Consider the following 72089-nt stretch of genomic DNA (forward strand, 5'->3'; position numbering starts at 1 on the left):
CTCCACTAAACCACCCTCCCCCTCCTCCTCCTCCTCTGTCTCGCAATCAAGATGTGTTAGCAGCAGCATGTCGCCAGCAGTCGGTGTCGCGCGGTGTGGCAGCACAGCGGTGGGCAAGCGTCAGCAGGCCGTGCTGAAACTACTCAGCTTAGGCGATAAGAGGCACACGGCCCACGAACTGCTGCAGGGTCTGACACAGCAGACCGACCGCTGGCTTGCGCCGCTGAGCCTCCAACCGGGCATGGTCGTGTGTGACAACGGCCGTAACCTGGTGGCGGCTCTGCAGCTCGGCAGCCTCACGCACGTGCCATGCCTGGCCCACGTCTTTAATTTGGTGGTTCAGCGCTTTCTGAAAAGCTACCCACGCTTGTCAGACCTGCTCGTAAAGGCGCGCCGGCTCTGCGCACATTTCCGCAAGTCCCACACGGACGCTGCCACCCTGCGCACCCTGCAACATCACTTTAAGCTGCCAGTGCACCGACTGCTGTGCGACGTGCCCACACGGTGGAACTCTACGCTCCACATGTTGGCCAGGCTCTATGAACAACGTAGAGCTATAGTCGAATACCAACTCCAACATGGGCGGCGCAGTGGGAGTCAGCCTCCTCAATTCTTTTCAGAAGAGTGGGCCTGGTTGGCAGACATCTGCCATGTCCTTGGTAATTTTGAGGAGTCTACCCAGGTGGTGAGCGGCGATGCTACAATCATTAGCGTCACCATTCCTCTGCTATGCATCTTGAGAAATTCCCTGCAAACCATAAAGGCAGCTGCTTTGCGCTCGGAAACGGGGGCGGGGGAAGACAGTATGCCGCTGGATAGTCAGGGCACCCTCCTGTCTATTTCTCAGCGCGTACAGGAGGAGGAGGAGGAGCATGAGGAGGATGAGGAGGAGGGGGAAGAGACAGCTTGGGCCGCTGCTGACGGTACACCGGCTGATTGCCTGTCATCCTTTCAGCGTGTATGGCCTGAGGAGGAGGAGGAGGAGGAGGAGGATCCTGAAAGTGATCTTCCTAGTGAAGACAGCCATGTGTTGCGTACAGGTACCCTGGCACACATGGCTGACTTCATGTTAGGATGCCTTTCTCGTGACCCTCGCGTTGCACGCATTCTGGCCACTACGGATTACTGGGTGTACACACTGCTCGATCCACGGTATAAGGAGAACCTGCCCACTCTGATTCCCGAAGAGGAAAGGGGTTCGAGAGTGTTGCTATACCACAGGACCCTTGCGGACAAGCTGATGGTAAAATTCCCAGCCGACAGCGCTAGTGGCAGAAGGCGCAGTACCGAGGGCAAGGTAGCAGGGGATGTGCGTAGATCGAGCAGCATGTACATCCCAGGCAGTGCAACAGTCTTTAAGGGCCTGGCCAGCTTTATGGCTCCCCACCAAGACTGTGTCACCGCTCCCCAGTCACGGCTGAGTCGGCGGGAGCACTGTAAAAGGATGGTGAGGGAGTACGTAGCGGATCGCACGACCATCCTTGGTGACGCCTCTGCCCCCTACAACTACTGGGTGTCGAAGCTGGACATGTGGCCTGAACTAGCGCTGTATGCCCTGGAGGTGCTTGCTTGTCCTGCGGCTAGCGTGTTGTCGGAGAGGGTGTTTAGTGCGGCTGGGGGAATCCTCACAGATAAGCGTAGCCGCTTGTCAACCGACAGTGCCGACAGGCTAACACTCATCAAGATGAACAAAGGCTGGATTTCCCCAGACTTCTGTTCTCCACCAGCGGACAGCAGCGATACGTAAGCAATACGTAGGCTGCACCCGCGGATGGAAGCTACGTTCTCTCTCACCATCCAAAACGGGGACATTTCTGCTTCATCAATCTGTGTCTAATATTCCTCCTCCTCCTCCTCCTGCTCCTCCTCCTGAAACCTCACGTAATCACGCTGAACGGGCAATTTTTCTTAGGGCCACAAGGCTCACTCAAATAATTTTTCAGAACAATTTTTATAAGTTTCAATGCGCTTAAAAGCATTGGAACTTTAACTTGAACCAATTTTTCGTTACACTGGGCTGCCTCCAGGCCTAGTTACCACTTAAGCCACATTAACCAAAGCGATTAATGGGTTTCACCTGCCCTCTTGGCTGGCCATGGCCAATTTTTGGGATGTACATTAGTACTGTTGATACAGCAATTTTTGTGGGCCCTCGCCTACAGTGTAATCAAATTAATTTTTAGGCCACCTGCATTACAGCTGACGTTACCTCAGCTGTGTTGGGCAATGCAATGGGATATTTTTATGTACCGCCGGTGGGTTCCAGGGAGCCACCCATGCTGTAGGTGCACACTGAGTTTTTAATACATCTGTACACTTCTAAAGAACCCGTCTGACTGGGGCATGCAGTATGGGCCGAAGCCCACCTGTATTACGCACGACATTACTACCTCAGCTGTGTTGGGCAATGCAATGGGATATTTCTATGTACCGCCGGTGGCTTCCTGGCACCCACCCATGCTGTGGGTCCACAGGGAATTATAAATGCATCTGTTTCCACTTGTAAAGAACCCCAGTCTGACTGGGGCATGCAGTGTGGGCCGAAACCCACCTGCATTAACCCTTTCCAGTCCACTGTGTGACCTGTGAAGACATTAGGGTTTAAGGCTGTACAGCTCCGTTGTTGGTAGACGTCCGTCGGGGTTCTCTTACTGTATATTGCCAGCCTCTCTGCTGTCGGAGCCTATCCTACGTGTCAGCTCATGCAGTACTGGCTTTAGCCAGCATATAGCGCCGTTGTATAACAGCAGAAAAAGAGTAAGCCCCCTAGGAAAACCATATACAAATTGGATTGGAAAGGGTTAAGCACAACATTACTACCTCAGCTGTGTTGGGCAATGCAATGGGATATTTCTATGTACCGCCGGTGGCTTCCTGGCACCCACCCATGCTGTAGGTGCACACGGAGTTTTTACTACATCTGTACACTTATAAAGAACCCCAGTCAGACTGGGGCATGCAGTGTGGGCCGAAGCCCACCTGCATTAAGCACGACATTACTACCTCAGCTGTGTTGGGCAATGCAATGGGATATTTCTGTGTACCGCCGGTGGGTTCCAGGGAGCCACCCATGCTGTGGGTCGACAGGGACTTCACAATAGGGAGTTGTACCTGCCTGTGTCTATGAATTAAAAACCCCGGTCTGACTGGGGCATGCAGACACCTTGACAGAATGAATAGTGTGTGGCACATAGGTTCCCCATTGCTATGCCCACGTGTGCAGCTCCTGATGGCGGTGGCACAGGATTCTATTTCTCATTGCTTCTGTACAGCATTGTGGGCTATCGCTCCGCCACTTTTAAAGAGGGTCGCTGCCTAGCCGTGCCAACCTCTGCAGTGTGTGCCTGCGGTCCCTCGTCATGGCAGACGCAATTCTAAATAGACATGAGCGTGGTGTGGCATGAGGGCAGCTGAAGGCTGCCCAGGGACACTTTGATGTGCGCTGTGGGGGGGGAGGGGGGGCGGTTGGGCAGCATGTAACCCAGGAGAAGTGTCAGTGGAGTGTCATGCAGGCAGTGATTGTGCTTTGTTGGAGGTAGTGTGGTGCTTAGCAAAGGTATGCCATGCTAATGAGGGCTTTTCAGAAGTAAAAGTTGTTGGGAGGGGGGGGGGCCCACTCTTGCCGGTATTGTGGCTTAATAGTGGGACCTGTGAACTTGAGATGCAGCCCAACACGTAGCCCCTCGCCTGCCCTATCCGTCACTGTGTCATTCCCATCACTTTCCTGAATTGCCCAGATTTTCACACATGAAAACCTTAGCGAGCATCGGCGAAATACAAAAATGTTCTGGTCGCCCATTGACTACAATGGGGTTCGTTGTTCGAAACGAACCCTCGAGCATCACGGGAAGTTCGTTCCGAATAACGAACACCCGAACATTTTGGTGTTCGCTCATCTCTAGTGACAAGGTCTTGAATATTTGGCTTCGCTTAGAATGTATCCTCATGTTGTCTCGTCAGTTGATCTACAGCTTTTCATGCAGCAGGTAGTACTGGCTTCGATGCATTTTGGGATGGTCATTAGTGTGTTGATTAGTTCATGGGTGTTGGATGGTGTGGCTTCTAATCTGGTCCTCTTGGAATTATTCCCTATTGTTGTTTTGTTGGTTTTATGTGACCATTATTTTGCAAATAAGTGGGTTTTGTTTCATATGGATAACAAAGGGGTTATGTAAGCTATTAACTGTTTATCTTCAACATTTATGATGGTGGTTAAGCTTTTGTGTCACCTTGTTATTCTATGTTTACATTCAAATATTTTGGATAAAAGTGGGACACATTACAGGTATGTGTAATGTAATTACCGACTCTCTATCACGTTTTCAGCTGGAGAAGTTTGGCATCCTGGGCCTATGAGGAGGGGCAGCATGGCCTGAGCACTTGTGGTGATTGATGTTGGTCGTTATCGGTTTTTACATGGAGGAATTACATCTCAGCCTCGTTTTGCTGTGTTACATTTTGTTATAGATATGTTTTTCTTCCTTTTAATTATCAGGACCTTATAGCCCTTTCCTTTTGTTTATTTTTGTTTCAGGAAAGCCAGGTTTGTCATCCTGTTACTTAATATTTTATTGTGAAGCAGATTTAAAAGGGGCTTGGAGGACTGGGCATGTTCCGAATGGTAGGTGTCCTTTTTCGACTGGCTTGTTCTTGCATTTTTGTGATACTAGCTTATTACCTGCGACTTCGTCCGCGTAGAATTTGTATTTTTTTTTATCCAATCTGAGTTTTGCTGTATATTGAAACATTAAAAGTTGAAACAGTGAAGGGAATGTAACTGCGGTCTGCTGTCAGCACAGTTCTGTTAGTTTTTATTCTTGTCTTTTTTTGCTAGGATATAAAGGTTTTGTGGGCTGTATACACATGAGCCGCCACATACAGTTGCTCATGAGAATAACATGTTTTTCTAAATGTACACCTGCTACCTTAAATGTTTGCCCTTGAGCATTGCTCCAATGTATCTCTAGCTGTGAGTGACGCGTAACGGTTGTTATCTAGGGTTCGGCAGACCTGAGATTGCTCCAATGTCTCTGTAGCTCTAAGAGACGTGTGACGGTCATAATCTAAAGTCTGATGAGCCTTAGGCTGCTCAGTGGTCTCTATTGCTCTAAGAGCAGCTCATCTTTCAGCTTCTTGATGTCTTTTTGCCTCAGCGTGGTCATCAGATTCTTGGTTTCTAGTAATTTACACAGCTCAACTTAAGCTCGTGCAGCATATTAAAAGAAGACAAAAAATGGATAGGAAATACGAATATCAAAAGGAAACCATTTTTTACACAGCTGAGGTAAAATAAAAGCTGCGCTGGGATTGGTTGCTATGGGCAACACAGATTTTCTTTAAAATCTCAATCCATGTTAATGTGTCTTTGGTTCAAGTTCTAATCCCGGGCAACGCCGGGTATCCCTGCTAGCTTAATTATTGCATACGTGCGGCAACGACATCTTTCCCCACGTATCTGCCCGTTTGTGTAGGCATAACTTATGATGTGCACTCTGTGCCCTTCCAACTTGCCACACAGCGCACGCCAATGGCAAAGCAGAGGTGCACCGGCGCATCACCAAATAAATCTATCTTGTTGCGCTCCCTAGAGAGCTCTATAAATTTTGGGGATAAAATGTAGCCTGTGTCCTTCCTCAAGATGCAAGCTAACCCCCTGCCAAATCTCATCACAAGCACTTCAGCAGTTTAGCCATGAAAAGGTAACAAACAGACATACAGGCAGAGTTACTTTCACATGTGTAATATTAGTATGGATATGTGTGGCAGATTGTGACTCTGCTTTCGAAGCTTGTTTTTTTCATCAGCTTTTTGTTTGATGTTTTTGGGGGCTTTCCATACTTTTGCCTCATTCCCTGAGTCATTTGTCAGGCTTACAATTCATGCATGTTACTGTTTTTAATAATTGTGTGTCTATTTTAATTAAGTTTAAGGCCTTGTTCACACGGATGACACGAGAAAATCACAGCAATATCACATTGCTGGTCTGTGCGACATTGCTGCAGTTTCTCGCGGTGAGACCGTGACTTTGTATTGCTACAAAGTCGTGTGACTTTGTAGCATCACATGCAAGGATTTTCGGGGTATGCCTGAAATATAAGCCCTTCCCCGAAAATAAGCCATAGCTGAAAAAGAAAAAAAATACATACATCACCTCAGTGGCGCTGCTAGCCCTGCTGCAGCTTCTCCCCTGGTCCCTGGCACTGATCTACTTCTATTCTGGCCGGGGATTGAAAAATCCCGCCTCTTGGAAGCGCTGGCTTTGATTGGCTGAGGCTTAGCTAATCATAGCTAGTGCTCATTTAACCAATCACAGCCATTCATCGATTTTTCAATCCCTGGCCAGAAGAGAAGAAGAAGATAGTACCGGGGACCCGGGGAGAAGCTGCGGCTGGGCTGACAGCACGTCTTAGGTGATGTATATGTGTTTTTTTCATTTTTTCCCTGCAGCTAGGGCTTAGTTTAGACTTTGTAGGATGATTTCCTACTGTCAAAGTTGTATCGCACAGCACGAAAACTGTGTTTTTGTGTGATGCGCTGCAACAGAGAGGTGGCTCCATAGGGAAACATGGGCTACAAAACCTCACGAGTCACGTGCATATCGCCGAACCTGCAAGGTTTTTGTGTCGAGTTGTTGCATGCTACAAAATATCGTATGTGTGAAGTAACCCATAGGAAAGCATGGGCTTCTCATAGATGCGATTTGTAGCATTGTAGCAACACAACAAAATCGTGCGACTTTGTAGCCATTGTGAACGAGGCCTTATGGCCCAATGTCCACGGGTGGATTTAAATTGTGCAAGATCCACAATTCAAGCTGCCAACAGAGAAACATGGGCTTCTGCACTGTAATTAAAGCATGCGGATTTGTTTTACTGACCTTTTGGTCTGGAATACAAATCGCAGCATGCTTCATTTCAGTGCGGTTTCTGCATGATCAGCTTCCATTGAAGTCAATAGAAGCAGTCCTATCTGAGCCCACCTGCAGCTGACACTGCGGACGGGCCGCGGATTCAGCTGAAAATCAAGAGATTTAAAAAACAAAACCTGTATTGCGAATGTCCGATGGTGAGCAGTGTGGACCATCCGCAGTGCCAATGTCCCGGCAGAAGAGAGGTCCGCGCAGATGCCGCCTCCTGCCTGCACAGGTATGCAGAGTCCTCAGCCGCGGGCAGGGTTGAATTCCGGTGCGGCCTCCTGTACATGGAATTCGACCCGCCTGTGGCCTTAAGTCCTAAAACGGATGTTCGAGGCAAAGGCTGTTAGTTGCATATTGGTGCTGTTCTGCAGAGTATGATATGCTCATTGTGTGCTTATTGTGCTATAAGGCCTAATTTAGGTAGGAAGTAGAGATGAGTGAGTATACTCGCTAAGGCACATTACTCGAGCGAGTAGTGCCTTAGCCGAGTATCTCCCCGCTCATCTCTAAAGATTCGGGGGCCGGCGGCGGCCGGAGAGCGGCGGGGGAGAGCTGGGAGGAACGGAGGGGATATCTCTCTCTCCCTCTCTCCCCATTCCCCTCCGTTCCCCCCGCTCCCTGCCACAACTCACCTGTCACCCGCGCCGGCCCCCGAATCTTTAGAGATGAGCGGGGAGCTACTCGGCTAAGGCACTACTCGCTCAAGTAATGTGCCTTAGTGAGTATACTCGCTCATCTCTAGAAGGAAGCTTTTTCTATTGTATTTGGACGATTCTCCACTAACTTAATTTCAGTTTCATAGCCTAAATAGACGGGCGCATGCGCTAATACGCTTCCCGCTATGGAGCATATTAGCGCATTAATCAGTGGGGGGTTTTTCAGTTTTTTTTTTGACTATTCAAACTCTGCGCTACTTTGGAAAAAAAAGCCTGAATTTTCTCATGCATATTATTAACAACCGAGAATACCGCTACTCAAAACGAAACCATTGAATGGTTTCAAATCAACCTGTTTTGCGGACGTGATTTTCACGGCCACAAAACGGAACAAAATCACGGGCGTCTGAAGAAGTCCTGTTCTTGCTAAACGTAGTACTCATTTCCAGTTTTTCTTTTCTAGTCAGTCCTTTCACATCGGGGAAGCTACTGTGGCTGTGAGAGCAAGTTTGGGAGAGTCTATAATCGAACGTGTAAGTAGATGGTCGTCATCTTGGTACATTCTGCATGCTCGTCCTCAGTGGGAATCTGTACGATTATTGTTCAGATTTGGCCCATCTAAACAGGTAGTCGTTTACTTATAAACAACTGCCTGATTGCTGTAACTGGAACGGGCGAGCCGAAGCGATCACCGGACCGCTTTAGCTCCATTCACTAGCAGTGCTCATTCCTGTATAAAAGCACAGGAAAGATGCGCTGGGGTGACCTGTCTTGTATCTGGGCCCGACAAGTTGTCCCATGTAAAAGGGCCATATGGTTGGACTCTTTAATATGGCTAACAAGTTTTAAGGTCATGAAATAGTTTATATTCAAATGTTTGCTTAAAGCTTAATAAAGTAGTCTAATTATTCTCCAGCCGTTGTGTCTTTATTTCTAGAAGAGTCGATGTTTGCTTATGCATGTATGTTCTGTAATCCCATATTTAAGCAGTTGGTGTTCAGTAAAGCTATCTTCTATTAAAAACAAAATTGCTGTCTCCGCCCCTGTCTGTTATCGCCATGCTATCATGCAACCTGCAGCACTGGCACGGACTACCTGCCCTTTGTACATACGCTCTGCAAACACTCTCTGCACACCTGTATACACACTCTGCACACCTGTATATACACTCTGCACACATTCTAATACATATGCTACACACTCTGCACACCTATATACACACTCTGTACACCTCTATATACACTCTGCACACATTCTAATACACACTCTGCATGCAGCATCCCTAGGGTGACTGCGAACACATGGCATACGCTGAGGAGCTGGGAGGGCAAGATGCTGGCTTGTCACGGCGGCACTTACCATGCTCCTGGAAGGATGCTCACAGCCAAGACCAGGGCATTGCTTGGCCTCTTCCTGACACCCCTAGGATGGGGATGACAAACCAATGGTAGAACAAGTCTGGAGTTTGTCACGGGTGACGCCACCATTCTGGTACACACCAGAATGAACTCCGGCGAGAATAAAATGAGTCTGCAGCCGCAGATAACTCCTCCCCTTGGGGATTGCTTTGAGTCTATTTGATATGGGTCTTCCCCCATACTTTATGCCTGGCCAGGGCACGGTCTTTATGACCTTTAACGTGATATGAGAGAGGTTATATAAGTGAGTGTTTGAGAGCGAGAAAACAAGCCCATGTTTTCTGTAGTGGTAATCAGGGCATACAACTACATGGTGGTACCTTTAGCCCTCATTTAGTAAAGCATGGAGGAACAGTAGAGGTTTTCCCCAACTTGGATGTGCATGTGAGGAGGAAGGAATGAGCCCCACCTAAGCAGAGCGAGAGCAACCATGATTGAGTGCTTGGCCAGGCCCAATGCAGAAGTACTGTCTATGTTATCCCTTCCTATGCGGCCCTGTTATCCCTTCCTATGCAGCCTTCCGCAGCTAGTGGATCACCGCGTAGAGGTACACCCATTTTGTCTGTCACACACGGGTGTTCTGAAGTCTGGATCGCCATGTGGAGGTACTACTGTTCAAGTCTACTAATTTCCTGCACTGTCATTTCTCCAAGTTTGCCACATAAAGTTTATTTCAGGCCCTCACCATTCCCAGTGACCTGAGGTACTTCATATCTGTCTGTGGCTCATTTTATTCTGCACCGGAGTTCATTCCAGTGTGTACCAGAATGGTGGCACCACTTGTGACAAACTCTTTTCCTGTTCCACCATCTATTGGGCATGCCTATCCTAAGGGTGTCCAGAAGAGGCCCAGCGGTACTCTGGCCCTGGCTGTGTGCATATCTCCAGGTGGGAGTGTGGTAAGTGCCACTATGACAAGCCAGCATTTTGCCCTCCCAGATCCTCAGTGTATGTCATGTGTCCGGGATCACCTTAAGGGATGCTGCAAGGTGGACTTTGACTTTGTTGCCCAAGGGCCTATGTACATCTGAAGCTGGTCATGGCCAAGGGTCTGGTTGACTCCTTCCTTGGGCACTAATGTTGCCAACCCAGTGGAGAGTCCTGTACAAGTCCATCCATTTTTTTATTGAGGATAGGAGGGGGATTGTGGAGTGGAGAGAGTTATGTGGGTGGGCGGAGGGAGGAGGAGAAACTTTGGGGAGGGAAATGTTTTCATCCATGTTCATCCGGCATCCTGTAGATGCAGGTGGAAATTACTTTTCTAAAGTATCTAAATAAGGAGGAAACAGAAACTAATGATTCCAAGTGTTGAATGAATGAAAGTTTATTCAAGTATAAGGAATGCTGGAACTGAAGTTCGCAGGGTGATAAGTGGAAGGCACACATGACAGGGTTAACAGGAAGGGAAGAGTTAACCTGGCAAGTGGTAGGGGAAAGGGTTGGGGGGATTTTTTGAGAGACCTTGTCATAGCAGCAATGAGGGGGAGGGTCCTTGGAGTCAGCATAAAAGTATGGTGGGGGGAAGGCAGGGGCTGGATAGCTACCTTCCCCCTCTTGATTGATTAGTAAGTGGGTCTGTCGCCTCTTGGCTTTGACAGGCAGTGCCCTGCAAAGATGGTTGAAGTGGCTAGCCAGGGTATGGCTAACTGGTCTCGGTGTCAGGAGGTCAGCAACTAGAGGCTAGTTGATGAGTGCTGGATCTCTTGAGTCAGTTGGCTTGTGGCGGGAGGCGTGGTTTGAGAAATAGTGTCAACCGAGTTGGTTAGTATGCGACTGGTGGAAGTTACAACTATTTCCCATGTTGGTGAGGCGACAGATTTTTTGTGGCTCCAAGGATCTCTCCCTAGGTTTCCCATTGGGTTAAAATGCTTCATATTTAATGTTATCTTTGTTAATTAACATGACTGCTGTGGCCAAATTAATCCAAAGAAAAAGGAGTCTGTGGTTGATTAGGTAAGATGGGGTTTGAAGGGGGTGACAGCAGTGGAGATGACTCCGTTACATGCGGTCATGGTCTCTCAAAAGTGATTATCTGATGGGTGTGGGGGGAGGAAAGAGTTATGGAGTGGGGAAGGGGTTTGGGGAGAGGGTTATGGGAGTGGAGGGAGTAGAGGGTTATGGGGGAAGGGAAGGGGGATTGGGGAGGTGAAAGCTTCTAGCCATTGTCATGGCATTTATTTGGGCGGCAGCAGGAGAAAAGTCCTCGGAAAGCTCTAAATAAAGAAGAAAACAAGTGTGAGACTTGGGGGTTCAGGTGGTGCTTGATTATCATTTCCTACACGGACTAGATGTACCTATTTTTGTTTCAGCAAGTTGTGGTTTTAGCTACTGAACATAAATCTGCGCATCAGTGATGAGAAAACTGAAACAGTCCAACCCTGTTTTGGGTTAAATGTCACTAAAAGTTCAGTTCAGGATGAACCCGAATCTCGGGCGGTTTGTTTCAGCTGAACCACCACCACTGTTATACACTAGTTTTAGGGGTATTGGTGAAGTTTCGGTTCAGTTTAAACTAATCTGGAATGAACCAAACTTTATGCTGAAATTCAGTGAACCAGCCAAACCGAAATTTTAAAAGTTCGCTTTTGGTCAATATATGTTCATATACCCACACAACATGTAACTCCTGTATATAGTAGTATACACTGTGTACAATTCAGGTATCCAGTAACCATAGAATCACCATTACCTCTAATCTATACACAGACAAATGTAGGGAGAAAATAAAGCTATAAAGCTTTGTTCACATCTGTGCCAGTGCAAATCACACATGAAACGCTGGACAAAAAATGTTGTATGTCCGGTAAAATGCTGCGGGATTTCAGCAGCTAAGCAGACCCCATTATAGTCAATGGGGTCAGCTCAATGCCATAAGGTTCTATTATAAAAGGGAACCGTTTGGCCGAGGATTCTGTTTTCCTGCTCTCATAATAGAGCAAGAAAACAAAATCCCCAATGCAAATGTAATAACCTAAGTTTTATTTCACTGCCTCCATGAACCTCACAGAAAAAGTACTGTATTCACCTGGTGAATCTGGCCCATCTTCCGGTCTTCTTTTTGCTGCTGGAAAAAAAAAATGGACAAGATGAGAAATCAAATGTCACAAAACAAAAACTAAAACATTATATTCTGTGTCCGTCCATGAAATACCATGAACCTATGATGGAATGCTTCAACATGCCCATGGGAGATAATTCTGTACTTACCTCTTGATGCGCTCTGCCTTATCAATGATTGGGCATTCGCTGATCAGGTTGCCATCTTCAATATCATTAGTTGGACTTTGATAGTTGGATTTTTCCTTCTTGTCTTCTTCCCTATTAGATAACACATAATATATATATATTTAGTGTGCTGTAAAATTAGCTATTTTTTTCCAACAGAAAACTGGCCAAAGTCTCTAAGTAAATTCTCGCCCTTGTAATGTGTGGATATCCATGACTGAACTAATGGCGCCATGTCTTGTACTGTGCAGCACAAGAGCACAAACCAACCGCAATACTAATCTGTATACTAACATAAGTCCTATCCAGCCATCCTGTGAATGTGTCCGGTGTACTGACCCGACTCATCCTCTATGTGATATGCAGTGTGTACCGCCATGTTGTATATGACTGTCAGACTGGATAGTACAAGTCATTATCAATGAACTATGTGTAATGTGTCATATACGGTGTGTACAATAAACCCATCGTAGAGGAAGCAGTACTTACAGAATGATGTTGACAGATTCGTCCAGGCAGGGGTCACTAGGACAGGCCGTGATCCAGTGAGGCTGGCAGCTTCCTTCTGCAGGTCCCACCTTACTGGTTGTGTGGAGAAGTGCTGCTCCTATATTATTTTGCATAGGACAGGCGGTGATGTTATCTTTTTCGGCCTTGTCCTCTTCGCTATTAAAATAATACATAAATATTATATATATAGTGTTGTGTGATATATGTCATATTTATACAATAAGCCCATTGGAGATGATTCAGTACTTACACGGTGATGCTGTCGGTTGTGTCCATAATGCTTGGATCCTCGAGGCTGGAAGGTGTCTCAACATCTTCCTCTTCATCATCTTCTCTGTTGAACAGCACATAACATATATATACATTTAGTTCTGGTGGCTAATGGGGCCAGAGGATAATATAACCGTACATAGAAAAAGAAAATCTCCAGGCGGTAGGGTTAACCCTTTCAGGACTGGTGTATTGTAGGTTTTAAGGAAGCAGTGACTTTTGATATTTTTGCATCTGCATGTTCTGATAGCCATAACTTTGTAATTTTGCCATCAGAGGTCCCATATGGGGTTTATTATAGTGGGATAATTTAAATAAGTTAAGTGTCCCATTTTAGGGTAGATGGGGGTTACTAATGAACTGTCACTCCTTTCTGTCCTTTTATTAGGAGGAGAATTAAGGCCCATTTAAACCCAACGACTCTTGATCAAAAATCGCTCAAAGCCACCTTTGGAGCAAGAATCGTTGGGTCTAACTGAACGGACTTCGTACATTTTTCATTAACAAGTTGTTCATTGACATCTTTCAGCAAGCTGAAAGAGAGCAATGAGCCTTACCAGTGCTGCGTGCTGAGTTCTCTGTGGGATACCGCTGATACTATTGTTTCAGCAGGTGTGCCACTCAGAGAACACAGCAGGAGAATGCATGCAGAAGACAGTGTTCCAGCTGTGTTTTGCATACCCCACTCGGTGTGCTCGGCTGTATACCAGCTGAGTGCTCCGAGAACACAGCAGGAGTATGAAGAAGACAGCGGTCCAGCTATGTTCTGCATGCCCTGCTCAGAGCGCTCAGCTATATACTCACTGAGCGCTCCGAGAACACAGCAGGAGTATGAAGAAGAGAGCAGTCCAGCTATGTTCTGCATACCCTGCTCAGAGTGCTCAGCTATATACTTGCTGAGCGCTCCATGAAAACAGCAGGAGTATGCAAAAGATAGCTGTCCCACTTGTATTCTGCATACAGTGTGAGCCTTCCTTTACACTCTTATCCAAAGTGAACGTTAAAAACTGTCACGTAAACTACCGTGTGAGCGAATTTTGAGCGATCATATTGCCATGTAAATGCACACAATGATCACCGCTCAAAAAATGTCTTTTGAGCGAGAATCAATGCGTCTAAAAGGGACTTTTAGAAAGAAAAAACAGCAATTCCAATAACACTGGAACAATAGGGTCATCATGCTAGGAGATACTTACTGGTAATAAACCACACTGATGTTGCTGGTGGTGGTCTCCAGCCACCTGTGGGAGAAGAAAAGGAAAGAATTATAACAAGGAATTTTCAATAGCAACCAATCAGATTGCAGCTGACATTTTCTGGTGACTGTATGAAGGTCTACTTTGTATGATTGGCTTGCCATGGCCAGTCAGTGATATAGAGCTTCTCGCCCCTTGCAAGAGAGCAATGAAGAAGAGTAACATGATAATAGGGGCTCCTGGGTGATAGCTGATATTTGTGTTGTATTTCCTTCTACATTCCCGCTTTTATCATTGTGTTATCTATGGCCTCTTGTCCCTGATGTGTGATTATCTGATGAGTGTGGAGTTATGTCTGTGAAGAATAGCACCAGGTATTGTGGTAACAGTCACTATCATGGGGGTCCTACAGAGAAATACTTACTGTTTTTGCAAGAAGATTCGTAGATTTTTTTGCGGCAACTCCTTCGCACGGTTGTTATAATATGGCGGGAAAACTGAGTATGTCGCTGCTTTCTCCTCCTGGGTCCTATTGGATAGTAAAGAAGATGGTGATAATCTAGTACATCGTCTCCCTACTACAGGGTGTAGAATTCAGGAACATCAGTGCCCGCCATCATTTTCCAGATACCAGCAGCACTTTGGTAAATGATGGATGGTTAGATGTATATCAGAGCCAGTCGCACCCCGCGCCATCACCACAAGATGGACAACCCTCCATAAGAATCATCCCAACCCATCTTGTCTGTGAAACATAGTTCAACATGGTACCAGTCACACACACATTTGGGGAAATGTACGTCGCTGTATATGGCAGTCTAAATCTAAAATGTGCCAAATCTATTAACAGACGATCATTTCTTACTAAATTTGGCATATCTCTGGCAATCTGTGCGCCAGAATGTGGAGTCTATGCTAGCTGTCAGCTGGTGCAGATTTGTCCCATAATGTACGCCAGATAGCATAAATCATAGTAAATCTCTCAGGCAGTTGAAGTTCCCTTTTGCTAGTCACATTTTTTTCTCCAAAAGTGGTGATTGAGGTGAAAAAAAAAAACATCACAATTTTTGCCCAAATTTAGTGTGTTGTAAAATTAGCTATTTTTTTCAGCAGAAAACTGACCAAAGACTTTAAATAAATTCTCCCCCTCGTAATGTGTGGATATCCATGACTGAACTAATTGCACCATTTCTTGTAATGTGCAGCACAAGAGCACAACCCAACAGCAATGCTAATCCATATACTAACATAAGTCCTATCCAGCCATCCCAGGAATATGTCCTGTGTACCGACCCGACTCATCATCTATGTGATATCCAGTGTGTACCGCCATGTTGTATATGACTGTCCATGAACTATGTGTAATGTTGTGTCATATACGGTGTGTACAATAAGCCCATCGTAGAGGAAGTGGTACTTACAGAATGATGTTGACAGATTCGTCCAGGAGGGGGGCACTAGGACTGGCAGGGATGTTCTCTTGTTCTGCCTTGTCCTCTTCGCTATTAAAGAATATATAAATATTATGTATATATAGTGTTGTGTGATATATGATATATTTATACAATAAGCCCATTGGAGATGATTCAGTACTTACACGGTGATGCTGTCGGTTGTGTCCATAATGCTTGGATCCTCGAGGCTGGAAGGTGTCTCATCAGCCTCGTCTTCATCATCTTCTTCTCTGTTGAACAAGACATGACATATATATACATTTAGTTCTGGTGGCTAATGGGGCCAGAGGATAATATAACCGTACATAGAAAAAGAAAATCTCCAGGTGGTAGGGTTAACCCTTTCAGGACTGGTGTATTTTAGGCTTTAAGAAAGCAGTGACTTTCGATATTTTTGCATCTCCATGTTCTGATAGCCATAACTTTGTAATTTTGCCATCAGAGGTCCCATGCGGGGTTTATTATAGTGTGATAAATTAAATAAGTTAAGTGCCCCATTTTGGGGTAGATGGGGGTTACTAATGAACTGTCAACTGTCTTTTTATTAGGAGAAGAATTAAGTTCCATTTAAACCCAATGATTCTCGACCAAAAATCGCTCAAACCCATCAGAATTGTTGGGTCTAACTGAATAGGCTTCGTGCGATTTTCATTAACAAGTTGTTCATCGATCTCTTTCAGCAAGCTGAAAGAGAACCATGTGCCCTATCAGAGCCGCATGCTGAATTCTCAGTGGGATATCGCTGATACTATTGTTTTAGCTGATGTCCCGCTTGGAGAACACAACAGAAGTATGCAGCAGACAGCGGTCCATCTATGTTCTGCATACCCCGCTCAGAGCGCTCAGCTATGTACTAGCTGAGCGCTCCGTGAACACAGCAGGATTATGCAGAAGACAGCACTCCAACTGTCTTCATTATACTCTGCTCAGGGCGCACAGCTATATATCAGCTGAGCACTCCGAGAAGACAACAGGTGTATGCAAAAGATAGTGGCCCCACTTGTCTTCTGCATACAGCGTGAGCTTCATTTACACACTTATGCAAAGTGAACGCTCAAAACTGTCACTCAAACTGCCGTTTGAGCAAATTTTGAGCGATCATCTTGCCTTGTAAATGCACACAACGATTATCACTCAAAAGATGTCTTTTGAGTGAAATCGTTGCGTATAAATGGGCCTTTAGAAAGAAAAAACAGCAATTCCAATAACACTGGAACAATAGGGTCGTCATGCTAGGAGATACTTACTGGTAATAAACCACACTGTTGTTATTGGTGGTCTCCCGCCACCTATGGGAGAAGAAAAGAAAAGAATTATAAACAAGGAATTTTCAATAACAACCAATCAGATTGCAGCTGACATTTTCCGGTGATTGTATGAAGGTCTACTTTGTATGATTGGCTTGCCATAGCCAGTTGGTGATATTGGCTTCTCTTCCCTCGCAAGAGAACAATGAAGAAGAGTAACATGATAATAGGGGCTCCTGGGTGATAGCTGATATTTGTGTTATATTTCCTTCTACATTCTCGTTTTATCATTGTGTTATCTATGGCCCCTTGTCCCTGATGTGTGATTATCTGATGAGTGTGGGGTTATGTCTGTGAAGAATAGCACCAGGTATTGTGGTAACAGTCACTATCATGGGGGTCCTACAGTGAAATACTTACTGTTTTTGCAAGAAGATTTTTAGATTTTTTTGTGGCAACTCCTCGGCACAGTTGTTATAATAAGCCGGTAAAGCGTAGAATGTTAACGCTTCTTCCTCCTGGGTCCTATTGGAGAGTAAAGAAGATGGTGATATAAGCAACACTTTGGTAATTGATGGACGGGTAAATGTCTATCAGAGCTGTTCGCACCCTGCACCATCACCACAAGACGGACACAACCCTCCATCAGAATCATCCCAACCTATCTTGTCTGTGATACATAGTTCTACATGGAACTAGTTCCACACACATTTGGGGAAATGTACGTCGCTGTATATGGCAGTCTAAATCCAAAGTGCGCTAAATCTATTAACCCCTTGAGTGGCGGGTTTCCTACCACCCTGTCGTGCCCACCAGGGCAGGTTTTTTAAAATGGTCTAATCATTGAATTTCAACTAGTTTGGCAGTTGCGTCTCAAGAGCTATAACTTTTTCATTTTGCCATTGACATGGCCATATAAGGGCTTGTTTTTTGCGGGACAAGTTGTGATTTTTTAAACAGGGGGGAGGAAAAAAAGAAATGGGGAAAAAAGAAAAAAAAAGGGCCATGTCATTAGGGGTTAAATAATGTATTAACTTCCTTCTCTAGGTCATTACGACGCACACGGATACCACATGTGTGATTGTATTTTTGATTTTTTACAAAGTAAAGGGAGACAAGTGTTTTGTTTTTTTTAATTTTTTTTTTTTGTCCCTTTAGGGGACTTCCACAGGGACCCATCAGGACCCCCTGATCACATTCCAGGGGTCCGATGGTGACAGCCCTTTACATGCTGCAGTGACAACCCTTTACATGCTGCAGTCACATAGACTGCAGCATGTAAAGGGTTAACACAGCAGAGATCGGAGGTTTTCTCTGATCTCTGCTGTAAGAGCTGGTACCTAGCTGTCCTCTGACAGCTAACAACCAGATCTCCCTGCCACAGAGACCATCGGCTTGCTTCTGACAAGCCGATGGTCTCTATGGCAACTTGTAAACAAAGCAGGACATTGCCGATATGTCGGCAATATCTTCTGCTGGTTTTTCAAAGCCCTTGCACTGCTCTGTGTGGGTCTGTGCAGGCAGAGCACACTGTCACAGCTTGTGGCATTGTGCTCTGCAGCTCCCATAGTGATACATAGCCCGGAAATCTTCCGGGCTATGTTGCTATGAGCAGTGGAGCTCGTCCACGGAAATTTTCCGGGCGTGCCTCTCAAGGGGTTAAGAGGCGATCATTTCTTACTAAGATTGGCATATCTCTGGCCAATCTGTGCGCCAGAATGTGGAGTCTATGCCAGCTGTCAGCTGTCATATTCAGTGTGCTGTAAAATTAACTATTTTTTTTTCCTAGCAGAAAACTGGCCAAAGACTCTACGTAAATTCTCCGCATTATAATGTGTGGATGTCCATGACTAAACTCATGGCTCCATGTCTTGTAATGTGCAGCAGAAGAGTGCAACCCAACCACAATAATAATCCCTATACTAACATAAGTCCTATCCAGTCATCCTGTGAATAAGTCCTATGTGATATCCAGTGTGTACCGCCATGTTGTATATGACTGTCAGTCTGGATAGTACAAGTCATTATCAATGAACTATGTGTAATGTTGTGTCATATACAGTGTGTACAATAAACCCATTGTAGAGGATACGGTACTTACAGAACGATGTTGGCAGATTCGTCCAGGAGGGGGTCACTAGGACAGGCAGTGATGGTGTCTTGTTCTGCCTTGTCCTCTTCGCTATTAAAACAATACATAAATATTATAGATATAGTGGTGTTTGATACATGATATATTTATACACTATTCCATTGGAGATGATTCAATACTTACACGGTGATGCTGTCGGATTTGTCCATAATGATGGAATCCTCGAGGCCGGAAGGTATCTGATCATCCTCCTCCTCATCATCTTCTCTGTTGAACAACACATAACATATACATACATTTAGTTCTGGTGGCTAATGGGGCTAGAGGATAATATAACCGTACATAGAAAAAGAAAATCTCCAGGTGGTAGGGTTAACCCTTTCAGGATTGGTGTATTTTAGGCTTTAAGGAAGCAGTGACTTTCGATATTTTTGCATCTCCATGTTCTGATAGCCATAACTTTGTAATTTTGCCATCAGAGGTCCCATGTGGGGTTTATTATAGTGTGATAAATTAAATAAGTTAAGTGCCCCATTTTGGGGTAAATGGGAGTTACTAATAAACTGTCAACTGTCCTTTTATTAGGAGACGAATTAAGTTCCATTTAAACCAAAGGATTCTCGACCAAAAATCGCTCAAACCCATTTTTCGAGCAAGAATTGTTGGATCTAACTGAATAGGCTTCGTGCGATTTTCATTAACAAGTTGTTCATCGATCTCAATCTGAAAGAGGACCATGTGCCCTATCAGAGCCGCATGCTAAATTCTCAGTGGGATATCGCTGATACTATTGTTTTAGCTGATGTCCCGCTTGGAGAACACAACAGAAGTTTGCAGCAGACAGCTGTCCATCTATGTTCTGCATACCCCGCTCAGAGCGCTCAGCTATGTACTAGCTGAGCGCTCCGTGAACACAGCAGGATTATGCAGAAGACAGCACTCCAACTGTCTTCATTATACTCTGCTCAGGGCGCACAGCTATATATCAGCTGAGCACTCCGAGAAGACAACAGGTGTATGCAAAAGATAGTGGCCCCACTTGTCTTCTGCATACAGCATGAGCCTTCATTTACACACTTATGCAAAGTGAACGCTCAAAACTGTCACTCAAACTGCCGTTTGAGCAAATTTTGAGCAATCATCTTGCCATGTAAATGCATACAATGATTATCGCTCAAAAGTTGTCTTTTGAGCGAGAATCATTGCATCTAAAATGGCCTTTACAAAGAAAAAACACCAATTCCAATAACACTGGAACAATAGGGGCGTCATGCAAGGAGATACTTACTGGTAATAAACCACGCTGTTGTTATTGGTGGTCTCTCGCCACCTGTGGGAGAAGAAAAGGAAAGAATTATAAACAAGGAATTTTCTGTAACAACCAATCAGATTGCAGCTGACATTTTCTGATGACTATATGAAGGTCTATTTTATATGATTGGCTTGCCATGGCCAGTCAGTGATATAGGGCTTCTCTCCCCTTGCAAGAGAGCAATGAAGAAGAGTAACATGATAATAGGGGCTCCTGGGTGATAGCTGATATTTGTGTTATATTTCCTTCTACATTCTCGTTTTATCATTGTGTTATCTATGGCCCCTTGTCCCTGATGTGTGATTATCTGATGAGTGTGGGGTTATGTCTGTGAAGAATAGCACCAGGTATTGTGGTAACAGTCACTATCATGAGGGTCCTACAGTGAAATACTTACTGCTTTTGCAAGAAGATTCTTAGATTTTTTTGCGGCAACTCCTCGGCACAGTTGTTATAATAAGCCGGTAAAGCGTAGAATGTTACCGCTTCTTCCTCCTGGGTCCTATTGGAGAATAAAGAAGATGGTGATATAAGCAACACTTTGATAATTGATGGACAGGTAAATGTCTATCAGAGCTGTTCGCACCCTGCACCATCACCACAAGACGGACAACCCTCCATCAGAATCATCCCAACCCATCTTGTCTGTGATACATAGTTCTACATGGAACTAGTTCCACACACATTTGAGGAAATGTACGTCGCTGTATATGGCAGTCTAAATCCAAAGTGCGCTAAATCTATTAAGAGGCGATCATTTCTTACTAAGTTTGGCATATCTCTGGCCAATCTGTGCGCCAGAATGTGGACTCTATGCCAGCTGTCAGCTGTCAAATTCAGTGTGCTGTAAAATTAACTATTTTTTTTCCAAGCAGAATACTAGCCAAAGACTCTACGTAAATTCTCCGCCTTATAATGTGTGGATGTCCATGACTGAACTAATGGCTCCATGTCTTGTAATGTGCAGCAGAAGAGTGCAACCCAACCACAATAATAATCCCTATGCTAACATAAGTCCTATCCAGTCGTCCTGTGAGTAAGTCCTTTGTACCGACCCGACTCATCATCTATGTGATATCCAGTGTGTACCGCCATGTTGTATATGACTGTCAGTCTGGATAGTACAAGTCATTATCAATGAACTATGTGTAATGTTGTGTCATATACGGTGTGTACAATAAACCCATTGTAGAGGATACGGTACTTACAGAACGATGTTGGTAGATTCGTCCAGGAGGGGGCCACTAGGACAGGCAGTGATGGTGTCTTGTTCTGCCTTGTCCTCTTCGCTATTAAAACAATACATAAATATTATAGATATAGTGGTGTTTGATACATGATATATTTATACAATAGGCCCATTGGAGATGATTCAATACTTACACGGTGATGCTGTCGGATTTGTCCATAATGATGGAATCCTCGAGGCCGGAAGGTATCTGATCATCCTCCTCCTCATCATCTTCTCTGTTGAACAACACATAACATATACATACATTTAGTTCTGGTGGCTAATGGGGCCAGAGGATAATATAACCGTACATAGAAAAAGAAAATCTCCAGGCGGTAGGGTTAACCCTTTCAGGATTGGTGTATTTTAGGCATTAAGGAAGCATATTTTTGCATCTCCATGTTCTGATAGCCGTAGCTTTGTAATTTTGCCATCAGAGGTCCCATATGCGGTTTATTATAGTGAGATAATTTAAATAAGTTAAGTCCCCCATTTTGGGGGAGATGGGGGTTACTAATGAACTGTCACTCCTTGCTGTCCTTTGATTAAGTCCAGAATTAAGGCCCATTTAAACCCAAGAATTCTTGATCAAAAATCAATCAAAGCCGTCTTTTGAGCAAGAATCATTGGGTCAAACTGAACGGAATTTGTACATTTTTCATTAACAACAAGCTGAAAGAGAACGATGAGCCTTATCAGCGCCGCGCCCTGAGTTCTTAGCGGGATACCACTGATACTATTGTTTCAGCTGGTGTCCTGCTCGGAGAACACAGCAGGAGTATGCTGAAGACAGCGGTCCTGCTATGTTCTGCATATCCCTCTCGGAGTGCTCAGCTATATACTACTAGTGGAGCGCTGCGTAAATACAGCAGAATTATACAGAAGACAGCACTCCAGCTGTCTTCTGTATAGTTCACTTGGAGCATACACCTATATTCCAGCTGAGCACTGCGAGAAGACAACCGATATATGCAAAAGATAGCGGCCCCACTTGTCTTCTGCATACAGCGTGAGCTTCATTTACACACTTATGCAAAGTGAACACTCAAAACTGTCACTCAAACTACCGTTTGAGCGAATTTTGAGCGATCATCTTGTCGTGTAAATGTACACAACGATTATCACTCAAAAGATGTCTTTTGAGCGAAATTGTTGCGTATAAATGGGACTTTAGAAAGAAAAAACAGCAATTCCAATAACGCTAGAACAATAGGGTCGTCATGCTAGGAGATACTTACTGGTAATAAACCACACTGTTGTTATTGGTGGTCTCCCGCCACCTGTGGGAGAAGAAAAGGAAAGAATTATAAACAAGGAATTTTCAATAACAACCAATCAGATTGCAGCTGACATTTTCCGGTGATTGTATGAAGGTCTACTTTGTATGACTGGCTTGCCATAGCCAGTTGGTGATATCGGCTTCTCTTCCCTCGCAAGAGAGCAATGAAGAAGAGTAACATGATAATAGGGGCTCCCGGGTGATAGCTGATATTTGTGTTGTATTTCCTTTTATCATTGTGTTATCTATGGCCCCTTGTCCCTGATGTGTGATTATCTGATGAGTGTGGGGTTATGTCTGTGAAGAATAGCACCAGGTATTGTGGTAACAGTCACTATCATGGGGGTCCTACAGTGAAATACTTACTGTTTTTGCAAGAAGATTCTGATGTTTTTTTGTGGCAACTCCTCGGCACAGTTGTTATAAAAGGCCGGTAAAGCGTAGAATGTTACCGCTTCTTCCTCGTGGGTCCTATTGGAGAGTAAAGAAGATGGTGATAATCTAGGACATTGTCTCCCTACTACAGGGTGTAGAATTCAGGAACATCAGCGCCTGCCATCATTTTCCAGATACAGGCAGGACTTCTGATAATGATAGATGAATAGATGGACGTGTCAGATAAGAAACATCAGAGAACAAACACCCTGCAACCACTGCTGGAAGAACACAAGCCGGTGGAAGCAAAGTTACAGTCTGGGGAATTTTTCTGTGGCATTCTTTGGGCCGCTCATCCATGTGGAAAGCACTCTGAACCAATTTGGTTGTGAATCCATCCTTGCAGATCACGCTCACACATACTTGTTTTTTTAGAGTAATTTAGTATGACTATAATAAAATGTGTTATATGTTGTGATATTTGAGGGCACAACAGGTTCTTCCATATGGACTCTGTATTTGTTGGCATTATCCTGGTTTATGCCATAGGTTGGTTGCACCTCGTTACACTTGTTTTCATGGTGTCCATCTATTTATCTTAATATCACCCAAGGGTCATATAACAAGATACTTACATCTTAACTGGATATGCCCGATTTAGATCTTTCTCAATAATAAGCTCGTTCTCTCTCTATCTCTCTCTCTCAATACTGTTAAAGAATAAATAAGATAGTTAAAATCTAGGTATGAGGGTCAGCCATTATTTTATAACAAAACCATCCCCAACCTCTACCGCCACCTCAAGGAAAGCTACGGACATGCTAGACAATAAAGGACACAAATGCGCTCCAGATATAGTGGACAAACCTGCCACCATCTACAACCCTCAACACAATGTTGGCTCTGCAGCTCCTTATACCATATACATGCTGTCACACTATGTGGGGGTGGAGCCAAAAACATTTGGTGACATCACAAGCAGCAATTAGTGACAAAAGGAAATCAAATTTGATATACATAAAATAGTCTCTAAATTTCTTTCCCCAGCCTCCAAAACCTTGTAGATGGGGCAACATTGTCATCTCTATAGAATGTAATTGTGGAGGATGGATGTGGAGATGTTGGATGGTTGGATGATGGATAGCAAGATAATAGATACATATCAGGTTTATAGGACAGTACATTCTAAATATTACTATTATATAATAATTAATTACAGGCTCTTACCACTTCAGTGTATGCCCCTCCCAGACATTGAGGACCATTATAGCCATGAAAATCACACTTTCAATCTTTGCAATATGAAAAAGGAGGCTCCATGCGGAAACATGGGAGATGAAAAAAACCTGCAAAACGCAGATAGACAGGAAGTGCTGCGATTTTTTTTTTTTTTTTTGCAACATCGCATGAGTGAAAACATTGCAGCTGAATAAGACATTCCCTACAAGCATTCTGGTGGTGGATGACATGCTAACACTTGCTACATCCATATAACAACTTGTACCCGCACCACATAATGTCACATTGTACATTTACAACACAGATGGATTTACTGGAAAAGGAGGAAAAGGAAAGTAGTGATCACAGCTGAAGAAGAGGACCCAAGATAGTAGATAATGAAGTACAATACAGGAGCTCCACATATAGTGGACTTACCTCCAACGCCAACTGCAACTCTCTACAGAATGTTGGCGCTGCAGCTCCTTATATAACCTCTGTGATGTCAAAATGTCTGTGATGTCATAATGTGCATAATGAAAGATAGAGGGGCCAATAGCCACAACATTCCGTGACATCACAAGCTGCAGCTGTTAGGGATTTTCTCACGGCAAAATCATGATTGCCCATGCAGAACTAGATTAAATCTACCAAGTGTGAATGCAACCTAATAGAATCTGAATCCACATTAGCACAGTGATACAGTGAGAGATGTTATAATCAGGCAATAGGGGCTAGAAAAATAAGCAATCTGGTACAATCCTGCATTCTAGACATGTTGTATTAGTAAATACTGTATATGCAACAAAGTAACAAATAACAACATGAAATAGATACAATTATAATCTGCAGCTGGAACTGAACCCTGACAGCAGGCATCATAGGCTCCACTGTCTGCAGCTGGTAAATGAGTATCACACGCCGTACTTATCTCATGTAATTACTGGATGTTGGTCAGAAGAAAGATAAAACCCTCCACTGAACCGAACCCAGACCCCGAGTATGGTGGACAGCCCACCGACCAGACCCCAAGTATGGTGGACAGCCCACCGACCAGACCCCAAGTATGGTGGACAGCCCACCGACCAGACCCCAAGTATGGTGGACAGCCCACCGACCAGACCCTAAGTATGGTGGACAGCCCACCGACCAGACCCCAAGTATGGTGCACAGCCCACCGACCGCTGTACCACCAGCAACATAGTAAAAAACTGTAAACTCCATGTCTAATATCTGACAGATATCAATACTAATAATAGGTATAAATATTAACCCATTAATCTTTGTGCGAGTGCGCTCACAGCTTTCTATAAAGAGCTAAACTTGCTGTGTGCTGACTGTGACAGGGACAGGGCAGGAACATGGAAGCGGGTGAAAAGTAAAAGAGGCTCCCAGGGCCCCATGTCACCTAAACTAGAAGCACCAGGACTTAGGTGATGCTTATAGTGGATAACACATTCCCTACAAGCATTCTGGCGGTGGATTACATGCTAACACTTGCTACATCCATATAACAACTTGTACCCGCACCACATAATGTCACATTGTACATTTACAACACAGATGGATTTACTGGAAAAGGAGGGAAAGGAAAGAAGTGATCACAGCTGAAGAAGAGGACCCAAGATAGGAGGTAATGAAGTACAATACAGGAGCTCCACATATAGCGGACTTACCTCTAACGCCAACTGCAACTCTCTACAGAATGTTGGCGCTGCAGCTCCTTATATAACCTCTGTGATGTCATAATGTCTGTCATGTCATAATGTGCATAATGAAAGAGGGAGGGGCCAACAGCCACAACATTCCGTGACATCACAAGCTGCAGCTGTTAGGAACCAGAAGAGTCTGAGCAACCAATCATATTCTGTATAGCTAAAATGGCCTCTAATTTCCCTGCCAGCCTCCCTTGTTAAAGGGGCAACAACATCATTATTTCAATAGACTGTAATTGTGTGGTCTTGTCTAGTGATTATAACACTGATAGATCCATGACAATCACTCATATATGTTAATAATACAGAATCTATAAAAGTAAAGGGGTCGCAGCTTGATTATTTATTTCTAAGTGCAAAAGTAAGTGACCCCCTGTGTAATGTAACTAATAACACACATCTGTATTGCACAAACATGAAATTTGGCACGTGCATTCTTAAGGTCCTAAATAGGAAAAGTAAAGGGATTGCAACTTGATTATTCAATGCTAAGTGCAAAAGTAAGTGACCCCGCTATGCTACATACCTAATCCTAGTCTCTAACTTCCTGATGTCGTACAAACTTGAAATTTGGCACCACTATTCCTTAGGTCCTAAATAGGAAACTATGGGAGTCACAACTTGATAATTCAATTCTAAACTCAAAAGTAAGTGACCCCCCTATGTAATGTAACTAATAACACAAATCTGTACTGCACAAACTTGAAATTTGGCAAGACCTTTGTTTAGGTCCTAAATAGGAAAAGTAAGGGGGTCACAACTTGATTGTTCAATTCTAAGCGTAAAAGTAAGTGACCCCCTACTGTATGTAATGTAACTAATAACACACATTTGTACCACACAAACGTGAAATTTGGCACGACCATTCTTTACATCCTAAATTGGAAAAGTAAAGGGGTCGCAACTTTAATATTCAATTCTAAAGGTGAAAAACTGCAAAAATCTGCAATACATAAGATAGTTCCTTTCTCAGAAACCATAAAGCCTAGGGAAATAATTTGTATACTGAGGAGAATCTACCTCACTTTTATGTATATATACTGAAGAGAATCTAACTGACCTCTGTGTGTATATACGAAAGAGAATCTACCTTACCTCTATGCGTATTTACCAAGAAGAATCTAACTGACCTCTGTGTGTATATACGAAAGAGAATCTACCTTACCTCTATGCGTATTTACCAAGAAGAATCTAACTGACCTCTGTATGTATATATGGACTGTAATTGAGGCCATAATCTTCTCCGGTATTAAACGGTTGATGGACAAAGGTTTTAAACTATTTCAGTAGGGTCCAGATAGCACTTTTTACAATGATAAAGATCACCTTCAACAACTGCGCCATTTTCACAAGAGCGATTTTTCAGCGCTGAATAGTCCTAAACCCTTCAGGGAATTATTATCCTTCAATAACGGAAAAATGCATTTGGTGGTATACGTTGGGGGGATCATCCTGGGGGTGTATTGGAGTCGGGATAAGACAAGACAGATTTCGGCCAATAAACTAATAGACCAAAAAAAGAGTTATATTTTTAAAAATTACTAATTATGATAAAGATAGCAGAAGTGATGTTTCCTACAAACTACAAATACATCCACTCTATGCAATTAAATGCTTCTGATGCATCAAGTGAAGGAATTGAGCGGTTACCCTTATTTCAGAGAAACTAGTGATACTGCAGATTATTGCCGACCGATTTATCTGGCGTAAAGCCACATTGCTCATTATGATCGTTAACCTTATTAAGCCTTGTTCACTGAACCTTTGGCAGCAATTTAAAGGGTTTTTCTGAAACTGAGGCTTCATTCGCATGAGCATATATATCGGCCGCCGTTTTCATGGCTTGACGATATACACTACCATCTGGGGAGTAAAAGCTTGTGAACAGGTGCACAAATCTAATGTTTGTGTGCCGTTCAGATGGTATGGGCCCCGGCGCATATACACCGTGGCTGCCATGCCGTCACTCTTCCCTTCCCCTTTCCGGCTCAGCTAAATCTCTCCTCCCCACCCTCTGATTGCAATGGAAGAGGGCGGTGAGGGGGCAGAGCTAAGTGCTACCCCATCCCGCCTCCTCCGATTGCTGGCTGTGAACAAGGGATGGGGAGGGTGCGGTAGCTTAGTTCTGCCCCCATCCTGCCCCCTCACATTACAATCAGCCGGAGCGGAGGAGAGAGAAGGAGTGAGTTTAACAGTCACGCTGCTAAACTCCCCCCCCCAACTCTCTTCTCCAGCTGCTGTCATTGGCTCCCATAGGAGCTAATGCAGTGGCTGACGTATTCAGGCCCAAAAGATAGTTCCAGGACTATCTTTTGGGCCTAACATGAAAATGCCCGGTGCTATATTGGCCGGCCGGCTCTTTTATGTCACGGGAATATGGCCATGTGATCTGATGCATTGGAATAGAATGCATCAGATCACAGCATATATCAGCCGACCGTGAAAATGGCAGGCCAATATATGCCCGTGGGAAAGAGGCCTAAGGCCCAATGTCCGCGGGCGGGTTTGATTTGCGGAATACGCGTGCGGCACCTGAACAAGAGATCAGCAAATCAAGCAGCCCTTAAGGAAACATGGGAGTACGCAAATTAATTAAAGCATGCGGATTTCTTTTGCAGACCTTTTGGTTTGTAAAACAAATCGCAGTGTGCTCCATATTGTTTAAGTTCCCCCACAGACGGCTTCCATTGCAGTCAATGGAAGCTATCCGATCCACGGCACACCCGCAGCTGATACTACGATGATGCCGCAGATCCCATGAGAAAGCAGGGGATATAAACAAAAAACTGTACTGCACATGTCCAACAGCGAGCAGTGAGGACTTTGCACAGTACAGCAAACCCAGAAGTGGAGACGTCACAGATGGGAGAATACAGGTATGCAGGGTTTACCGGCCGCAGGCAGGGTTGGATTCCGTGCGGGAACAGCATCTGACAGGTGACGTTACCAGATCTTCTGGTCTGGTGGTCTCCCGTAAATGTGTCACATGGGCTTGTAATTTAGAAGCCCTGCTAGGTTTACAGAACACCACTGATGGCGTTCCTGTTGGAGGCTTCCAATAAACCACATGACTCCACCCCCAACCCCCACTGCCACCATGCCTTATTACTCGTAAAGCCCCTTAAAAAACTTTTATATCCATAGAGGACATCCCTGAGGAAGTCACTCTGTGATGCCCATAACCTCCAGACTTATTAGGTTATAGAGGTTGTAGAGGAGAGACTGGCGACAGTGGTGAGCCTTTCTTGCTTTGTCATATCAGGTTCACTCTGTGTACTGCAGCTGGAGCTGGTGTTCTCTTCTTCTCTTCAAGCTCTACTGACTCTCTGATGTGTTGTGCTGATCATAGGAGCCAAATCTTGGATAAAATCTGAAGGGGGGACAAACACAACCAACGTTACCAAACATGCTCTCAGGCTTCTAAGTATGGGTGGCATTACTACTAACTGGGGCATGGATGGGGACATTGCGTGCAAGTTTGAAAAATAAGGCCAGGTGGTTGGGAAATTGAGAAGTCAAAGTTGTCTGAGTGTCAAATTCTGTAGAGACAAGTTATGATTGCAAGGAATCATCATGATGGTCTAGCTGGGTGGCAAGGAAAATGGTACGGGGGGCTGGTCATAAATTAGCAGAAGAAGAAAAATAAGGGCTGAAAACTAAAGGTCAGACTAATTGACAAATTACTGCTGAAGTTCTGGCTTGGTTCAAACTAATGTGGACTGAAATTAACTTTTTACCAGAATTTGGCAAACCGGCCCAATCGAACTTCTCAAAAGTTCACTCAATACTACTGGTCAACCAAATACTTATTTGGCCAACAGCTATTACTCCCAGCTTTGCATACATATGTATGCTCGGCTTGGCTAAGTGTTTATGTGTCATCAATAGGTAGAGGGAGTAGCTGCTGTGTCAGGCATCTCTGGTGGCAGTTCATCTCCATGTGTATGACCATTTTAAAGAGGTTTGCCAAGTTTGAGCGTTATCCCTATTCACAGGACTGAGAATGACTTTCTGATTGGGGGTCCAATGCAGGTCCCAAAGGTCTCCAAATGAATGAAGCGATGGTTGAGCATGAAAATTACAACTTCATTAATTTCAATATGACTGACAGAGGAATAGCTGAGCGCTTGAACTCTGCTGTCTCCAGCGGTTCCATTGAAATTAATGAAGCAACAGGGTGCATTACCAACTGCCATTCTGTTCATTCCTGGATGCAGCGGACCCTGTTCTCAGAATTGGGGGCGTTCCAGTACTCAGATTCCTAGTGATTTGAAATGTATCCCCTATCTTGTGAACAGAGGATAACTTTCAATCCTGGAATAACACGTGTAAGGGCTCGTTCCCATGGGGATATGTGTAAAACGCTTTGTGTATCACATACTAGCCATTGGTGGTTGCTGGATTCAGTGGTGGGCCCTGGCTTACCATATAGTGGGCTATAGAGTTGGCTTAGCTCTTCCTCTTTTGCCATTCTGTTCTTCTTACACATGAATGCTCAGTTTGGCCACAGCAGACAGTTCTGGTGGCAACTTATCTCCAGGGGGGACAAAAGGATCAGGCTTCAGCATTCAACATACCTGATCCGTGATTCCTCAACATCATCTGTTGGGAGAAGATCAAAGGGCCACATATACGGGTCATCCCACCAAAATTGGCAGGTTTAGGTAATAACTGTAGTCCACTGTGTATGGGGACCTTAAGGATCGCATGTCCTAGTCAACAACCAGGAAGAACTAAGTGGTTGTAAGGCAATTTAAAGCCTGCGCCACACAGGCTTAGGCACACACAAAATATATGTGTACAATACATAGAGAATAGAACCAATTCATTTCATTGGATTCGTCCACATGCCTGTATTTTTTCTACACATTTCTGTTGCACAAAAAAAAACCTCACCATGCTCTTTTGTCCTACAGATTCGCACACTAAAGACCTCCATAGAAGTCAATGGGGAGTGTGCAAATGCATGAGCAATGAACTAGGAGATGTGTAAAACACTGTGTAATTCCACTGAAAAAAGAACACAGTTGGTACTCAGTAGACTGAAAAGCCGTATAAATCAGGGCGACTTAACAGAAATGAACATGCTTTGTGGGTACAAAAAGTACACCGATGCGCGTACAAAAAAGCATAGTTCATCCCTCAAAAACGCCATGCGTTCAAATATGCATAAGCTCATGTGATGCTGGTCTGAAGTTGTGGGAAAATCCCTTTAAGGCATTTAACAACTTAAGGGCTTATTCCCATGAGCGTATATAACGTTTTCACGGCCGTACGATATACGCTACCATATGAGCCGTCTTCCTCTTCCCTCCCCCTTGCCAGCTCTCTGCGGCTCTCCTCCCCTCTGGCTGTTTGCAATGGGAGGGGGTGGGGTGGGGGGAGCATATAAGCAGATTCCACCGTTGACAAGCCGCAGCTCAGGTGGTAGACATCCTCTGCCCCTGAACACATCCTGGAACACTCTTCAGTATCTCTAGCTCTCATATGGGCCATCCATTCCGCAGTTGTGGCAGCAGTGTCTCCTCAGCACTCCCTCCTAGTAGGGGCTCACAGCACACCACGTGGCCTCTCCACAAATGGCACTATCCGGCGCTTATGTGACACTTCTCCAACTGTTACCAGAGCAGGTGACATGCTAATCACAAAGCACTAATCACATCATCAAGGAGTCGGGGCTTTTCCTGGAGCAGCAGCGACGCTCATTCCTTCTGAAGAAGAGCAGCAATACAATAGCAACGTGAGCCCCTCCACTCCCATGTAACTACAAGTTTTAGCTTAAAACTGTGTAATAAGGGTTAGAGAACATCTGCATACTGTAGCTCTTTTTTATTGCATATCCACATGTGCTGAAAGTGCACTGAAGGCAACCTAATTCTTAAAAAGTATCCATAGTATCACCTGAACTGGGCAGGTCTTCAACCAGCTGAACACTACAACTCTGCTAAGCTGCCTCTAGTATAACAGCTGAGAGCAGATTTGATGTAGAATGTGTGTATAGTTCAGGAGCCATACTCGGCCGGTGAGCGATACAGAAACATGACAGTTTTAAAAGTAAACTAATTTCTAGATGTATGACGATAGTGTTAAAGGGGTGGTCTCGCGAAACAAAGTGGGTCTATACACTTCCGTATGGCCATATTAATGCACTTTGTAATATACATCGTGCATTAAATATGAGCCATACAGAAGTTATTCCACTTACCTGCTCCGTTGCTAGTGTCCTCGTCTCCATGGTTCCGTCTAAATTCGCCGGAAGCTTGCTTTTTTAGACGCGCTTGCGCAGTCCGTCAGCACGAGACGCTTCAGTGTGCTCCCCGCTACAGCTCTTCTGCGCATGCGCAGACGAGCTGCCACTGCTCGGGAGCGCGCTGGAGCGGCCATTCTGTACCTTCCTCTGTTAGAGGAAGGTGCAGAGCTGCCGAGCTGTCCGGAGAAGTCGCCCAGCTGTCCCACCGTCCAGCTGTCCTGGTAAGTGATGGGTCGGGGGGGCTGCCGCTGCGGCGGGGGAACTAGCGCTGGGCCGGGGGAACTAGCGCTGGGCCGGGGGGGGCTGTCGCTAGGCCGGGGGGGCTGTCGCTGTGCCGGGGGAACTAGCGCTGGGCCGGGTGGGGCTGTCGCTAGGCCGGGGGGGCTAGCGCTGCACCGGGGGAACTAGCGCTGGGCCGGGGGGGGGCTGTCGCTAGGCCGGGGGGGCTGTCGCTAGGCCGGGGGAACTAGCGCTGGGCCGGGGGGGGCTGTCGCTAGGCCGGGGGGGGGGCTGTCGCTAGGCCAGGGGGGCTGTCGCTAGGCCGGGGGAACTAGCGCTGGGCCGGGGGGGGCTGTCGCTAGGCCGGGGGGGCTGTCGCTGCGCCGGGGGAACTAGCGCTGGGCCGGGGGGGGGCTGTCGCTAGGCCGGGGGGGCTGCCGCTGTGATGGGGGAACTAGCGCTGGGCCGGGGGAACTAGCGCTGGGCCGGGGGGGGGCTGCCGCTGTGATGGGGGGGGGGCTGCGCCGGTTACCTGCTGCCTGGCGGTGGGTGACAGGTCGGCCATGTTCATTCCTGGGGTCCGGTCGGCGGCTGCGGGGCGTCTGGTTGCCATGGAGACACAGCTGGTAGCGTCTCGGGAGCGCGCACGTCGGGCTACAGCAAGCGAAGGGAAAAGAGCTGGCGGCCATCTTGGGGAAAAGTTTTATAAGTTGCTGAAACGCTGGAACGGTAAGTAGAAACCAGCTAGGAAAGTAATTTACAGGGGTAATTAGTAATGTATGTTTAATTAGGGGGACTGGGCAAAAAAAAAAATTCACTGCTTCCTCGAGACATCTCCTTTAAGGTTGCACTGTATAGCAATGTGTGGGTTCCCTATATTTTAGGACATGTTCTACGAGTGCACTGTTTAGCCTTTTCTGGGTTCCCTATATAATAGAACAAGTACAAAGGATATACTGTGTAGCCGTGTCCCTACATATTAGGAAAAGTACTGAGGGTGCACTGTGTCGTCATGTCTGGGTCCTCTATATAGTAACACAAGTACTCAGGGTGCATATTGCAGTCATGTCTGGTCACTATATATTAGAAGAAGTGCTAACGGTGCACTGTGTAACCATGTCTTGGCCTCCTATATATTAGGACAAGTAAAACGGTGCAGTGGGAAGCCCTGTCTGCGTCCCCTATGTTTTATGTCAATCACCATGGGTGCACTACATAGTCATATCTGGTGCTCTGTATTTTAGGACAAGTACTAAGGGTGCACTGTGCAGTCATTTCTGGTCTCCTATATATAAGGACAAGTACTAAGGGTGCACAGCATAGCCATGCCTGGGGACCCTATATATTAGGACAGGTAGTAAGGGTGCACTGTGCAGTCAAGTCTGGTCCCCTATATATTCGAACACGTAGTAAGGGTGCATTGTACAAGCATATATGGTCCCCTATTAGGATAGGTAGTAAGGGTGCACTGTGCAGTCAAGTCTGGTCCCCTATATATTAGGATAGGTAATAAGGGTGCACTGTGCAGTCATGTCTGAGTCCCCTGTATATTAGAAGAAGTACAAAGGACAAGTCCTAAGGGTGCACTGCATAACCATGCCTGAGGCCCCTATGTATTAGGACAAATAGTAAGGGTGTACTGTGTATCCATGTTTTGGTCCCTTATATATTAGGACAAGTACTCAGGGTGCACTTTGTAGTCATGTCTGGGCCCCTAGGTATTAGGACAAGTAGTAAGGGTGCACTGCGTAGCTATGCCTGGGGACCCTATATACTAGGACAAGTAGTAAGGGTGCAGTCATGTCTGGTCCCCTTTATATTAGGACAAGCAGTAAGAGTGCACTGTGCAGTCATGTCTGGTCCCCTATATATTAGGACAAGTACTAAGGGTGCTCTGTGCAGTCATGTCTGGTCCCCTATATATTAGGACAAGTACTAAGGGTGCACTGTGTAATCATATCTGGTTCCCTATTGTAGTATTCCAGAACCAAAGTTTTTTTACACCTCAGTGCAAAGTTGTCACGTGGTTGTATAAAGTATATTTCCCACATGCATAATAATGTATATTCGTTGTACTTTGCCTTAGGCCGCATGTCCACGGGGGTTGCGGAATATCACTAGTGATATTCCGCCACCAGGGAGCAGGGGAGAGAACTGTCAGTTGTCCGCGGTGAGCGTATCTGACAGGCTCGCCACAAGGAGTCTCGGCAAATCGCGTCATGTGGCGATTTGAATCCCGCGAGAGGTGAATCGCTGTGATTCTACGCTCATGAACAGGAGGTTGCGCTATGGAAAGCGCGCACTGCGTTATACACGGCTGGATTATTTGCGCGGATAACACAATGCAATAAGGCCTGTGGACAGGCAGCCTAAGGGTTAAAGTTTACAGATGAGATGTGATTTTGGTATCAAGCAGAACCTCAGCAAATTTTGCAGAGTGCATCAGTTTTTGCAAAACCAAATTGTATCGGTTTTGCAAGTAATCCCCAGGAATGTGGGAGGAGCCAGACAGTCAGGGTTCAGTTATTGGGATGTTGAGGGAGAGAGGAGTGCAACACCTCAGCTCAGTTAAAAGCCATGAGAAAGAACCCCTGGAGTCTTTACCCTGGGACACCTATATATTAGGACAAGTACTAAGGGTGCACTGTGTAGCCATGTCTGGTCCCCTATATATTAGGACAAGTACTAAGGGTGCACTGTGTAGCCATGTCTGGTCCCCTATATATTAGGACAAGTACTAAGGGTGCACAGTGTAGCCATGTCTGGTCCCCTATATATTAGGATAAGTACTAAGGGTGCGCTGTGTAGTCATGTCTGGTCCCATATATATTAGGACATGTACTAAGGGTGCACTGTGCAGTCATGTCTGGTCCCCTATATATTAGGACAAGTACTAAGGGTGCACTGTGTAGCTATGTCTGGTCCCCTATATATTAGGATAAGTACCAAGGGTGCACTGTGCAGTCATGTCTGGTCCCCTATATATTAGGACATGTACTAAGGGTGCACTGTGCAGTCATGTCTGGTCCCCTATATATTAGGACAAGTACTAAGGGTGCACTGTGTAGCCATGTCTGGTCCCCTATATATTAGGATAAGTACTAAGGGTGCAGTGTGTAGTCATGTCTGGTCCCCTATATATTAGGACATGTACTAAGGGTGCACTGTGCAGTCATGTCTGGTCCCCTATATATTAGGACAAGTACTAAGGGTGCACTGTGTAGCCATGTCTGGTCCCCTATATATTAGGAGAAGTACTAAGGGTGCACTGTGTAGCCATGTCTGGTCCCCTATAAATTACGACATGTACTAAGGGTGCACTGTGTAGCCATGTCTGGTCCCCTATATATTACGACAAGTACTAAGGGTGCACTGTGTAGTCATGTCTGGTCCCCTATATATTAGGACAAGTACTAAGGGTGCACTGCGTAGCCATGTCTGGTCCCCTATATATTAGGACAAGTACTAAGGGTGCACTGTGTAGCCATGTCTGGCCCCCTATATATTAGGACAAGTACTAAGGGTGCACTGTGTAGCCATGTCTGGCCCCCTATATATTAGGACAAGTACTTAGGGTGCACAGTTTAGCCATGTCTGGGTCCCTATATATTAGGACAAGTACTAAGGGTGCACTGTGTAGCCATGTCTGGCCCCCTATATATTAGGACAAGTACTAAGGGTGCACTGTGTAGCCATGTCTGGCCCCCTATATATTAGGACAAGTACTAAGGGTGCACTGTGTAGCCATGTCTGGGTCCCTATATATTAGGACTAGTAGTAAGGGTGCACTGTGCAGTCATGTCTGGTCCCCTATATATTAGGACAGGTAGTAAAGGTGCACTGTCCAGTTATTTCTGGTCCCCTATATATTAGAACAAGTACTGAGGATACACTGTGTAGCTATGTCTGGGTCCCTACATATTAGGAAAAGTACTGAGGGTGCACTGTGTCGTCATGTCTGGGTTCTCTATATAGTAACACAAGTACTCAAGGTGCATATTGTACTCATGTCTGGTCACTACATATTAGAAGAAGTGCTAATGGTGCACTGTGTAACCATGTCTTGGCCTCCTATATATTAGAACAAGTAAAACGGTGCAGTGTGAAGCCCTGTCTGGGTCCCCTATGTTTTATGACAAGCACCATGGGTGCATTGTGTAGCCATGCCTGGTTCCCCTATATATTATAACAAGTACTAAGGATTGACTGTGCAGCTATGTCTGGGTCCCATATATATTAGGGCAGGTACTAAGGGTGTACTGTGTAGCCATGCCTGGTCCCGTATATATTAGGACAAGTACTAAGGGTGCAATATGTAGTCATATCTGGTGCTCTGTATTTTAGGACAAGTATTAAGGGTGCACTGTGCAGTCATATCTGGTCCCATATATATTAGAACAAGTACTAAGGGTGCACTGCATAGCCATGCCTGGGCACCCTATATATTAGGACAGGTAGTAAGGGTGCACTGTGCAGTCATGTCTGGTCCCCTATATATTGGGACAGGTACTAAGGGTGCACTGTGCAGTCATGTCTGAGTCCCCTATATATTATAAGAAGTACAAAGGGTGAACTGTGTAGCCATGTCTGGTCCCCTATATATTAGGACAAGTAGTAAGGGTGACCTGTGTAGTCATGTCTGGTCCCCTATATATTAGGATAAGTAGTAAGGGTGCACTGTGTAGTCAAGTCTTGTCCCCTATATATTAGGATAAGTAGAAAGGGTGGACTGTGCAGTCATGTCTGATCCCCTATATATTAGGACAGGTAGTAAGGTTGCACTGTGTAGTCATGTCTGGTCCCCTAATGTAGTGTCCCAGAACCAAAGTTTTTTTTACTCACCAGTGCAAAGTTGTCACGTGGTTGTATAAAGTATATTTCCCACATGCATAATAATGTATATTCCTTGTACTTTGCATTGCACTGTTTTAAACCTGCAGAACTCTGCATAAGCTCGGGCGATACAGAGATGCAAGGGTTAAAGTTTATAGATGAGATGTGATTTGGGGTATCAAGGAGCACCTCAGCAAATTCTGCAGTGTCCATCAGCTTTTGCAAAACCAAATTATATCACGACAAGTACTGAGGGTGCACTGTGTAGCCATGTCTGGTCCCCTATATATTAGGACAAGTACTAAGGGTGCATTGTGTAGCCATGTCTGGTCCCCTATATATTAGGACAAGTACTATGGGTGCACTGTGTAGTCATGTCTGGGTCACTATATATTAGGACAAGTACTGAGGGTGCACTGTGTAGCCATGTCTGGCCCCCTATATATTAGAACAAGTACTGAGATAACATGGACTGTATGTATCAAGGGTATTAGTCTATCTTGACTCCACCTGAAGCTAGGGTTTTGACAAGGGGAACTTACACCCCTCTTACACCTCCAGCTCCCGATTGGGCTAAGGCATGTAAGTCCTACCAGCACAGTGTGCATAGACTTGTCCCAGGGCTGCAGCCTTTGGCTGAGGGTTACTACCGTTGTAAGTCTTACATTATTACCTATAAATAATGGCATGTTACCGCTGTAACATGGCAACATCTACATGTAATAATGGAAGTCTAAGAATAGTATTAACCGTCAGCCGAAGGGTGGAGCACAGGGACAAAAGTATGCACAAGCTGAAGCGTTTAAGGTCTGTCCCGGCTGCCATGTCTGCCAAGAATAGTAAGCATGCGACCTCTCAGCTCTTCTTCCCTGCCGCCACTGCTGCTTCACGCATAAGGTGACGGCCACGGCTGTGAGCTGAGTAGTGGCGGACGCATTTCTTCTCCCTCACGGCCACTCCCGGAAAACCAGTGAAAGGTGGGTTCCGCCTTGTGGCCGACAGCCGACGCCGGCGATAAAGCCACTTGCTCTTAGAGCTGTACAGCGGCGGCCACCGCTAAATGCCTTTTGATCCTTACTTTTGTGTCCTTACTGGACCAATGGGCGCTGCATCGCTTTTCTCATTAACTTTACTGAGCTTGCTCGACCTGAAGGCAAACAGTGTCTGCAGCCAATCAGCTGCGGGGGGCGTCACCCCCTGTTAATGTTGACTCCACCTGAAATTCCTGGTGGAGTCAAGATATACTAATACCTGTAGAAAGATTCCAGTCCTCCATTGCAAGAACTGTTGTGCATTATTCCTGTTGTATGCTCCAGTAAAGAAAGGCTTTACCGATTGTTTTCTGGTTTAGTCTATTTAAAGTACAGCCCTGTGTGTGGACTATTTATTGCACCATCGTCAGAGTTCACCGCAGTAGATGGAACAGGGCGTCACCCATGACATATACTGAAGTTTCCACCCAGAAGTTTGTACAGGTAACTGCATCACCAGCATTACCTGGAGAGGCCTGCCAGGGCCTTGGTAAATGGTTGCACGCGTCCCTCAGGGGAGGAGATGGCAGTGCCACCGTGACATCCCTAACAGCTACTCCACCATCTCCTCATCTGTGCGCCCTGTGCCTCGGTCACTGCATCCTTTAGTTGTCTGAGCCTACTAATAGCAACAGGTTTGCACAACTCTCTATTGTGCATGGGGCGGCTCAACTTTTGCCTGACAGATGATGTTGCTGACAACTTTATCTTCCAAAAAGTAGAAGAGAAAACAAGGGGCTCTGCGATCCTGGACCTAATTCTTACCAATAGGGAGGAAATGGTTGAGGAAGTATGGGTGGCTGGGACCTTAAGGCCCTTTAACACAGGATGAATATTGTTCTGGTTATTCAAAAACCCCTCGCTTCTGGGGGCTTTTAAACGATAATCGTCCCATGTAAAAGCATACAAAAAACTACTTAAAATCCTGAATGACGATCATTTAGTGTAAACAGCAGCCATTTAGTACTGAGTGGCTGCTGCTTACAGTAAATGGAGAGGAGCAGGGAGAGAACTCTCCTCCAGCCCCCACGGCCCCCTGCTGACTGCACTGTCAGCGATCCAGTGATACTTGCTCCTGTGTAACAGCATGAGAGTGAGGATACACAGGGAAGAGTGTCGGGCATCATTTGCCAGCACTCGTTGCGTGTAAAAGGGCCTTTAGGGGAGGCAGTGATCATGCTATCCTTGAATTTTGGATAACAAGGGGAGGAAGGCCTGAGAAAACCCAGACCTCAGGGTTGGTTTTCACAAAGGCTGATTTCAATTGATTCAGAAACAGGGTAAGAAGGATCCAATGGCTGGATGTTCTTAAGGACAAAAATGTCCAAGAAGGTTGGCAATATTACATAATGAGATTCTCAAAGCACAACCGTTAACAATCCCTAAAAGAAGGAAGAATGGGAAGCATTTAAAGAGACCAGGATGGATGAACACTGAGGTTGCACACATGCTAAAAAGGAAGAAAGATGTGTTTATCAAATGTAAAGGGGGGAGGGATATCTAAGGAAGAATATAATACAATCTGCAGAAACTGTAGGGCAATTGTCAGAAAAGCTAAAGGTAATAATGAACTGAAACTTGCAAGAGGAGCCAAAAGCAATAAAAAAGGATTTGGGGGTATGTTAAAAGCAAATGAAAAGTCAAAGATGCTATTGGATGTTTACAGGATGAAAATGGTGAATTGGTTAAAAAATGATGTTGAGAAGGCAGAACTTTTAAATTCCTATTTTGTATCTGTTTTCTCTCAGGAAGTAAATGTAACATTAGCGGAGCTTCCCTGTGCTATTGAAGGAATAAAGGAATACAGGCTATCTGTAAGCAGAGAGATGACCTAACTTAAATAAATTCAAGTCTTCAGGCCCAGATGAATTACATCCTAGGGTACTGAAGGAAGCAGCAGAAGTAATTGCTGCACCTCTTGCAATTATCTGGAGAACAGAAGTCCCAGAAGATTTTCCGATATTCCGCCTCGCCCGTGGACAGGGGTCCTTACACTGCAGCTTTTCTTCTTTAGGGCACACCAATGGCTTCAGCTTATGCACATTTTATAGTTGAGTTTGAGGTAATGAGAACACTTAATATCTGCCTTACCAGAGGTCCAGGCTAATGCTTTGTTTCTCCTCCATGATTTACGCTGCAGCTCTGCTTGTTTAGATTGACTCCTGTCTACAGCCATAAAGAACAGCAGGGAGTCAATACCAGAAGAGATGATAACATTACAGTTTAAACAGATGATTATAACTAAATTAACAGAGAGAAGAAGTGGATAGTCTGGTGGCTACTGCATATAAATTGAGGGGGATGAGGCACAATAAGGGGAGGAGTCTCAATAAATGGGCAAAGTCTCAATAATGGGGATATATTGCAGTTCTGCTTTAATAAAATAAAAATGAAAGGAATAGTCATTAATTATTAGGAGATCATAAACAATTTATGCTGTCGGATAGGTTGGTCGATGGTCTCCAGACTATGTCCATGGATTGGTGGAGCCGAGGTCACATCAGTTTGTCTCTGACAGATTTGATCTAGCCAAGAGGATTCTTTGACTAAAGAACCAGCAATACAATAGAGTGGTGTGAAGGTAGTTTTTCTTGGGACTATGTAGAACAAGAGCGCTTCCAACCAGCCAATCTAAAGAACCCCCAGACTATGTCTTCTTCCTTCTAGAGGAGGGTTAGATAAGAATCTTCACATAGACCAAAATGCCCTCTGCTCCAGTCATTTGCTCTTTACAGGTTGGAATATAACATTTTCCAGCATTCCATTGATATTAGTGATGGTTCTAGATCAAGTCATCCCAATGGACAAAGGTATTAGAAGAATGAGTGGGGCCCTTCACTGGAGGATCCTTGAGGGCCCATCTTCCTTCAGTTACCTCCTCGCATAGACATGAAACCAGAGCTGGAACCTGAGGGGAAAGGTTGACAGTAGGGATTCAGAGATACTGAGAGGCCATATTTATTTACTACAGATACAGCCCATTGTCATCAATTATCTGGTGGACAATATGGGGAAAACCCTACAAGATTCAGACATAGGCCCTTGTATTTTGTAAGTGAAGATGACAACACTTCTTGTTGCCAGTTCAGCACTGTCAAAAGCTTTTTGGAGCCTAGCATCAAAACCCATGGAAAAAGAGCCCTTGTTGTGCACATCAACCACTGGTGTGGTTCATACTGCCAGAACCCAAGGCATGAAGAGCAGTCATGAGGGCACAATATCAGGAGCTCTTCTCTCAGGGGCCAACAGTCTTCATTACTGAGAAAACAAAAGTGGTATCTATACATTACAGTAGTGATTCCCAACCTGGTGTGCTGTAAGAACCTGCCAAGGGTGCCGTGACACCATAGACAGATTGGCCACTCAGTCCACCGGGAAAAATCCTTGTGGGCCGGTCATACCCTGGGGCCACTCACAACTGCTGCTGCTACAGGCATTCCCTTCAGACTCCAGCTTACAAAGTGCCGGGTGAGGCTAAAAAGTAAAAGAAAACAGAATACTCACCTGCTTTGCTTTTTCCCGATCTAGTCCTGCCTGACTACCAGCTGCATTGTCATGTGCTTTGTGTAGAGATGAGCTAGCACCAAAATGCTCGGGTGCTTGTTGCTTGAGTCAAACTTTCAGATGATTCCCCCAGCTGCACTAAACACCTTCTCTGAAAAGACGCTAGCGGCAGGGCAAGCCAGCACCTCCAGGGCGTACAGCGCAAGTTCGTGCCATGTGTCCAGCTTTGACGCCCAATAGTTGTATGGAACAGAGGCATCACGGAGGATGGTGGTACGATTGGCTACGTACTCCCTCACCATCTTTTTACAGTGCTCCATCCGACTCAGCCTTGACTGGGGAGTGGTAACACAGTCTTGCTTGGGAGCCATAAAGCTGGTAAAGGCCTTGGAGAGTGTTCCCCTGCCTGCGCTGGACATGCTGCCTGATCTCCACACCTCCCCTGCTACTTGGCCCTCGGAACTGCGCCTTCTGCCACTAGTGCTGTCAGATGGGAAGTTTAGCATCACTATTTCCACCAGGGCCCTGTGGTATTGAATTACTCTCGTACCCATTTCCTCTTTGGGAATGAGAGTGGAAAGGTTCTCCTTGTACCATGGGTCGAGAAGGGTGTACACCCAGTAATCTGTGCTGGCCAGAATGCGTCTAATGCAAGGGTCACGAGAAAGGCAGCCTAATATGAAGTCAGCCATGTGTGCCAGGGTACCAGTATGCAAGACATGGCTGTCCTCACTAGGAAGATGACTTTCAGAATCCTTCTCCTCCTCCATAGCCCATACATGCGGAACTGATGAGAGGCAATCAGCATGGGTACCCTCTGTAGTGTGCCCAGCTGTCTCTTCCCCCTCCTCCTCCTGCTCCTCCCCCTCCTCATCCTCCTCCAAAATGCGCTGAGATATAGACATGAGGGTGCTCTGGCTATCAAGTGACATACTCTCATCCCCTGTCTCCTGTTCCAACCGCAAAGCATCAGCCTTTATGCTTTGCAGTGAACTTCTCAGCAGACATAGCAGCGGGATGGTTACGCTAATGATTGCAGCATCGCCGTTCACCATCTGGGTAGACTCCTCAAAGTTTCCAAGGACCTGGCAGATATCTGCCATCCAGGCCCACTCCTCGGTAAAGAATTGGGGAGGCTGACTGCCACAATGCCGCCCATGTTGAAGTTGGTATTCCACTATTGCTCTATGCTGCTCATACAGCCTGGCCAACATGTGCAGCGTAGAATTCCAGCGAGTGGGAATGTCGCACAGCAGTCGGTGCTCTGACAGATTAAACCGATGTTGCAGGGTCCTCAGGGTGGCAGCGTCCATGGTGGACTTGCGGTAGTTTTTCAGAAACCGCTGAACCACCAGATTGAAGACGTGGGCCAGGCATGGCACGTTTGTGAGGCTGCCGAGCTACAGAGCCGCCACCAGTTTATGGCCGTTGGCACACACGACCATGCCCGGTTGGAGGCTCAGCGGCGAAAGCCTGAGGTCGGTCTGCTCTGTCAGACTCTGCAACAGTTCGGGGGCCGTGTGCCTCTTGTCACCTAAGCTGAGTAGTTTCAGAACGGCCTGCTGACGCTTGCCCACCACTGTGCTGCCGCGCCGCGCGATACCGACTGCTGGTGACGTGCTGCTTCCACTTCTTAATTGAGAGGTAGAGGTTGCGTAGGAGGAGGAGGAGGGGGAGGGTTTAGAGGAGGTGGTATAAACCGCCACCGACACCAGCACCGAGGTAGGACCCGCTATTCTGGGTGTGGGTAGGACATGAGCGGTCCCAGGCTCCGACTCGGTCCCAATTTCCACCAAATTCACCCAATGTGCCATCAGAGAGATATAGTGGCCCTGCCCGCCAGTACTTGTCCACGTGTCCGTTGTTAAGTGGACCTTCCAAGTAACTTTCCAAAGGTTGGGCATCGGTCACGACAAACTCCTCAGGTGAGAGAGGAATCAGTTTTACCCACTCATGGCAGGGACCTGAGAACAGTTCCTGGGAGTCTACCTGCTTAGAATATGTCATTTTCATGGAGTGAGGAGGCTGGGAGGAAGGAGGAGCAGCAGCCAGGAATTCAGAGTTGCAGTCCCTAAGCCGGGAGTAGTGGACTGCGTAGCAGACTGGATGGTCGATACATTGCTGGATGCATTTTCTGCCATCCACGACAGGACCTGCTCACACTGCTCTGTTTGTAATAAAGGTCTACTACGTGGACCCATAAATTGTGATATGAAGCTGGGGAACCCAGAAACTTGCCTCTCTCCTAATCCCGCAGCCGCCGGCTGTGATTCACCTGGACCAGGAACTCGGCCTGTGCCCACACCCTCACTTGGACGTCCACGTCCTCAACCCTTACCCCTACTCCTCATCATGGCGGATTAAGAATAGAGCAGGGCCCAAATAAATAATTGACAACTGGGCCTTAATTCACCGCACACAGAGACTTGAAGATAGCGGAGGCTCTATGCTGTGACTTGAAAAAAGTAACCTGCTGTCTTGCGCTGATACCTAGGGGTAATTTACTGCTCGCAGAGACTTGTAGATAATAGAGGCTGTGCGGAGTGGGAGAAGACTCTAAAGCCAATGGATAGTGCTGGTAACTGCGGCTATCTTAGCCCCACCAACGGAAATGGTATTGTGAGACGCGCTGCACAGTGGCAGAGCTGAAATACTTTGCAGTGGCTCCGGTAATATTACAGTACTGTTTAGCAGTGAGACCGCTGTCTAAATCACTGCAGACAGAGAACGGTATAAATGAGGTAGTTCGCAGCAGGCTAGGAATTGTTTGAGTGCAATTTCCTGGTGAGAGCGGTATTGTACGGCACTGCAGCCAAAAAAAGTGTAACTGAAAGGCTGCAAACAGGCCTAGCTGCATTATACAAAAATGGAAGCACTACTAGTACTACTACTCCCAGCAGGCCCCAAGTAAAATGCACACGGTCAGATCTAGCCCTAAGAAGGACCATTGGGGTTCTTGAAGACAGGACCTCTGCTAACACTTTCCCTATATCAGAAGCAGCACTTTCCCTATACTCTGTATAATAGACTGCAGACTGAGAACGCTATAGCTGAAATGGTCTGCGCAGCCCGAGATGAAAAAAAAAATAAAAATTGTGCACTACTGTTCCCAGCCAGCCACAACAGTAATGCACACGCTCAGATGTAGCCCTAAGAAGGACCGTTGTGGTTCTTGAAGACAGGATCCTACGCTAACACTTTCCCTATATCAGCAGCAGCACTTTCCCTAATCTCTCCCAGTGTGTGTCTGAGGCGAGCTCCGTGGGCGGGACCGCTTTAAGTACTTGGTGTTCACTTGATCTCGCCAGCCACTAACTGCTGGGGGGTGGGATAGGGCTGGCACATCACAGGAGAAAGTAATAATGCCTTCTCCGCATGTCTATTGGCTAGAAAATGGCGCTAAACATGCGGGGAAGAAATTGACTCGAGTACCGCGTGGTGCTCGTCTCGAGTAACGAGCATCTCGAACACCCTAATGCTCGAACGAGCATCAAGCTCGGACAAGTGTGCTCGCTCATCTCTTAACACAATTCAAATGGCCCGTTAGTTACAAATAGAAACATGAGTGTTTCTTTTGCAGAGGTGGTCACCCTATGTCCTCATGTTTTAAAAAAGCAAGCTCGTCCGGTCAGTCTTCTGCAAAATAATTTGTGACAAAAAGCATTGACTCCGGTAAAGTTGGAGAACATGCTTCCTTGGTTAAGCAGGATCCCAAACAAACCGATAGAGAAGTTGTTAACTGATAGGTTAACTATGGGTTTGCTTTTGAATGTGGTTCAGGGTATTGGGTGACAAGGTCTTGAATATTTGGCTTCGCTTAGAATGTATCCTCATGTTGTCTCGTCAGTTGATCTACAGCTTTTCATGCAGCAGGTAGTACTGGCTTCGATGCATTTTGGGATGGTCATTAGTGTGTTGATTAGTTCATGGGTGTTGGATGGTGTGGCTTCTAATCTGGTCCTCTTGGAATTATTCCCTATTGTTGTTTTGTTGGTTTTATGTGACCATTATTTTGCCAATAAGTGGGTTTTGTTTCATATGGATAACAAAGGGGTTATGTAAGCTATTAACTGTTTATCTTCAACATTTATGATGGTGGTTAAGCTTTTGTGTCACCTTGTTATTCTATGTTTACATTCAAATATTTTGGATAAAAGTGGGACACATTACAGGTATGTGTAATGTAATTACCGATTCTCTATCACGTTTTCAGCTGGAGAAGTTTGGCATCCTGGGCCTACGAGGAGGGGGCAGCATGGCCGGAGTACTTGTGGTGATTGATGTTGGTCGTTATCGGTTTTTACATGGAGGAATTACATCTCAGCCTCGTTTTGCTGTGTTACATTTTGTTATAGATATGTTTTTCTTCCTTTTAATTATCAGGACCTTATAGCCCTTTCCTTTTGTTTATTTTTGTTTCAGGAAAGCCAGGTTTGTCATCCTGTTACTTAATATTTTATTGTGAAGCAGATTTAAAAGGGGCTTGGAGGACTGGGCATGTTCCGAATGGTAGGTGTCCTTTTTCGACTGGCTTGTTCTTGCATTTTTGTGATACTAGCTTATTACCTGCGACTTCGTCCGCGTGGAATTTGTATTTTTTTTTATCCAATCTGAGTTTTGCTGTATATTGAAACATTAAAAGTTGAAACAGTGAAGGGAATGTAACTGCGGTCTGCTGTCAGCACAGTTCTGTTAGTTTTTATTCTTGTCTTTTTTTGCTAGGATATAAAGGTTTTGTGGGCTGTATACACATGAGCCGCCACATACAGTTGCTCATGAGAATAACATGTTTTTTCTAAATGTACACCTGCTACCTTAAATGTTTGCCCTTGAGCATTGCTCCAATGTATCTCTAGCTGTGAGCGACGCGTAACGGTTGTTATCTAGGGTTCGGCAGACCTGAGATTGCTCCAATGTCTCTGTAGCTCTAAGAGACGTGTGACGGTCATAATCTAAAGTCTGATGAGCCTTAGGCTGCTCAGTGGTCTCTATTGCTCTAAGAGCAGCTCATCTTTCAGCTTCTTGATGTCTTTTTGCCTCAGCGTGGTCATCAGATTCTTGGTTTCTAGTAATTTACACAGCTCAACTTAAGCTCGTGCAGCATATTAAAAGAAGACAAAAAATGGATAGGAAATACGAATATCAAAAGGAAACCATTTTTTACACAGCTGAGGTAAAATAAAAGCTGCACTGGGATTGGTTGCTATGGGCAACACAGATTTTCTTTAAAATCTCAATCCATGTTAATGTGTCTTTGGTTCAAGTTCTAATCCCGGGCAACGCCGGGTATCCCTGTTAGCTTAATTATTGCATACGTGCGGCAACGACATCTTTCCCCACGTATCTGCCCGTTTGTGTAGGCATAACTTATGATGTGCACTCTGTGCCCCTCCAACTTGCCACACAGCGCACGCCAATGGCAAACCAGAGGTGCACCGGCGCATCACCAAATAAATCTATCTTGTTGCGCTCTCTAGAGAGCTCTATAAATTTTGGGGATAAAATGTAGCCTGTGTCCTTCCTCAAAATGCAAGCTAACCCCCTGCCAAATCTCATCACAAGCACTTCAGCAGTTTAGCCATGAAAAGGTAACAAACAGACATACAGACAGAGTTACTTTCACATGTGTAATATTAGTATGGATATGTGTGTCAGATTGTGACTCTGCTTTCGAAGCTTGTTTTTTTCATCAGCTTTTTGTTTGATGTTTTTGGGGGCTTTCCATACTTTTGCCTCATTCCCTGAGTCATTTGTCAGGCTTACAATTCATGCATGTCACTGTTTTTAATAATTGTGTGTCTATTTTAATTAAGTTTAAGGCCTTGTTCACACGGATGACACGAGAAAATCACAGCAATATCACATTCTGTAGAAGACAAGAAAAAAATCCTCCTGCGCTCTTTTTTTGGGGCTTTTTGCAATCCAAAATAGGGACTTCCAGATCACCGAAATATACAGTCAAGTATATTTTATTTATACAAAAAAACTATGTCAGTCTTGCAACGCGTTTCGACGCTATTCAGAGCGTCTTTTTCAAGCATGACATCACACAATATTAGTTGCTTTATATAGAGTCACTTACTTTTCCTCCATGTGCGGAGTCCGGGGCTCGCGGCATGGGACGCCGGTCTCGTCGCTGCTGACGTAACCATTCAAGCGACGGCAGTTTTGATATGACGGCTCTAGTGAATGAAGTTACGCTATTAGCGTGGCTACGTTAAAAACTTACATAGTTTGCGTAACTCCGTCCCTATGCGCTGGGCTCCGGACTCCGATTGGAGAGCATACATTTATAATTCCGCTGTCTGCGGTTTTACCTTCTATACAATAAGGATAAGATTACATCACAACAATACTCTTAATTATATATAAAACATATTTTTTTTAAAAAAACATTAATCTAAAATAACATCAATAAATATATATAAATATTTTATCTCTATTTTTTAAAAACTAATCACAGAGAAGGGGAGTATGGTTTTTTTTATGGGTCTACATTTGATCGTCTTACGAGGGTACCTATGAATTAATATTGAAAACAATCCTAAAATGATATCAAATAACATATAATATATTTTTAGATACTAAAAAAGACCAAAAAAGTATATATATGTAAAAAATATAAAAATAGAAAAACCCAAAAATTATTTTTTATTCATAAAATGTAAATAAATATTGATAAATATTGCTGTTTTTTGTAATTTTTTTTATATTTTTTCTAATATTTCATTTAGCCCTACAGGTATTAATGAATCCATCCTATAGATCCAGAACATTTCTCTGGCTCTTAATTTCGAGAAGGAGTGTGTGCGGATATATTCTAAAGGTGTAATGCGTAAATTATTTGGATTTTTTTGATGTTTTAACGCAAAATGTTTTGAAACACTGTGTTTCATATACCCTTTAGAAATATTAAATCGATGCTGATTTAGTCTGGAACTTAACGTGTTTGTAGTGCGACCAATATATTGTAGTCCACATGAGCATTCAATCAAATAAATTACAAAACGGGAACAACAATTCAGAAATTGGTCTATTTTTATATTTTTCTTCTCTCTATTACAATAGACCTCTTTTCTTCCTTGTACAATATTGTCGCAGCATTTACAACGTTTTCTTCCGCATTTGTATACTCCTACTATTTTCGGTTTCTCGTACACTTCTTCTTGGAATTTTTTTAAAGGGTTCGAAGGGGCTAATGTATTTTGTAGGGTTTTATTTCTACGGTACACTATTTTTGGTTTATTTTGGATCGCTTTATAAAGTATGGGGTCTTTCATCAAAATTTCCCAATTTTTCTTCATAATTTTTTCGATCATATTACATTGTGAGTTATACTTAGTGATAAATAGAATGTTTTTTTGAACATCTAACTTATTTTCTTTCTGAGTTTTTTCTGCAAAAAAAGGATCACTATAAGCTTTATTATAGGCGGCTTCGATGAGCTGAGGGGGGTAACCTCTATTTTTGAAACGTTCCTTTAGAATTTTTGCTTGAGAGGCATATAGGTCTACAGTGGAACAATTCCTGCGTATTCTTCTAAACTGACTAAAAGGGATATTTGTTTTCCACTCTTTTTTGTGGCAGCTAGAAAAATTTAAAAAGCTGTTACAGTCAGTAGGTTTAAAATGAGTACGCGTCTGTATTTTGCCTTCTTTAGCCATTAGAACCAAATCTAAAAACACTATTTCGGTTTTATTTATGTTACATTCGAATTTTAAATTGAAATTATTCTCATTAATTTTTAAAATAAATGTGTTAAGATCTTCCGGGGTCCCTTCCCAGATAAATAAAATATCATCTATAAAACGCCTATAAAAGGAAATTCTGTCATCTTTAAAAATATTTTTTTCAAAAAAACCCATAAATAAATTAGCGTAACTGGGGGCTACTTGACTGTATATTTCGGTGATCTGGAAGTCCCTATTTTGGATTGCAAAAAGCCCCAAAAAAAGAGCGCAGGAGGATTTTTTTCTTGTCTTCTACAGATTGTATTTTCCCCATTGCAAGGTGTTATCACCTACTGGGGTTTTTTCCTACTGCTGCATCTCCTTTAAGGATCACTGGGGATCTTTTTTGCAAGAAGAAACATCTTTATTCCTACAGGCTAACGGGGATCATCGGTGCAAGCGGGTTCTTTGCGTCCACGAAGAATCCCGCTGTGCACCAGGTGAGTAAAAATCCCCTTTATTTCGGTTCATTTGTGTGGTGGCGCGGATCTATATTTGTGAGCAATATCACATTGCTGGTCTGTGCGACATTGCTGCAGTTTCTCGCGGTGAGACCGTGACTTTGTATTGCTACAAAGTCGTGTGACTTTGTAGCATCACATGCAAGGATTTTCGGGGTATGCCTGAAATATAAGCCCTTCCCCGAAAATAAGCCATAGCTGAAAAAGAAAAAAAATACATACATCACCTCAGTGGCGCTGCTAGCCCTGCTGCAGCTTCTCCCCTGGTCCCTGGCACTGATCTACTTCTATTCTGGCCGGGGATTGAAAAATCCCGCCTCTTGAAAGCGCTGGCTTTGATTGGCTGAGGCTTAGCTAATCATAGCTAGTGCTCATTTAACCAATCACAGCCATTCATCGATTTTTCAATCCCTGGCCAGAAGAGAAGAAGAAGATAGTACCGGGGACCCGGGGAGAAGCTGCGGCTGGGCTGACAGCACGTCTTAGGTGATGTATATGTGTTTTTTTCATTTTTTCCCTGCAGCTAGGGCTTAGTTTAGACTTTGTAGGATGATTTCATACTGTCAAAGTTGTATCGCACAGCACGAAAACTGTGTTTTTGTGTGATGCGCTGCAACAGAGAGGTGGCTCCATAGGGAAACATGGGCTACAAAACCTCACGAGTCACGTGCATATCGCCGAACCTGCAAGGTTTTTGTGTCGAGTTGTTGCATGCTACAAAATATCGTATGTGTGAAGTAACCCATAGGAAAGCATGGGCTTCTCATAGATGCGATTTGTAGCATTGTAGCAACACAACAAAATCGTGCGACTTTGTAGCCCTTGTGAACGAGGCCTTATGGCCCAATGTCCACGGGTGGATTTAAATTGTGCAAGATCCACAATTCAAGCTGCCAATAGAGAAACATGGGCTTCTGCACTGTAATTAAAGCATGCGGATTTGTTTTGCTGACCTTTTGGTCTGGAATACAAATCGCAGCATGCTTCATTTCAGTGCGGTTTCTGCATGATCAGCTTCCATTGAAGTCAATAGAAGCAGTCCTATCTGCGGTCTACCTGCAGCTGACACTGCGGACGGGCCGCGGATTCAGCTGAAAATCAAGAGATTTAAAAAACAAAACCTGTATTGCGAATGTCCAATGGTGAGCAGTGCGGACCATCCGCAGTACCGATGTCCCGGCAGAAGAGAGGTCCGCGCAGATGCCGCCTCCTGCCTGCACAGGTATGCAGAGTCCTCAGCCGCGGGCAGGGTTGAATTCCGGTGCGGCCTCCTGTACATGGAATTCGACCTGCCTGTGGCCTTAAGTCCTAAAACGGATGTTCGAGGCAAAGGCTGTTAGTTGCATATTGGTGCTGTTCTGCAGAGTATGATATGCTCATTGTGTGCTTATTGTGCTATAAGGCCTAATTTAGGTAGGAAGTAGAGATGAGTGAGTATACTCGCTAAGGCACATTACTTGAGCGAGTAGTGCCTTAGCCGAGTATCTCCCCGCTCATCTCTAAAGATTCGGGGGCCGGCGGCGGCCGGAGAGCGGCGGGGGAGAGCTGGGAGGAACGGAGGGGATATCTCTCTCTCCCTCTCTCCCCATTCCCCCCCGTTCCCCCCGCTCCCTGCCACAACTCACCTGTCACCCGCGCCGGCCCCCGAATCTTTAGAGATGAGCGGGGAGCTACTCGGCTAAGGCACTACTCGCTCAAGTAATGTGCCTTAGTGAGTATACTCGCTCATCTCTAGAAGGAAGCTTTTTCTATTGTATTTGGACGATTCTCCACTAACTCAATTTCAGTTTCATAGCCTAAATACACAGGCGCATGCGCTAATACGCTTCCCGCTATGGAGCATATTAGCGCATTAATCAGTGGGGTTTTTCAGGTTTTTTTTTGACTATTCAAACTCTGCGCTACTTTGGAAAAAAAAGCCTGAATTTTCTCATGCATATTATTAACAACCGAGAATACCGCTACTCAAAACGAAACCATTGAATGGTTTCAAATCAACCTGTTCTGCGGACGTGATTTTCACGGCCACAAAACGGAACAAAATCACGGGCGTCTGAAGAAGTCCTGTTCTTGCTAAACGTAGTACTCATTTCCAGTTTTTCTTTTCTAGTCTTTCCTTTCACATCGGGGAAGCTACTGTGGCTGTGAGAGCAAGTTTGAGAGAGTCTATAATCGAACGTGTAAGTAGATGTTCGTCATCTTGGTACATTCTGCACGCTTGTCCTCAGTGGGAATCTGTACGATTATTGTTCAGATTTGGCCCATCTAAACAGGTAGTCATTCACTTATAAACAACTGCCTGATTGCTGTAACTGGAACGGGCGAGCCGAAGTGATCGCCGGACTGCTTTAGCTCCATTCACTAGCTGTGCTCATTCCTGTATAAAAGCACAGGAAAGATGCGCTGGGGCGACCTGTCTTGTATCTGGGCCCGACAAGTTGTCCCATGTAAAAGGGCCATATGGTTGGACTCTTTAATATGGCTAACAAGTTTTAAGGTCATGAAATAGTTTATATTTAAATGTTTGCTTAAAGCTTAATAAAGTAGTCTAATTATTCTCCAGCCGTTGTGTCTTTATTTCTAGAAGAGTCGATGTTTGCTTATGCATGTATGTTCTGTAATCCCATATTTAAGCAGTTGGTGTTCAGTAAAGCTATCTTCTATTAAAAACAAAATTGCTGTCTCCACCTCTGTCTGTTATCGCCATGCTATCATGCAACCTGCAGCACTGGCACGGACTACCTGCCCTTTGTACATACGCTCTGCAAACACACTCTGCACACCTGTATACACACTCTGCACACCTGTATATACACTCTGCACACATTCTAATACACACGCTACACACTCTGCACACCTATATACACACTCTGTACACCTCTATATACACTCTGCACACATTCTAATACACACTCTGCATGCAGCATCCCTAGGGTGACTGCGAACACATGGCATACGCTGAGGAGCTGGGAGGGCAAGATGCTGGCTTGTCACGGCGGCACTTACCATGCTCCTGGAAGGATGCTCACAGCCAAGACCAGGGCATTGCTTGGCCTCTTCCTGACACCCCTAGGATGGGGATGACAAACCAATGGTAGAACAAGTCTGGAGTTTGTCACGGGTGACGCCACCATTCTGGTACACACCAGAATGAACTCCGGCGAGAATAAAATGAGTCTGCAGCCGCAGATAACTCCTCCCCTTGGGGATTGCTTTGAGTCTATTTGATATGGGTCTTCCCCCATACTTTATGCCTGGCCAGGGCATGGTCTTTATGACCTTTAACGTGATATGAGAGAGGTTATATAAGTGAGTGTTTGAGAGCGAGAAAACAAGCCCATGTTTTCTGTAGTGGTAATCAGGGCATACAACTACATGGTGGTACCTTTAGCCCTCATTTAGTAAAGCATGGAGGAACAGTAGAGGTTTTCCCCAACTTGGATGTGCATGTGAGGAGGAAGGAATGAGCCCCACCTAAGCAGAGCGAGAGCAACCATGATTGAGTGCTTGGCCAGGCCCAATGCAGAAGTACTGTCTATGTTATCCCTTCCTATGCGGCCCTGTTATCCCTTCCTATGCAGCCTTCCGCAGCTAGTGGATCACCGCGTAGAGGTACACCCATTTTGTCTGTCACACACGGGTGTTCTGAAGTCTGGATCGCCATGTGGAGGTACTACTGTTCAAGTCTACTAATTTCCTGCACTGTCATTTCTCCAAGTTTGCCACATAAAGTTTATTTCAGGCCCTCACCATTCCCAGTGACCTGAGGTACTTCATATCTGTCTGTGGCTCATTTTATTCTGCACCGGAGTTCATTCCAGTGTGTACCAGAATGGTGGCACCACTTGTGACAAACTCTTTTCCTGTTCCACCATCTATTGGGCATGCCTATCCTAAGGGTGTCCAGAAGAGGCCCAGCGGTACTCTGGCCCTGGCTGTGTGCATATCTCCAGGTGGGAGTGTGGTAAGTGCCACTATGACAAGCCAGCATTTTGCCCTCCCAGATCCTCAGTGTATGTCATGTGTCCGGGATCACCTTAAGGGATGCTGCAAGGTGGACTTTGACTTTGTTGCCCAAGGGCCTATGTACATCTGAAGCTGGTCATGGCCAAGGGTCTGGTTGACTCCTTCCTTGGGCACTAATGTTGCCAACCCAGTGGAGAGTCCTGTACAAGTCCATCCATTTTTTTATTGAGGATAGGAGGGGGATTGTGGAGTGGAGAGAGTTATGTGGGTGGGCGGAGGGAGGAGGAGAAACTTTGGGGAGGGAAATGTTTTCATCCATGTTCATCCGGCATCCTGTAGATGCAGGTGGAAATTACTTTTCTAAAGTATCTAAATAAGGAGGAAACAGAAACTAATGATTCCAAGTGTTGAATGAATGAAAGTTTATTCAAGTATAAGGAATGCTGGAACTGAAGTTCGCAGGGTGATAAGTGGAAGGCACACATGACAGGGTTAACAGGAAGGGAAGAGTTAACCTGGCAAGTGGTAGGGGAAAGGGTTGGGGGGATTTTTTGAGAGACCTTGTCATAGCAGCAATGAGGGGGAGGGTCCTTGGAGTCAGCATAAAAGTATGGTGGGGGGAAGGCAGGGGCTGGATAGCTACCTTCCCCCTCTTGATTGATTAGTAAGTGGGTCTGTCGCCTCTTGGCTTTGACAGGCAGTGCCCTGCAAAGATGGTTGAAGTGGCTAGCCAGGGTATGGCTAACTGGTCTCGGTGTCAGGAGGTCAGCAACTAGAGGCTAGTTGATGAGTGCTGGATCTCTTGAGTCAGTTGGCTTGTGGCGGGAGGCGTGGTTTGAGAAATAGTGTCAACCGAGTTGGTTAGTATGCGACTGGTGGAAGTTACAACTATTTCCCATGTTGGTGAGGCGACAGATTTTTTGTGGCTCCAAGGATCTCTCCCTAGGTTTCCCATTGGGTTAAAATGCTTCATATTTAATGTTATCTTTGTTAATTAACATGACTGCTGTGGCCAAATTAATCCAAAGAAAAAGGAGTCTGTGGTTGATTAGGTAAGATGGGGTTTGAAGGGGGTGACAGCAGTGGAGATGACTCCGTTACATGCGGTCATGGTCTCTCAAAAGTGATTATCTGATGGGTGTGGGGGGAGGAAAGAGTTATGGAGTGGGGAAGGGGTTTGGGGAGAGGGTTATGGGAGTGGAGGGAGTAGAGGGTTATGGGGGAAGGGAAGGGGGATTGGGGAGGTGAAAGCTTCTAGCCATTGTCATGGCATTTATTTGGGCGGCAGCAGGAGAAAAGTCCTCGGAAAGCTCTAAATAAAGAAGAAAACAAGTGTGAGACTTGGGGGTTCAGGTGGTGCTTGATTATCATTTCCTACACGGACTAGATGTACCTATTTTTGTTTCAGCAAGTTGTGGTTTTAGCTACTGAACATAAATCTGCGCATCAGTGATGAGAAAACTGAAACAGTCCAACCCTGTTTTGGGTTAAATGTCACTAAAAGTTCAGTTCAGGATGAACCCGAATCTCGGGCGGTTTGTTTCAGCTGAACCACCACCACTGTTATACACTAGTTTTAGGGGTATTGGTGAAGTTTCGGTTCAGTTTAAACTAATCTGGAATGAACCAAACTTTATGCTGAAATTCAGTGAACCAGCCAAACCGAAATTTTAAAAGTTCGCTTTTGGTCAATATATGTTCATATACCCACACAACATGTAACTCCTGTATATAGTAGTATACACTGTGTACAATTCAGGTATCCAGTAACCATAGAATCACCATTACCTCTAATCTATACACAGACAAATGTAGGGAGAAAATAAAGCTATAAAGCTTTGTTCACATCTGTGCCAGTGCAAATCACACATGAAACGCTGGACAAAAAATGTTGTATGTCCGGTAAAATGCTGCGGGATTTCAGCAGCTAAGCAGACCCCATTATAGTCAATGGGGTCAGCTCAATGCCATAAGGTTCTATTATAAAAGGGAACCGTTTGGCCGAGGATTCTGTTTTCCTGGTCTCATAATAGAGCAAGAAAACAAAATCCCCAATGCAAATGTAATAACCTAAGTTTTATTTCCCTGCCTCCATGAACCTCACAGAAAAAGTACTGTATTCACCTGGTGAATCTGGCCCATCTTCCCGTCTTCTTTTTGCTGCTGGAAAAAAAAAATGGACAAGATGAGAAATCAAATGTCACAAAACAAAAACTAAAACATTATATTCTGTGTCCGTCCATGAAATACCATGAACCTATGATGGAATGCTTCAACATGCCCATGGGAGATAATTCTGTACTTACCTCTTGATGCGCTCTGCCTTATCAATGATTGGGCATTCGCTGATCAGGTTGCCATCTTCAATATCATTAGTTGGACTTTGATAGTTGGATTTTTCCTTCTTGTCTTCTTCCCTATTAGATAACACATAATATATATATATTTAGTGTGCTGTAAAATTAGCTATTTTTTTCCAACAGAAAACTGGCCAAAGTCTCTAAGTAAATTCTCGCCCTTGTAATGTGTGGATATCCATGACTGAACTAATGGCGCCATGTCTTGTACTGTGCAGCACAAGAGCACAAACCAACCGCAATACTAATCTGTATACTAACATAAGTCCTATCCAGCCATCCTGTGAATGTGTCCGGTGTACTGACCCGACTCATCCTCTATGTGATATGCAGTGTGTACCGCCATGTTGTATATGACTGTCAGACTGGATAGTACAAGTCATTATCAATGAACTATGTGTAATGTGTCATATACGGTGTGTACAATAAACCCATCGTAGAGGAAGCAGTACTTACAGAATGATGTTGACAGATTCGTCCAGGCAGGGGTCACTAGGACAGGCCGTGATCCAGTGAGGCTGGCAGCTTCCTTCTGCAGGTCCCACCTTACTGGTTGTGTGGAGAAGTGCTGCTCCTATATTATTTTGCATAGGACAGGCGGTGATGTTATCTTTTTCGGCCTTGTCCTCTTCGCTATTAAAATAATACATAAATATTATATATATAGTGTTGTGTGATATATGTCATATTTATACAATAAGCCCATTGGAGATGATTCAGTACTTACACGGTGATGCTGTCGGTTGTGTCCATAATGCTTGGATCCTCGAGGCTGGAAGGTGTCTCAACATCTTCCTCTTCATCATCTTCTCTGTTGAACAGCACATAACATATATATACATTTAGTTCTGGTGGCTAATGGGGCCAGAGGATAATATAACCGTACATAGAAAAAGAAAATCTCCAGGCGGTAGGGTTAACCCTTTCAGGACTGGTGTATTGTAGGTTTTAAGGAAGCAGTGACTTTTGATATTTTTGCATCTGCATGTTCTGATAGCCATAACTTTGTAATTTTGCCATCAGAGGTCCCATATGGGGTTTATTATAGTGGGATAATTTAAATAAGTTAAGTGTCCCATTTTAGGGTAGATGGGGGTTACTAATGAACTGTCACTCCTTTCTGTCCTTTTATTAGGAGGAGAATTAAGGCCCATTTAAACCCAACGACTCTTGATCAAAAATCGCTCAAAGCCACCTTTGGAGCAAGAATCGTTGGGTCTAACTGAACGGACTTCGTACATTTTTCATTAACAAGTTGTTCATTGACATCTTTCAGCAAGCTGAAAGAGAGCAATGAGCCTTACCAGTGCTGCGTGCTGAGTTCTCTGTGGGATACCGCTGATACTATTGTTTCAGCAGGTGTGCCACTCAGAGAACACAGCAGGAGAATGCATGCAGAAGACAGTGTTCCAGCTGTGTTTTGCATACCCCACTCGGTGTGCTCGGCTGTATACCAGCTGAGTGCTTCGAGAACACAGCAGGAGTATGAAGAAGACAGCGGTCCAGCTATGTTCTGCATGCCCTGCTCAGAGCGCTCAGCTATATACTCACTGAGCGCTCCGAGAACACAGCAGGAGTATGAAGAAGAGAGCAGTCCAGCTATGTTCTGCATACCCTGCTCAGAGTGCTCAGCTATATACTTGCTGAGCGCTCCATGAAAACAGCAGGAGTATGCAAAAGATAGCTGTCCCACTTGTATTCTGCATACAGTGTGAGCCTTCCTTTACACTCTTATCCAAAGTGAACGTTAAAAACTGTCACGTAAACTACCGTGTGAGCGAATTTTGAGCGATCATATTGCCATGTAAATGCACACAATGATCACCGCTCAAAAAATGTCTTTTGAGCGAGAATCAATGCGTCTAAAAGGGACTTTTAGAAAGAAAAAACAGCAATTCCAATAACACTGGAACAATAGGGTCATCATGCTAGGAGATACTTACTGGTAATAAACCACACTGATGTTGCTGGTGGTGGTCTCCAGCCACCTGTGGGAGAAGAAAAGGAAAGAATTATAACAAGGAATTTTCAATAGCAACCAATCAGATTGCAGCTGACATTTTCTGGTGACTGTATGAAGGTCTACTTTGTATGATTGGCTTGCCATGGCCAGTCAGTGATATAGAGCTTCTCGCCCCTTGCAAGAGAGCAATGAAGAAGAGTAACATGATAATAGGGGCTCCTGGGTGATAGCTGATATTTGTGTTGTATTTCCTTCTACATTCCCGCTTTTATCATTGTGTTATCTATGGCCTCTTGTCCCTGATGTGTGATTATCTGATGAGTGTGGGGTTATGTCTGTGAAGAATAGCACCAGGTATTGTGGTAACAGTCACTATCATGGGGGTCCTACAGAGAAATACTTACTGTTTTTGCAAGAAGATTCGTAGATTTTTTTGCGGCAACTCCTTCGCACGGTTGTTATAATATGGCGGGAAAACTGAGTATGTCGCTGCTTTCTCCTCCTGGGTCCTATTGGATAGTAAAGAAGATGGTGATAATCTAGTACATCGTCTCCCTACTACAGGGTGTAGAATTCAGGAACATCAGTGCCCGCCATCATTTTCCAGATACCAGCAGCACTTTGGTAAATGATGGATGGTTAGATGTATATCAGAGCCAGTCGCACCCCGCGCCATCACCACAAGATGGACAACCCTCCATAAGAATCATCCCAACCCATCTTGTCTGTGAAACATAGTTCAACATGGTACCAGTCACACACACATTTGGGGAAATGTACGTCGCTGTATATGGCAGTCTAAATCTAAAATGTGCCAAATCTATTAACAGACGATCATTTCTTACTAAATTTGGCATATCTCTGGCAATCTGTGCGCCAGAATGTGGAGTCTATGCTAGCTGTCAGCTGGTGCAGATTTGTCCCATAATGTACGCCAGATAGCATAAATCATAGTAAATCTCTCAGGCAGTTGAAGTTCCCTTTTGCTAGTCACATTTTTTTCTCCAAAAGTGGTGATTGAGGTGAAAAAAAAAAACATCACAATTTTTGCCCAAATTTAGTGTGTTGTAAAATTAGCTATTTTTTTCAGCAGAAAACTGACCAAAGACTTTAAATAAATTCTCCCCCTCGTAATGTGTGGATATCCATGACTGAACTAATTGCACCATTTCTTGTAATGTGCAGCACAAGAGCACAACCCAACAGCAATGCTAATCCATATACTAACATAAGTCCTATCCAGCCATCCCAGGAATATGTCCTGTGTACCGACCCGACTCATCATCTATGTGATATCCAGTGTGTACCGCCATGTTGTATATGACTGTCCATGAACTATGTGTAATGTTGTGTCATATACGGTGTGTACAATAAGCCCATCGTAGAGGAAGTGGTACTTACAGAATGATGTTGACAGATTCGTCCAGGAGGGGGGCACTAGGACTGGCAGGGATGTTCTCTTGTTCTGCCTTGTCCTCTTCGCTATTAAAGAATATATAAATATTATGTATATATAGTGTTGTGTGATATATGATATATTTATACAATAAGCCCATTGGAGATGATTCAGTACTTACACGGTGATGCTGTCGGTTGTGTCCATAATGCTTGGATCCTCGAGGCTGGAAGGTGTCTCATCAGCCTCGTCTTCATCATCTTCTTCTCTGTTGAACAAGACATGACATATATATACATTTAGTTCTGGTGGCTAATGGGGCCAGAGGATAATATAACCGTACATAGAAAAAGAAAATCTACAGGCGGTAGGGTTAACCCTTTCAGGACTGGTGTATTTTAGGCTTTAAGAAAGCAGTGACTTTCGATATTTTTGCATCTCCATGTTCTGATAGCCATAACTTTGTAATTTTGCCATCAGAGGTCCCATGTGGGGTTTATTATAGTGTGATAAATTAAATAAGTTAAGTGCCCCATTTTGGGGTAGATGGGGGTTACTAATGAACTGTCAACTGTCTTTTTATTAGGAGAAGAATTAAGTTCCATTTAAACCCAATGATTCTCGACCAAAAATCGCTCAAACCCATCAGAATTGTTGGGTCTAACTGAATAGGCTTCGTGCGATTTTCATTAACAAGTTGTTCATCGATCTCTTTCAGCAAGCTGAAAGAGAACCATGTGCCCTATCAGAGCCGCATGCTGAATTCTCAGTGGGATATCGCTGATACTATTGTTTTAGCTGATGTCCCGCTTGGAGAACACAACAGAAGTATGCAGCAGACAGCGGTCCATCTATGTTCTGCATACCCCGCTCAGAGCGCTCAGCTATGTACTAGCTGAGCGCTCCGTGAACACAGCAGGATTATGCAGAAGACAGCACTCCAACTGTCTTCATTATACTCTGCTCAGGGCGCACAGCTATATATCAGCTGAGCACTCCGAGAAGACAACAGGTATATGCAAAAGATAGTGGCCCCACTTGTCTTCTGCATACAGCGTGAGCTTCATTTACACACTTATGCAAAGTGAACGCTCAAAACTGTCACTCAAACTGCCGTTTGAGCAAATTTTGAGCGATCATCTTGCCTTGTAAATGCACACAACGATTATCACTCAAAAGATGTCTTTTGAGTGAAATCGTTGCGTATAAATGGGCCTTTAGAAAGAAAAAACAGCAATTCCAATAACACTGGAACAATAGGGTCGTCATGCTAGGAGATACTTACTGGTAATAGACCACACTGTTGTTATTGGTGGTCTCCCGCCACCTGTGGGAGAAGAAAAGGAAAGAATTATAAACAAGGAATTTTCAATAACAACCAATCAGATTGCAGCTGACATTTTCCGGTGATTGTATGAAGGTCTACTTTGTATGACTGGCTTGCCATAGCCAGTTGGTGATATCGGCTTCTCTTCCCTCGCAAGAGAACAATGAAGAAGAGTAACATGATAATAGGGGCTCCCGGGTGATAGCTGATATTTGTGTTATATTTCCTTCTACATTCTCGTTTTATCATTGTGTTATCTATGGCCCCTTGTCCCTGATGTGTGATTATCTGATGAGTGTGGGGTTATGTCTGTGAAGAATAGCACCAGGTATTGTGGTAACAGTCACTATCATGGGGGTCCTACAGTGAAATACTTACTGTTTTTGCAAGAAGATTTTTAGATTTTTTTGTGGCAACTCCTCGGCGCAGTTGTTATAATAAGCCGGTAATGCGTAGAATGTTAACGCTTCTTCCTCCTGGGTCCTATTGGAGAGTAAAGAAGATGGTGATATAAGCAACACTTTGGTAATTGATGGACGGGTAAATGTCTATCAGAGCTGTTCGCACCCTGCACCATCACCACAAGACGGACACAACCCTCCATCAGAATCATCCCAACCTATCTTGTCTGTGATACATAGTTCTACATGGAACTAGTTCCACACACATTTGGGGAAATGTACGTCGCTGTATATGGCAGTCTAAATCCAAAGTGCGCTAAATCTATTAACCCCTTGAGTGGCGGGTTTCCTACCACCCTGTCGTGCCCACCAGGGCAGGTTTTTTAAAATGGTCTAATCATTGAATTTCAACTAGTTTGGCAGTTGCGTCTCAAGAGCCATAACTTTTTCATTTTTCCATTGACATGGCCATATAAGGGCTTGTTTTTTGCGGGACAAGTTGTGATTTTTTAAACAGGGGGGAGGAAAAAAAGAAATGGGGAAAAAAGAAAAAAAAAGGGCCATGTCATTAGGGGTTAAATAATGTATTAACTTCCTTCTCTAGGTCATTACGACGCACACGGATACCACATGTGTGATTGTATTTTTGATTTTTTACAAAGTAAAGGGAGACAAGTGTTTTGTTTTTTTTAATTTTTTTTTTGTCCCTTTAGGGGACTTCCACAGGGACCCATCAGGACCCCCTGATCACATTCCAGGGGTCCGATGGTGACAGCCCTTTACATGCTGCAGTGACAACCCTTTACATGCTGCAGTCACATAGACTGCAGCATGTAAAGGGTTAACACAGCAGAGATCGGAGGTTTTCTCTGATCTCTGCTGTAAGAGCTAGTACCTAGCTGTCCTCTGACAGCTAACAACCAGCTCTCCCTGCCACAGAGACCATCGGCTTGCTTCTGACAAGCCGATGGTCTCTATGGCAACTTGTAAACAAAGCAGGACATTGCCGATATGTCGGCAATATCTTCTGCTGGTTTTTCAAAGCCCTTGCACTGCTCTGTGTGGGTCTGTGCAGGCAGAGCACACTGTCACAGCTTGTGGCATTGTGCTCTGCAGCTCCCATAGTGATACATAGCCCGGAAATCTTCCGGGCTATGTTGCTATGAGCAGTGGAGCTCGTCCACGGAAATTTTCCGGGCGTGCCACTCAAGGGGTTAAGAGGCGATCATTTCTTACTAAGATTGGCATATCTCTGGCCAATCTGTGCGCCAGAATGTGGAGTCTATGCCAGCTGTGAGCTGTCAAATTCAGTGTGCTGTAAAATTAACTATTTTTTTTTCCTAGCAGAAAACTGGCCAAAGACTCTACGTAAATTCTCCGCGTTATAATGTGTGGATGTCCATGACTGAACTAATGGCTCCATGTCTTGTAATGTGCAGCAGAAGAGTGCAACCTAACCACAATAATAATCCCTATACTAACATAAGTCCTATCCAGTCATCCTGTGAATAAGTCCTATGTGATATCCAGTGTGTACCGCCATGTTGTATATGACTGTCAGTCTGGATAGTACAAGTCATTATCAATGAACTATGTGTAATGTTGTGTCATATACAGTGTGTACAATAAACCCATTGTAGAGGATACGGTACTTACAGAACGATGTTGGTAGATTCGTCCAGGAGGGGGTCACTAGGACAGGCAGTGATGGTGTCTTGTTCTGCCTTGTCCTCTTCGCTATTAAAACAATACATAAATATTATAGATATAGTGGTGTTTGATACATGATATATTTATACACTAGTCCATTGGAGATGATTCAATACTTACACGGTGATGCTGTCGGATTTGTCCATAATGATGGAATCCTCGAGGCCGGAAGGTATCTGATCATCCTCCTCCTCATCATCTTCTCTGTTGAACAACACATAACATATACATACATTTAGTTCTGGTGGCTAATGGGGCTAGAGGATAATATAACCGTACATAGAAAAAGAAAATCTCCAGGTGGTAGGGTTAACCCTTTCAGGATTGGTGTATTTTAGGCTTTAAGGAAGCAGTGACTTTCGATATTTTTGCATCTCCATGTTCTGATAGCCATAACTTTGTAATTTTGCCATCAGAGGTCCCATGTGGGGTTTATTATAGTGTGATAAATTAAATAAGTTAAGTGCCCCATTTTGGGGTAAATGGGAGTTACTAATAAACTGTCAACTGTCCTTTTATTAGGAGACGAATTAAGTTCCATTTAAACCAAAGGATTCTCGACCAAAAATCGCTCAAACCCAATTTTCGAGCAAGAATTGTTGGATCTAACTGAATAGGCTTCGTGCGATTTTCATTAACAAGTTGTTCATCGATCTCAATCTGAAAGAGGACCATGTGCCCTATCAGAGCCGCATGCTAAATTCTCAGTGGGATATCGCTGATACTATTGTTTTACCTGATGTCCCGCTTGGAGAACACAACAGAAGTTTGCAGCAGACAGCTGTCCATCTATGTTCTGCATACCCCGCTCAGAGCGCTCAGCTATGTACTAGCTGAGCGCTCCGTGAACACAGCAGGATTATGCAGAAGACAGCACTCCAACTGTCTTCATTATACTCTGCTCAGGGCGCACAGCTATATATCAGCTGAGCACTCCGAGAAGACAACAGGTGTATGCAAAAGATAGTGGCCTCACTTGTCTTCTGCATACAGCATGAGCCTTCATTTACACACTTATGCAAAGTGAACGCTCAAAACTGTCACTCAAACTGCCGTTTGAGCAAATTTTGAGCAATCATCTTGCCATGTAAATGCATACAATGATTATCGCTCAAAAGTTGTCTTTTGAGCGAGAATCATTGCATCTAAAATGGCCTTTACAAAGAAAAAACACCAATTCCAATAACACTGGAACAATAGGGGCGTCATGCAAGGAGATACTTACTGGTAATAAACCACACTGTTGTTATTGGTGGTCTCCCGCCACCTGTGGGAGAAGAAAAGGAAAGAATTATAAACAAGGAATGTTCTGTAACAACCAATCAGATTGCAGCTGACATTTTCTGATGACTATATGAAGGTCTATTTTATATGATTGGCTTGCCATGGCCAGTTGGTGATATAGGGCTTCTCTCCCCTTGCAAGAGAGCAATGAAGAAGAGTAACATGATAATAGGGGCTCCTGGGTGATAGCTGATATTTGTGTTATATTTCCTTCTACATTCTCGTTTTATCATTGTGTTATCTATGGCCCCTTGTCCCTGATGTGTGATTATCTGATGAGTGTGGGGTTATGTCTGTGAAGAATAGCACCAGGTATTGTGGTAACAGTCACTATCATGGGGGTCCTACAGTGAAATACTTACTGCTTTTGCAAGAAGATTCTTAGATTTTTTTGCGGCAACTCATCGGCACAGTTGTTATAATAAGCCGGTAAAGCGTAGAATGTTACCGCTTCTTCCTCCTGGGTCCTATTGGAGAATAAAGAAGATGGTGATATAAGCAACACTTTGATAATTGATGGACAGGTAAATGTCTATCAGAGCTGTTCGCACCCTGCACCATCACCACAAGACGGACAACCCTCCATCAGAATCATCCCAACCCATCTTGTCTGTGATACATAGTTCTACATGGAACTAGTTCCACACACATTTGAGGAAATGTACGTCGCTGTATATGGCAGTCTAAATCCAAAGTGCGCTAAATCTATTAAGAGGCGATCATTTCTTACTAAGTTTGGCATATCTCTGGCCAATCTGTGCGCCAGAATGTGGACTCTATGCCAGCTGTCAGCTGTCAAATTCAGTGTGCTGTAAAATTAACTATTTTTTTTCCAAGCAGAAAACTGGCCAAAGACTCTACGTAAATTCTCCGCCTTATAATGTGTGGATGTCCATGACTGAACTAATGGCTCCATGTCTTGTAATGTGCAGCAGAAGAGTGCAACCCAACCACAATAATAATCCCTATACTAACATAAGTCCTATCCAGTCATCCTGTGAGTAAGTCCTTTGTACCGACCCGACTCATCATCTATGTGATATCCAGTGTGTACCGCCACGTTGTATATGGCTGTCAGTCTGGATAGTACAAGTCATTATCAATGAACTATGTGTAATGTTGTGTCATATACGGTGTGTACAATAAACCCATTGTAGAGGATACGGTACTTACAGAACGATGTTGGCAGATTCGTCCAAGAGGGGGCCACTAGGACAGGCAGTGATGGTGTCTTGTTCTGCCTTGTCCTCTTCGCTATTAAAACAATACATAAATATTATAGATATAGTGGTGTTTGATACATGATATATTTATACACTATTCCATTGGAGATGATTCAATACTTACACGGTGATGCTGTCGGATTTGTCCATAATGATGGAATCCTCGAGGCCGGAAGGTATCTGATCATCCTCCTCCTCATCATCTTCTCTGTTGAACAACACATAACATATACATACATTTAGTTCTGGTGGCTAATGGGGCCAGAGGATAATATAACCGTACATAGAAAAAGAAAATCTCCAGGCGGTAGGGTTAACCCTTTCAGGATTGGTGTATTTTAGGCATTAAGGAAGCATATTTTTGCATCTCCATGTTCTGATAGCCGTAGCTTTGTAATTTTGCCATCAGAGGTCCCATATGCGGTTTATTATAGTGAGATAATTTAAATAAGTTAAGTCCCCCATTTTGGGGGAGATGGGGGTTACTAATGAACTGTCACTCCTTGCTGTCCTTTGATTAAGTCCAGAATTAAGTAAGGCCCATTTAAACCCAAGAATTCTTGATCAAAAATCAATCAAAGCCGTCTTTTGAGCAAGAATCATTGGGTCAAACTGAACGGAATTTGTACATTTTTCATTAACAACAAGCTGAAAGAGAACGATGAGCCTTATCAGCGCCGCGCCCTGAGTTCTTAGCGGGATACCACTGATACTATTGTTTCAGCTGGTGTCCTGCTCGGAGAACACAGCAGGAGTATGCTGAAGACAGCGGTCCTGCTATGTTCTGCATATCCCTCTCGGAGTGCTCAGCTATATACTACTAGTGGAGCACTGCGTAAATACAGCAGAATTATACAGAAGACAGCACTCCAGCTGTCTTCTGTATAGTTCACTTGGAGCATACACCTATATTCCAGCTGAGCACTGCGAGAAGACAACCGATATATGCAAAAGATAGCGGCCCCACTTGTCTTCTGCATACAGCGTGAGCTTCATTTACACACTTATGCAAAGTGAACACTCAAAACTGTCACTCAAACTACCGTTTGAGCGAATTTTGAGCGATCATCTTGCCGTGTAAATGTACACAACGATTATCACTCAAAAGATGTCTTTTGAGCGAAATTGTTGCGTATAAATGGGACTTTAGAAAGAAAAAACAGCAATTCCAATAACACTAGAACAATAGGGTCGTCATGCTAGGAGATACTTACTGGTAATAAACCACACTGTTGTTATTGGTGGTCTCCCGCCACCTGTGGGAGAAGAAAAGGAAAGAATTATAAACAAGGAATTTTCAATAACAACCAATCAGATTGCAGCTGACATTTTCCGGTGATTGTATGAAGGTCTACTTTGTATGACTGGCTTGCCATAGCCAGTTGGTGATATCGGCTTCTCTTCCCTCGCAAGAGAGCAATGAAGAAGAGTAACATGATAATAGGGGCTCCCGGGTGATAGCTGATATTTGTGTTGTATTTCCTTTTATCATTGTGTTATCTATGGCCCCTTGTCCCTGATGTGTGATTATCTGATGAGTGTGGGGTTATGTCTGTGAAGAATAGCACCAGGTATTGTGGTAACAGTCACTATCATGGGGGTCCTACAGTGAAATACTTACTGTTTTTGCAAGAAGATTCTGATGTTTTTTTGTGGCAACTCCTCGGCACAGTTGTTATAAAAGGCCGGTAAAGCGTAGAATGTTACCGCTTCTTCCTCGTGGGTCCTATTGGAGAGTAAAGAAGATGGTGATAATCTAGGACATTGTCTCCCTACTACAGGGTGTAGAATTCAGGAACATCAGCGCCTGCCATCATTTTCCAGATACAGGCAGGACTTCTGATAATGATAGATGAATAGATGGACGTGTCAGATAAGAAACATCAGAGAACAAACACCCTGCAACCACTGCTGGAAGAACACAAGCCGGTGGAAGCAAAGTTACAGTCTGGGGAATTTTTCTGTGGCATTCTTTGGGCCGCTCATCCATGTGGAAAGCACTCTGAACCAATTTGGTTGTGAATCCATCCTTGCAGATCACGCTCACACATACTGTATTTGTTGGCATTATCCTGGTTTATGCCATAGGTTGGTTGCACCTCGTTACACTTGTTTTCATGGTGTCCATCTATTTATCTTAATATCACCCAAGGGTCATATAACAAGATACTTACATCTTAACTGGATATGCCCGATTTAGATCTTTCTCAATAATAAGCTCGTTCTCTCTCTATCTCTCTCTCTCAATACTGTTAAAGAATAAATAAGATAGTTAAAATCTAGGTATGAGGGTCAGCCATTATTTTATAACAAAACCATCCCCAACCTCTACCGCCACCTCAAGGAAAGCTACGGACATGCTAGAAAATAAAGGACACAAATGCGCTCCAGATATAGTGGACAAACCTGCCACCATCTACAACCCTCAACACAATGTTGGCTCTGCAGCTCCTTATACCATATACATGCTGTCACACTATGTGGGGGTGGAGCCAAAAACATTTGGTGACATCACAAGCAGCAATTAGTGACAAAAGGAAATCAAATTTGATATACATAAAATAGTCTCTAAATTTCTTTCCCCAGCCTCCAAAACCTTGTAGATGGGGCAACATTGTCATCTCTATAGAATGTAATTGTGGAGGATGGATGTGGAGATGTTGGATGGTTGGATGATGGATAGCGAGATAATAGATACATATCAGGTTTATAGGACAGTACATTCTAAATATTACTATTATATAATAATTAATAACAGGCTCTTATCACTTCAGTGTATGCCCCTCCCAGACATTGAGGACCATTATAGCCATGAAAATCACACTTTCAATCTTTGCAATATGAAAAAGAAGGCTCCATGCGGAAACATGGGAGATGAAAAAAACCTGCAAAACGCAGATAGACAGGAAGTGCTGCGATTTTTTATTTTTTTTTTGCAACATCGCATGAGTGAAAACATTGCAGCTGGAGTATCACACTCCGTACCTATCTCATGTAGTTACTGGATGTTTGTCAGCAGAAAGACAAAACCCTCCACTGAACTGAACCCAGACCACCCACCGACCAGACCCCAAGTATGGTGGACAGCCCATCGACCAGACCCTAAGTATGGTGGACAGCCCACCGACCAGACCCCAAGTATGGTGGACAGCCCACCGACAAGACCCCAAGTATGGTGGACAGCCCACCGACCAGCCCCTATGTATAATGGACAGCCCACTGACCGCTGTACCACCAGCAACATAGTGAAAAACTGTAGAATCCATGTCTAATATGTGACTGATAGCAATACTAAAAATAGGTATATCAATCCATTCATCTCTGTGGGAGCGCACTCACAGCCTTCTGTAAAGAGGTAAACTTGCTGTGCACTGACTGTGACGGGGACATCGTAGGAACGTGGAAGTGGGTGAGAAGAAAAAGTGGCTCCCCAGACTTCATGTCACCTAAACTAGAAGCACCAGAACTTAGCTAATGCTTATAGTGGATAAGACATTCCCTACAAGCATTCTGGTGGTGGATGACATGCTAACACTTGCTACATCCATATAACAACTTGTACCCGCACCACATAATGTCACATTGTACATTTACAACACAGATGGATTTACTGGAAAAGGAGGAAAAGGAAAGTAGTGATCACAGCTGAAGAAGAGGACCCAAGATAGTAGATAATGAAGTACAATACAGGAGCTCCACATATAGTGGACTTACCTCCAACGCCAACTGCAACTCTCTACAGAATGTTGGCGCTGCAGCTCCTTATATAACCTCTGTGATGTCAAAATGTCTGTGATGTCATAATGTGCATAATGAAAGATAGAGGGGCCAATAGCCACAACATTCCGTGACATCACAAGCTGCAGCTGTTAGGGATTTTCTCACGGCAAAATCATGATTGCCCATGCAGAACTAGATTAAATCTACCAAGTGTGAATGCAACCTAATAGAATCTGAATCCACATTAGCACAGTGATACAGTGAGGGATGTTATAATCAGGCAATAGGGTCTAGAAAAATAAGCAATCTGGTACAATCCTGCATTCTAGACATGTTGTATTAGTAAATACTGTATATGCAACAAAGTAACAAATAATAACATGAAATAGATACAATTATAATCTGCACCTGGAACTGAACCCTGACAGCAGGCATCATAGGCTCCACTGTCTGCAGCTGGTAAATGAGTATCACACGCCGTACTTATCTCATGTAATTACTGGATGTTGGTCAGAAGAAAGATAAAACCCTCCACTGAACCGAACCCAGACCCCAAGTATGGTGGACAGCCCACCGACCAGACCCCAAGTATGGTGGACAGCCCACCGACCAGACCCCAAGTATGGTGGACAGCCCACCGACCAGACCCCAAGTATGGTGGACAGCCCACCGACCAGACCCCAAGTATGGTGGACAGCCCACCGACCAGACCCCAAGTATGGTGCACAGCCCACCGACCAGACCCCAAGTATGGTGGACAGCCCACCGACCGCTGTACCACCAGCAACATAGTAAAAAACTGTAAAATCCATGTCTAATATCTGACAGATATCAATACTAATAATAGGTATAAATATTAACCCATTAATCTTTGTGCGAGTGCGCTCACAGCTTTCTGTAAAGAGGTAAACTTGCTGTGTGCTGACTGTGACAGGGACAGGGCAGGAACATGGAAGCGGGTGAAAAGTAAAAGAGGCTCCCAGGACTCCATGTCACCTAAACTAGAAGCAACAGGACTTAGGTGATGCTTATAATGGATAACACATTCCCTACAAGCATTCTGGTGGTGGATGACATGCTAACACTTGCTACATCCATATAACAACTTGTACCCGCACCACATAATGTCACATTGTACATTTACAACACAGATGGATTTACTGGAAAAGGAGGGAAAGGAAAGAAGTGATCACAGCTGAAGAAGAGGACCCAAGATAGAAGATAATGAAGTACAATACAGGAGCTCCACATATAGTGGACTTACCTCTAACGCCAACTGCAACTCTCTACAGAATGTTGGCGCTGCAGCTCCTTATATAACCTCTGTGATGTCATAATGTCTGTCATGTCATAATGTGCATAATGAAAGAGGGAGGGGCCAACAGCCACAACATTCCGTGACATCACAAGCTGCAGCTGTTAGGAACCAGAAGAGTCTGAGCAACCAATCATATTCTGTATAGCTAAAATGGCCTCTAATTTCCCTGCCAGCCCCCCTTGTAAAAGGGGCAACAACATCATTATTTCAATAGACTGTAATTGTGTGGTCTTGTCTAGTGATTATAACACTGATAGATCCATGACAATCACTCATATATGCTAATAATACAGAATCTATAAAAGTAAAGGGGTCGCAGCTTGATTATTTATTTCTAAGTGCAAAAGTAAGTGACCCCCTGTGTAATGTAACTAATAACACACATCTGTATTGCACAAACATGAAATTTGGCACGTGCATTCTTAAGGTCCTAAATAGGAAAAGTAAAGGGATTGCAACTTGATTATTCAATGCTAAGTGCAAAAGTAAGTGACCCCGCTATGCTACATACCTAATCCTAGTCTCTAACTTCCTGATGTCGTACAAACTTGAAATTTGGCACCACTATTCCTTAGGTCCTAAATAGGAAACTATGGGAGTCGCAACTTGATAATTCAATTCTAAACTCAAAAGTAAGTGACCCCCCTATGTAATGTAACTAATAACACAAATCTGTACTGCACAAACTTGAAATTTGGCAAGACCTTTGTTTAGGTCCTAAATAGGAAAAGTAAGGGGGTCACAACTTGATTGTTCAATTCTAAGCGTAAAAGTAAGTGACCCCCTACTGTATGTAATGTAACTAATAACACACATTTGTACCACACAAACGTGAAATTTGGCACGACCATTCTTTACATCCTAAATTGGAAAAGTAAAGGGTCACATCTTCAATATTCAATTCTAAATGTGAAAAACTGCAAAAATCTGCAATACATAAGATAGTTCCTTTCTCAGAAACCATAAAGCCTAGGGAAATAATTTGTATACTGAGGAGAATCTACCTCACTTTTATGTATATATACTGAAGAGAATCTAACTGACCTCTGTGTGTATATACGAAAGAGAATCTACCTTACCTCTATGCGTATTTACCAAGAAGAATCTAACTGACCACTGGGTGTATATATGGACTGTAATTGAGGCCATAATCTTCTCCGGTATTAAACGGTTGATGGACAAAGGTTTTAAACTATTTCAGTAGGGTCCAGATAGCACTTTTACAATGATAAAGATCACCTTCAACAACTGCGCCATTTTCACAAGATCGAGTTTTCAGCGC

Source organism: Eleutherodactylus coqui, chromosome 1, assembly GCF_035609145.1.
Source record: "Eleutherodactylus coqui strain aEleCoq1 chromosome 1, aEleCoq1.hap1, whole genome shotgun sequence".
Taxonomy (NCBI): Eukaryota; Metazoa; Chordata; class Amphibia; order Anura; family Eleutherodactylidae; genus Eleutherodactylus; species Eleutherodactylus coqui.